The sequence below is a fragment of the Panulirus ornatus genome, chromosome 48 (genome assembly GCF_036320965.1).
Source record: "Panulirus ornatus isolate Po-2019 chromosome 48, ASM3632096v1, whole genome shotgun sequence".
NCBI classification, from domain to species: domain Eukaryota; kingdom Metazoa; phylum Arthropoda; class Malacostraca; order Decapoda; family Palinuridae; genus Panulirus; species Panulirus ornatus.
This window is the reverse complement of record NC_092271.1, coordinates 16,102,916-16,175,004: the sequence shown is the minus strand read 5'-3', so window position 1 is coordinate 16,175,004 and position 72,089 is coordinate 16,102,916. Positions and strand designations below refer to the sequence as shown.

The window sequence follows — 72,089 nt, the reverse complement described above, 5'->3', positions numbered from 1 at the left end:
CGTTTAAAGTAGCGGACGAAGCTGATAGCCAGGGTAAGTAACTGCAGTCGTCTCCTATGACATTGCCAATAACAATGTCAGCTCGTGTGTGGAAAGAACATTTATATTTCCGATGGTAAGGCATAAGCACACGGTAAAAAAAAAGAAAAAAAAAATGTACGAAAGAGGGTGGTTGTGTTGCAAATGAAATGTTTGAGGATGATTTTTGGTGTGAGGATGGTTGATCGAACAAGAAATGACAGGGTAAGAGAGAGAGAGAGAGAGAGAGAGAGAGAGAGAGAGAGAGAGAGAGAGAGAGAGAGAGAGAGAGAGAGAGAGAGGTTAGCAGAAAAATTGTGTAAGATGAAGAGGGCGTGCTGAAATAGTATGAACATAATGACATATTAAGGAGATGAGTGAGAAGATGACTAAGAAGGTATGCATGTAGCAAGTGAAGGGAACAAAGAGGATGAAATCTAGACGGAAGAAGAGAGTGAAAGATGCTTTAAGTGATTGGGATCTGAACATGCAAGAGGGTGTGAGGCATGCATGAGACAGAGTGAGTTGGAGAGATGTAGTATACAGGGGGTGACGTACTGTCGGTGGGCTTAGCAGAGACTTGCGAAGCGGTCTAGGGAAACCACAGCTGGGCCTGACTGTGGATAAGGGGGTTTGATTTCAGTGCATTTCATATGAGAGCTGGAGAGCAAATGTGAAAAAAAAAATTAAATCGTTCTTCGTCTGTTTCTGTTGCGACGCAGAAAACGGCGAACGAAGATGGAAAAATTGCTATCATGAAATAACAGTAAAAATAAAGACGTATGCAATCTGATTTGATCATTTGATCTGTTGTCACGTTTCGTAGTGTTTTCTACTCGTTTGAAAATCTCAAATTGGTCATCCATCATAAATGTAAACAGTCGTTACTATAGTTTCAGGACATACACTATAGTTTCTCAGCTCTTCCTCCGATCTAACAACTTTAGTGAAGTTTGTCAAGGGCTTTTGGGAATGTGTTAAAAAGAATATGGTGAATAATGATCATAATCAGGAAACAAATACAATGAGAATGAGCCATCCTAACTTGACCCACTTTACCAAAACAACTATGATGATAAATGATAATAATGATAATGATAATAATAATGATAATAATGATAACAAAATGATAATAATAATGATAATGATGATAATAGAAATCATAATGATAATAATAATAATAATAATGATAATAATAATAATAATGATAATAATAATAATAATAATAATAATAATAATAATGATAATAACAATAATGATAATAATGATAATGATGATAATAAAGATTATAATACTGATAATGATAATGATAATGATAATAATAATAGTCTATGAAATTATATGAAATATTCAATACTCACTTGCTGCTGCCTCAGTTGGTTGTGTTGTCGTCACCACGTCACTGGCCACACTGTCCCGTGGCCCAGCTCTTCCCTACTCACATATCGAAAGACAGCGCACGCGCGTATGTGTGTATCTTTGTGTGTGAATTCATACATAGGAGGAAAGACATGGTACATGTATACAAGGTGAAGAAAACGGGGCAACGCAACTATAAAACTCTCCTACCGTAAAACACAAATAGTTTTCAGTAATCACACACACACACACACACACACACACACACACACACACACACACACACATCAAAACACATACAATTGGAGAAGTCAAAACAGTGGGATGCCCATGTGATATCTGAAAGTTTAGGTTCGACGTAAATATAAAGCCCGACTTCCCGAAATCCAGTACTATTACCTCTACCGATTTTGATGAGATACGCGACACATGAGAGAGTCTCACCCTTGCTGATTCATACCCAGAGGAATTATGGGCCAGTTCTAAGCGTCAGGTTATGCCTCCATCGAGCTATATTCATTCCCATATACGACAGAAACAATAAAACCACCAATAAACCTGAATGGTACACCCAAGATATTGCAAGAGTTACACGTCGCAGAAATAAAAGAATTCGGACAATGACCCAGACAATGGAAAGCAATATAGCAATCAGAAGACAAGTGAAAACTCTTATCAGAAATGCCAAGAGAGTATACGAAGTGTGTATTGCAAGAGACAGTGATAGAGATCCTGAAAGATTTTATAGATATATCAAAAATAAGCATAAAAAACAGCACTTTGTTTTTTTATATGTGGCGGGGTGACGCCGAGAGTGGATGAAGGCAGCATGTCTGAATATGCACATATGTATATACGTTTATGTCTGTGCATATATATGTATGTATACGATTTTAAATGTATAGGTATGTATATGTGCGTGTATAGAAAGTCCATCACTAAATACACTAAGTAGGACCAAGTGAGACCGTTATTGTCCGGATGTGGAGCTGAGGTTAGGTTGGGTTCGTCTGATTCTCTCTAACCTTCACAACCCAGGACTGCATTCCTATCGTCCAGAAATGGCTGACTCAGTAGCTTCTGACAATTTGATGACGTGTCTTATCCGTCTACGTCCTATTGGCGGGCCATCAAAGAGCTGTATAGTGGTGGTCATGTTTGTCTGGAAGTTGATGACAGATGCTTTCTCCCGTTTTATATTGTTCTGTATTTTTCCTCAACCGTAAGTATTTCTTTCTTTTTCCATGTGTTGTATTTAGACTGCTACTCATGCTACTATTCGTGATATTGTTATTATGTTTCGCTTTCAGTATTTTCCCTTACTATGTGCCTTTTTTTTTTGTGTGTGTGCATGTTTATATTTTGCATCCGTTTGACATATCATATCCAAATTTTGTGACGCAGGTTTTTCTCTTTTTGTATATACAAATCCATTCGGTTTTCTTAGTATTTCTCACATACATTCTGCAAAGCAAACACCTGATCCACATATCCTCCACCACTTCTGAAACCACAACTGCTCTTCCTCAGTCTGATGCTCTGTACATGCCTTCGCCCTCTCAATCAGTACCCTCCCATATAATTTCCCAGGAATACTCAACAAACTTATGCCTTTGTAGTTTGAACACTCACCTTTATCTCCTCTCCCTTTGTACAATGGTACTATGCATGCATTCCTCCATTCCTCAGGCACTTTACTATGAACCATACATACAGTGAATATCTTTACCAACCTATCAACAACACAGTCACCTCCTTTTTTTGATAAAGTCCACTGCAATACCATCCAAACCCGCCGCCTTGCAGGATTACCTCTTCCGCAAAACTTTCACTACCTCGTCTCTCTTAATCAAACCATTCTCTCTGACCCTCTCACTTCGCACACCATCCGACCAAGACACTCTACATCTGCCACTCTATCATCAAACACATTCAACAAACCTTCAAAACACTCACTCTATCTCCCTCTCACCTCATCACTACCTATGATTACTTCCCCACTTGCCCCCTTCACCGATGCTCCCATTCATTCTTTTGTCCTACGCACGTTATTTGTCTCCTTTCAAAACATCTTTTTATTGTCCCTAAAGTTTAATGATACTCTCTCACCCCAACTCTCATTTGCCCTCTTTTCCAACCCTTGCACCTTTCTTTTAGCCTCGCACCTCTTCCTTATAGACATCTCCCAGTCATTTGCACTCCTTCCTTGCAAGTATCGTCCAAACGCCTTTCTTTTGTCTTTAATAACTTTACTTCATCCCACCACTCACTACCCTTTCTAATCTGCCCACCTCCCACCTCTCTCATGCCACATGCATCTTTTGCACAAGCCATCACTGTTTTTCTAAATACTTCCAATTCCTCACCCACTCCCCTCACGTCATTTGCTTTCACCTTTTACCATTCTACACTCAATCTCTCCTGGTACTTCCTCACACAAGTCTCCTTTCCAAGCTCACTATTAATGATAAGTAGTATGCCATCACTTTGCTTTATTTTTTTGCATTTGTTGATGTATAAATTAAAAAATCTATCGAAAAAAATCTCAAATAACTTATGTGTAAATTTACGTAGATCTTTAGGTTTATTCCATATTAGATCCTTTTGCAGCTTATAAATTTCAAAGGAACATACACTAATTACTGGAGTTAGTTTAACATTTTCTTTAGTACAGTTTAGTTTCTTTTAGAAAATGAAATTCGCCACTTACATAGGGCTCTCCAACTACCCAACTTCAACTGTAAGCCATACCAAGTATTGGATGATTCAAGTGAGCTACACAGTCCAGGTAAATGTGCAAATCAATGCAAGTTTTTTTACGTTTATAAAGCCTTTTGCTTCAGCTGACTACTCTGAAGTACCTTTGTGTATTCATCCTCCATATATTCCAGAGAAATCTGAGAACTTCATGAAACACACTCTCAACCGTACTTCCCATACATCGCCTGTGAGAAGAACAGCGAGGACCCTGACGGCCCCGTATCGCCACGGGACGCCCTAGACATCCGCATGATGGACACCATCGCTGCTCAGCTCAACCTCACGTATGTGAAGTTGATTCGACTGTCTCATTTCATTTCTTCATAGGTTCTCTCTTTTTTTTTTTGACTTCCTTTAATGAAACATTTACATATTCACTTTTACATCTCTTTCTTACCTTTTAATGATGTGGGTCAGAGGAGGGCGCTCGAATGGTGTGAAAGGTACCTACTTGAAGGTAATATGGGAACACATGTCAAAGATTTTGCCTTTGTGTGTGCGACAGTGACGAGTGGGGTCCTTCGGGATTCATTCCTGGGAACATTACTCTTTCTAATCTTGATGAATTATTTGCAAAGCGAGTTGGAATCATACCTGAATTCGTTTGCTGATGATGCCAAAATTCTGAAAGAATTAAGATGCAATAGGGACGGTGACATATTGCAGAGAGATTTAGACAAGACGGAACAGTGACGATACTAATGGCTAATGAAAGTTACCTCTGGGAAATGAAACTCCGTGACGATAAGAAGAGATTGAAACAGATCTGACGGAGGTCATCACATCTGGAGAAATATATTACAAGAGTTGACATCATGCCATACTTGTCACCATAACATTACTCGAGAGGGAGCGTTTCAGAGATGCATTATATTTTGATCATTGTCAACAATGACTTCAGGTATGTGGATGCTTAGATAAGAGAAAATATATAAGACGTACATTTGCCTAAAATACCTCAACAATTTGGTCTTCTCAATTGAAGGGGTCCAAAGGAGTGCACATAGAATGGTACCAGGCCTGAAAGGAATGGGTTAGGTTAGAGAATAGAAAGCCATTGTTGTTCACATACTGGAAGAAAGAATAAAAAGATACGTGATAACTGCATATAAGCTCCTGAGGCCACTATCAATAATGATGGTATGATAATCAGTTACTATGAATTGTAACGATATTTAGTTTAAATAATGATACTGAAAACTCCTTCTGCTGCACATATACATACCAAAGGAAAAAAAAGTCTCAGTCATGTATTAGAATATTCTATCTTAACGAGCGGAGGATACGTAACAAATTTTTGGGAATTAGAGACAAGTGTATTGGAAGAGAATTATGATATAATTGGTAGGTCAGAATCTTGGATAGATATTAGAGAGATATCCTCACCGAATACGTCAGCTCTGGGTACACTATGTTCAATAGTGATAAGGGAAATAAAGTGGGCGATGGTGTCTTGCTCTTGTTAAGTCTTATCTAAGTCCTGTGCTGAAAAATGTTATTGCTGTTGATGATATCGGCTTCATTTCCGTAGAAATCAAAGATACTTTTCGAAAGAAAATAACAGTAGGTTGAGCCCACAGGCCCTCAGCACAGATACGAGATGTAGACGAAAGACTATTTGAATCAGATGGCAGAAATTAGCAATGAAAGCGTATCGATCATTGTAGATGTCAACATACCATCATGGAAGTGGAGAGAATTCTTTTCCAGTAAGTAGCTTCGGGCGTGGGCTTTACCTATATCTGCTTGATAATGCCTTAATACAATTAGTTGATAAACCTAAGCGCGACAAGAATATATTAGATTTAATTCAGACTACAAATGATGATCATGTTAACAGTGTTGAAGTCGGAGAGAGGTTTGGTACATGTGATCACCGGCGTATTACTTTAGTGTTAACTTCTGACATTGCCTGTAATGCTGGTCAACATGAGAGTCGGGGGAAAAAAAATACCAAATGCTACACTTACAAATCTTAAAGATCTTGGCATTGCTCTTGACAGGCAAAATTGGGATGACATCATAAACGAAAGCGATATGGACGTAGCTTGGGGAGACCTTCAGTAAAACGTTCAATGCAGTGGTGGGATCATTAGTGCCAACTCGTAGCAAACGATTTTTTCCAATGCGAGGCCGATATGGTGGAACGATGACAGTACTACATTGGATACGTTCAAGAAGAGACTTGACAGCTAGAGACTGAGTGTGAACGAATGGGGCCTTTGTTGTCTTCCTATCCACAGCCCACGCCTCGCAACCATACAACATTTTTGGAACCACTATTCCTTCAAACATACCCATTTTTGCTTTCCGAGATAATGTTCTCGACTTCCACACATTCTTCAAGGTTCCCAGAATTTTCGCCCCCTCCCCCACCCTATGATTCACTTCCGCTTCCATGGTTCCATCCGCTGCCAAATCCACTCCCAGATATCTAAAACACTTCACTTCCTCCAGTTTTTCTCCATTCAAACTTACCTCCCAATTTTCTTGACCCTCAACCCTACTGTACCTAATAACCTTACTCTTATCACATTTACTCTCAACTTTCTTCTTTCACACACTTTACCAAACTCAGTCACCAGCTTCTGCAGTTTCTCACATGAATCGGCCACCAGCGCTGTATCATCAGCGAACAACAACTGACTCACTTCCCAAGCTCTCTCATCCACAACAGACTGTAATATACATGTAATATCTGCGAATTTCTACTCTTACCACACCGATCTATTACAGTCATGTCCCTTCCACCATCGCAAACAATCTCGAAGGGGCCTTGTAAGATGTTGCTGTGTGAATTCCTTTCTTATTCCTTTGTATTTCTTACCACCACCGTTGTACCGAGCTGACGCTACCCCTTCACCACACGCGCCATCCCACGGCCTCGCTCCTCCTCATACATATACGGCCCCGCCTAGGTCTGGCGCAGTTCCAGTGCTGCCCCGTCCCTGAGTGGCCCATTCCCTCATCCCTGGTCGACAACACTGACTTTCCCCTCACAGATGAAGGTAAGTACACTTCTTGTCTGATCTGCGACGTATGTAACGGGCTTTCGGTAGGTGGTAGGGATAACAGCGAAGCTTTGGAGAAACTAGATATTAGGATAAATGGGTGGGAAGACGAAGCTGAGTTCTTAGCGGCGAAAGTGGTTGCGATACAGGAAACAGATACAGGTACATTCTATTGGGTAGATAGTTTAGACCGTAGGATAGCAACCGCAGAGACGAAGCTGGAAGATACTTCCACCGTTCAACCTGCGAGAAAAACTTGTCGCCGCGTTACAGAACAACCGGACGAACTCTCCACACACGCTAGGTTTAGCGCCCTAGATGATGAAGTACAGGATGAACGCAGCACCATCCTGGTCGGGGACTCTATCATCAGACATCAGGACCAGGAGTTCTGTGCGAAGAGTAGAAATAGGAAGAACTTGTGTTATGCAGCAGCTAAGATAGAACACGTCCTAGATAATTTTGACGACATAGTTTCAAACAATCCCGTGGATGTGATTTCTGACGTTCAGATGGGGACGAACAATACAGTTAATGGACAAATGGAATAAAACTCAAAGGTAAAAGATGTAGTACGGAGGTGGGAAGATCTTTTCCTATAGGTGTGTTGAGCACTAGAATAAGTTATCGTCACATGTAGGGAATGCTAAAACTATAAATACCTTCAAAAGTCTTTTAGACAAATATATCATAAATTCAGGTATACTCTGAGAAAAACTCCAAAAAAAAATACGTATGAATAACAGCGGTAACGGAGACACTAAAAGAATAATGTGCAGCAGCGGGAGTCGGTGATAACAAAAATAGATTACGAGAGGAATTACTTTTTTCAAGTTATGTCTTTTTTTCATTTTTCAGACAACCTAGTCGTGGGGCCGGCCAATCAGGCCTCCTGTAGTCTGTCTTTCTCATGTCAACACATGTAAAGGAACCGCAGCCTTCTGTAGGCTTCTGGGTTCCTGAAGTAACTCACTCTCTCTCTCCAATCTGCCGATTGGTGAATGTCGTGAATATAAGAGATTATCCTGAATGATATATTTCCCCTAACGCGTGGGCTGTGGGTGGGATGTGGTCATTCATCGGTGCTGGAAGCGATACTTTCGTATAAATAGGTGTCAGTTGCTTCAGACAGAGCATAAAGACATGTTTCCAAGGACTCACTCGTCCACTTTATCATGTCACTTTTTTAGATTTTTTACTTTTAGATGTAAAGTCTAAGTATTCTAGATATACCTCCTGGAACTAGGTGTGCCTTAGAGATGGATGCACAAGTCCTGTTTTTTTTTTCTCTCTCTCAATTGATTAAAGTCGTCATTCTTTGACTAATGTATGATAGCTGAGTCACGCGGAGATCATATACTGTTGTTCTAAAAGATTTTCATGGTAATGCAATACCAGGAAACAGTTTATACTACATAAATGTGGAGGTAAATGATAGGTAATCTCTTTGTTATTGGTATGTGTATTCTGGCCACACAAACCACGACATAACGTACATGAGAGATGAACTCTCCTAAACCTTAGCTAATACAAGATATACAAGCAATGCTCGTAGCTTGGTTAAAATCTATTTCCTGAAAATATATTGTATCCAGATATTTGGAAACATGATTTCAAAGATATATACTGCATGCTGATAACTAACATTAACATAAAGATATCACATAATTCAATAGTTCTGAAGACATCAATACCATCATAACATACCAACGTCACATGAGTGTCTCACTTCATATTGAATGTCGGCAACAGTAGTCCAAGTCATCCTTATGTTACTGTGACACGAGACTAAGGCGGAATTCTCTTGTAACAGGATTGTGGGGGTAGCATGGTCTGGGTGGCGAGTGAAAGAAGCTGGCTTCCAGCAGGCGCAACTACTGACGGTGGAGGAGAGCAGGGCAGGAGCGAGCCAGGTTTTCCCCCAGCAAGCTGAAGAAGGCAATGATGTAGCCCAGCAGCAGCAGGTAAAATGCTCCCTGTAGATGATCCAGTCCCAGTACCACTTGACGGCCTTCATCCTGCCCACGATATATATATATATATATATATATATATATATATATATATATATATATATATATATATATATATATATATATATATATATATATGATCACACGTGTCCGTGATGATAGTATGAAGGTGAAATAGCACTTCAGTAGGACTTTATACAATTTTATTTAACATTTAATTCTATTTATATTTGTGGCACGACATATTTCGTGGAGACAATCCACCTCATCAGGTGCAAGTACTTAGCGAAGGTATTTAAGTCCCATCACACTTGATTCCCGTTGTCCAACACCAATCTTTACACATTTATATACATAAATGCCCATACATGCTCATATACACACATATCAACATATACACATGTGCATACATATACATACACAGACATGTACATGCATACACATGCACATATTCATACTTGCTTGCCTTCATCCATTCTTGGCGCCACCCGTATCACAGGAAGAAGCATTGCTACCTCCTGCTTCAACGAGGTAGCGCCAGGAAGACAGACAAAAAGGCCACATTCGTTCACACTCAGTCTCTAGCTGCCGTGTGTAATGCACCGAAAACACAGCTCCCTATCCACATCCAGGCCCCCAGACCTTTCCATGGTTTACCCCAGACGCTTAACACACCCTGGTTCAGTCCAGTGACAGCACGTCAACCTCGGTATATCACATAATTCCAATTCATTCTATTCCTTGCACGCCTTTCACCCTCTTGTATATTCAGGCCCCGAGTGCTCAAAATCTTTTTCACTTCATCCCTCTACCTCCAATTTGGTCTCCCGCTTCTCCTTGTTCCCTCCACCACTGACACATATATCCTCTTTGTCAGTGTTTACTCACTCATTCTCTCAATATGTCCAAACTATTTCAACACACCTGCTTTCTCAACCAGACTCTTTTTATTTCCACACATTACTCTCACACTTTCATTAATTACTCGATCAAACCACTTCAACCCACGTCTTGTCCTCAAACATTTCATTTCCAACACTTCCATTTTCCTCCGTACAACCGTATCTATAGCCCATGCCTCGCAACCATATAACATTGTTAAAACTATTAATCCTTCAAACATACCCAATTTCGCTCTCCGAGATAACGTTCTCTCCTTCCACACATTCTTTATCGCTCCTAGAATATTCGCCCCCTCCCCCACCCTGTGACTCACTTCCGCTTCCATGGTTCCATTCGCTGCTAAGTCCACTCCCAGATATCTAAAACACTTCACTTCCTCCAATTTTTCTCCATTCAAACTTACCTTCCAGTTAACTTGTCCCTCAGCTCTACTGAGCCTAATACTCTAGCTCTTATTCACATTTACTCTCAACTTTCTCCTTCCACATACATTTCCAAATTGTCACCAACTTATGCAATTTCACGCTCGAATCAGCCACCAGAGCTGAATCATGAGCAAATAACAAATGACTCACTTCCCAAGCCTTCTCATCCCCAACGAACTGCATACTCGCCCCTTTCTCCTAAACTTGCATTTACCCACCTTAACCACCCCATGGAAATAACCATGGAAACATCACACACCTCTGCCGTATACTGACATTCACTGGGAACCAATCACTCTCCTCTCGTCCTGCTCACACACATGCCTTACATCCTTGGTAAAAATTTTTAACTCCTTCTAGCAACTTACCTCCTACACCATATACGCTTAAGACCTTCCCCAAACCATCTCTATCAAAGCTATCATATACCTTCTCCAGATCCATAAATGCTACATTTAAATCCATCTGTTTTCCTAAGTATTTCTCACACACATTCTTTAAAGCAAACACCTGATCCACACATCCTCTACTATTTCTGAAACCACACTGCTCTTCCCCAATCTGATGCTCTGTACATGCCTTCACCCTCTCATTCAATACCCTCCCATATAATATCCTAGGAATACTCAACAAACTTATGCCTCTGTAGTTTGAACTCTCACCTTTATCCCCTTTACCTTTGTACAATGGCATTATGTATGCATTCCGCCAATCCTCAGGCACTTCACCAAGATCCATACATACATTGAATATCCTTACCAACCAATCAACAACAGTCAGCCCCTTTCTTAATAAATCTTACCGCAATACCCTCCCAAGCCGCCGCCTTGCCGGCTTTCATCTTCCGAAAGGTTTTCTCTACCACTTCTTTCTTAACCAAACCATTTTTCCTAACCCTTTCACTTCCCACACCACCAGGGCCAAAACACCATATATTTGCCACTCTATCATCAAACACATCCAACAAACCTTCAAAATACTAACTCCATCTCCTCACTTCATCACTACCTGTTATTATTTCCCCACTTGCCCCTTTCACCGATGTTCCCATTTGTTCTCTTGTCTTATGCACGTTATTTACCTCCTTCCAAAATATTTCTTTATCCTCCCTAAAGTTTAATGATGCTCTCTCGACCCCAACTGTCATTTGCCCTCTTTTTCAAACCTTGCACCTTTCTCTTGACCTCCTGCCCCTTTCTCTTATACATCTCCCAATCATTTGCACTTCTTCCTTGCAAGTATCGTCCAAAAGCCTCTCTTTTCTCTTTCACCAACAACTTTACTTCTTTATCCCACTACTCACTACCTTTTCTAATCTGCCCACCTCCCACCTTTCTCATGCCACATACATCTTTTGCACAAGCCCTCACTGCTTCCCCAAATGCATCCCATTCCTCACTCAGTACCCTCACGCTATTTGCTCCCACCTTTTGCCATTCTACACTCAATCTCTCCTGGTACTTCCTCACACAAGTCTCCTTTCCAAGCTCACTTACTCTCACCATTCTCTTCTGCCCAATATTCTCTCTTCTTTTTTGAAAACCTCTACAAGTCTTCACCTTCGCCTCCACGAGATATTGATCAGACATCCCTCCAGCTGCCCCTTTCAGCCCATTAACTTCCAAAAGTGTCTCTTTTACACGCCTATCAATTGACACGTAATCCAGTAATGTCTCTTTGACCATCTCTCCTACTCACATACGCATATTCATGTATATCTCTCGTTTCAAACCAGGTATTCCCAATCACCAATCTTTTTTTAGCGCACAAATCTACAAGCTCTTCACCATTTTGATTCGCAACACTGAATACCCCATGTACACCAATTATACCCTCAACTCCCGCATTACTCACTTTCGCATTTAAATCACTCATCGCTAAAACCAGGTCTCGTGCATCAAAGCTGCTGACACACTCACTCAGCTGCTCCCAAAACACTTGCCTCTCATGATCTTTCTTCTCATGATCAGGTGCATCAGCACCCATCTCTCTCCATCCTTTTACAGTTTTACCCAAAGCAATCTAGAATTTACTTTCTTACACTCTATCACATATTCCCACAACTCCTGTTTCAGGTGTAGTGCTACTCCTTCCTTAGCTCTTCTCATTTCACCAACTCCTGACCTTACTCCCAAGACTTTTCCAAGTCACTCTTCCCCTTTACCTTTGAGCTTCGTTTCACTCAGAGCCAGAACATCCGAGTTTCTTTCTTCAAACATACCACCTATCTCTCTTTTCTTCTCATCTTCGTTACATCCAAATACATTCAGACACCCCAATCTGATCCTTCGAGGAGGATAAGCGCCCCCCCCCCCCCCCCCATTCTTCTGTTTCCCTTTTTAGAAATTGAAATACAAAGAGGGGAAGGTTTCCAACCACCCCGCTCCCACCTCCTTTAGTCGCCTTCTACGACACACGGGGAATACGTGGGAAGTATTCTTTCTACCCTATCACTGATGAATTATACACCATGACTTAGGAATAAGACACAGAACAGATAGGTTGAAAATGCGGTCACCTTACGCTACACAGCTGCAAAGAAAATACATCTTCTTTAGAAAATACGAAAACTCACTGCATCTTGATGCAATCATGATCCTGATGATGGCTGACAAAATCTTAAGAAATATATCCGTTGCAAGTCGAAGAGCAGCTAACATTATTTCTCACTCTGCACAAGAGTTGAATCTCTCACCTCAGAGGAGACTGTCTTGCTCGCTCTACCTCCCTTGGTACTGACAACTCTCTCCCTCAGGACGTCATCCTGCCAGTACGTAATCAGTCCCGCCTCCATCATTCGCTGCTTCATCCCTCTGATCTGGTCAATGAATGGCGCGCCTCGTCTGGAAGATATTTCATAGTGAGAAGCTATATATATACTTAGAAAAACATATGGATTTGTTTGTAGCAATCATGGATCTGTAGAAGGCATATGATAGAGTTGATAGAGATGCTCTGTGGAAGGGATTAAGGGTATATGGTGTGAGAGGTAAGTTGCTAAAAACAGTGAAAAGTTTTTATCAAGGATGTACGGCATGTGTACGTGTAGGAAGAGAGGAAAATGATTGGTTATCAGTGAATGTAGGTTCGCGGCAGGGGTGCGTGATGTCTCCATGGTTGTTAAATTTGTTTATGGATGGGGTTGTTAGGGAGGTAAATGCAAGAGTTTTGGAGGGAGGGGCAAGGATGCAGTCTGTTGTCGATGGGAGGGCTTGGGAAGTGAGTCAGTTGTTGTTCGCTGATGATATAGCTCTAGTGGCTGATTCGGGTGAGAAACTGCAGGAGCTGGTGACTAAGTTTGATAAGGTGTGTGAAAGAAGAAAGCTGAGAGTAAATAAGAGCAAGGTTATTAGGCTCAGTAGGGCTGAGGGACAAGTCAATTGGGAGGTGAGTTTGAAGGAAGAAAAACTGGAGGAAGTGAAGTGTTTTAGATATCTGGGAGTGGATTTAGCAGAGGATGGAACCACGGAAGCGGAAGTGAGTCACAGGGTGGGGGAGGGGGCGAAGGTTTTGGGAGCGTTGAAGAATGTGTGGAAGGCCAGAACGTTATCTCGGGGAGCAAGAATGGGTATGTTTGAAGGAATAGTGGTTCCAACAATGTTATATGGTTGCGAGGCGTGGGTTATAGATAGGGTTGTGCGGAGGAAGGTGGATGTGTTGGAAATGAGATGTTTGAGGATAATATGTGGTGTGAGGTGGTTTGATAGAGTAAGTAGTGAAAGGGTAAGAGAGATGTGTGGTAATAAAAAGAGTGTGGTTGAAACAGCAGAAGAGGGTGTATTGGAATGGTTTGGTCGCATGAAGAGAATGAGTGAGGAGAGATTGACCACGAGGATATATGTGTCAGAGGTGGAGGGAACGAGGAGAAGTGGTAGACCAAATTGGAGGTGGAAGGAAGGAGTGAAAAGATTTTGAGCGATCGGGGCCTAAACATACAGGAGGGTGAAAGACATGCAAGGAATAGAGTGAATTGGAACGATGTGATATACTGGGGTCGAGGTGCTGTCAATGGATTGAACCAGGGCATGTGAAGCGTCTGGGGTAAACCATGGGAAGTTTTATGGGGCCTGGATGTGGAAAGGGAGCTGTGGTTTCGGTGCATCACACATGACAGCTAGAGACTGTGTGAACGAATGTGGCCTTTGTTGTCATTACCTAGCGCTGCCTCGCGTGCGCTTGGGGGGAGGGGTGCCATTTCATGTGTGGTGGGGTAGCGACGAGAATGGATGAAGGCGGGAGCGCTACCGCTAGGCTATGAGCGCTCCTTCCTGTTGCATAGGGGTCCCAGTTTCGATCCTGGCTGTTGGAGGTTTGTATGTTCTATGAAGGTGCGAGTTCATATGCACTTTGTTCGTTTTCATATACCTCCGCGTTGTACAGTTAGGTTCGGTAAAATGTTATCTGCTGGCTGTGTGAGCCTGATGGGAAATGACCGGTGCAGACCCCATTGCTCACCAACGTGAGGCGAAGGGTCTTCAAGTACAACATTTTTTCTTCGAACAAAGCAATTGCGGCGACCTACTGTGCAAGGGATAGAGGGCAGGGGTACCTGTGGAGCCTGTGGGGTGGCCAGTGAAGAAAACAATGTTGGGCAGAAAGAGTCTGCCAAGTGGAAACTGGAGATAAGATTTAGGAAGAAGAGTCCAGCGAAGGAAGGTATTATGCATGAGGAGTTAAGGCCTAAGGGCAGCGTTTCAATATGGTTTCCAGTTCTAATTCTTGTGTGAGATCACCTCTTTCCCGATGAGTGATTATTTCTATAGTGCTGCAGTGCTACTGGGGAAATTAGAAAGCTAGCAAGTAATTTGGAACTGCATACTGAAAGTGAGATTCTTTATTAGGACACAAAGGAAAGAATATATTTAGAACAGGTGACTGAACAACTCTGGAAAGGGAAAAGACTGTAGTAGTAAAGTGGGGTTTCAGTTCTGATATATATGCACAGATGTTTACCCCCAGATCTATAGTTCTACAGTGCTACAGGAAATTCGGAGAAGCGACAAGCACCGCAAACTCAGATAAGACTGCAGACGATTATTATGATCAGAATACTGAATATATCACAGTGAGTAGAAACTGACCATCGGATGTAGCTTGGATGTGAGTGGTCACTGACCATATTAACCCTACTACGTACTTTCTGCAGAACTAATATTATACGAGAACTGTTGACCTCCTTCATGAATGCAAACCACTCAAGAACCATCATTTGCTTCCTACCTCGTAAGTCTGCAAACATCACCAGTGAGTGATCATCACGTCCACTGAACAAAACTGTATCAACCACACACAGTAGAATGATAGCTACCTTTCCATTCTACCAACATTCAGCTGGGATTCATACATAGTCATATATTACTGATGAAGGTGCTCACATAGCTCCTTCCACTATCACAATTTGAACATCAAATTCTTTATGGCTTGACATAGAATAATGAATGTTGTCTTCACCGTCAGATAAACTCTGGGTCTATTCACTAATGATTAACAATCGGTCTCATGTCACTGACGATTCTGTCATAAAAGTATTGACTGGAATCATATAACTGTAATTCCACGATTGGAAATTTTATGGCGAATGGTTTGGCTAGCAGTGATAACTTTTCTAAGTGCTCGAAATCTTACACTGTCAGTTTTCAGCTGAAGACAAACATACGCTTACCTAACACCCCATGCATTGCCTGCAAAAACGGGATATTCGGTGGAGCTCATATGAAAAGGAGAGTTGCTGTATCTGTAGTTGTGTTCAAATGTGGCCAGAAATACATTCCTGTGGAGGATGCATGAGAAGCCTCCAGCAAGCACGCGCTCCATCAGCAGTTCTCTGTCTATCACCTGAAACCAGAACCTCAAATCAAAACGTAAGACTGACACAAAATGAGATTTTCTATACCAAGGAATCTTACTCAAAAGAAAATGTTTTGGTGGCTTATCTTTCTTGCTGTGTAAGTATCTATGTGACCAAAAACTATAACTGCAGAATGGGATTACAGATTTTCTTCAGACTTGATAAAAACATTAAGTATGACTGAAGAACACAATATGAACACTTTTCAGGTGCAGCACTTCCCAGGTTAGAAATACTTTTTAGTTTATGAATAATGGACTATCCGGTACAGGTCAGTACGGCTAACCGTGATGATCTGTGTCGGATATGAAGACTAGGCAGGCCACAAAGGCCTGAGCGACCGGACAGGCCACTACAGGATTTGGGGCTCTGAAGAGGGAGGGGCAATGTAAATTGCTGTTCCTTAGAGCGAACACCCGAACTGAGAAAGATGAGAGACCATCTTTGTCATCTTATTCAACTGGACATTTTTGGAGACACGCCTTTTAGGCCTTACAAAATAATGGTATACCTTAAGATGTGCTCCTTTAAACCACAATATTTTTATAGATGACATTGGATGCATCTTATTACCATCAGGGACATAAATCAGTTAACCGCTGGCAGTTCCCACCGTTAGAATCATCGTGTATCCCAGGTTGCTGAACAAAATACTAAGAGGCGTTGCCTCTGATCATGAATGTAATCTGAACTGCAGAGTTGGAATAGACGGACTACCAAACCTCCTCACTGCAAGAGCTTTACAGAAAGTATGATACAAAATTATCTGATAATCTGTATATTTTATCTACCTGCATGTTTTTATATATTTCTTGAACAACAAGGTCAGAGCTCTCGTTAAAGAAGAGAAAATTCGATCCTGTGAACTTTCTACTACCCCAAGACCAGCCAACTTGACTTAGAAGATCTTCGAAGGAGTTGATGGGTAGAAAGTTGTTCTGGACTGCGAGGTGTGCAATGAGGGACGAGCGATAGGCTGTTCCGATGACCATACATGACAGGAACCACAACCCCACCAGTATCTGCAGAGTACAGGAAAATCTTCTGAAAGAAACACAGGTCTTGGTAGCCTAGTATAGTGCAAGTTATTTTCGAAGGTACCTGTAAGTGAATAGTTACTGAAAAAAGACTTGTCAATATTTTGAAAAGAAAAAAAAAACTTTAGATGCTCATTTTATTTGTAAGAGATGGTTTCTTTAAACGCAAACACACACACACACACACACACACACACCGACTATGGGTCACTGTGAGCCCGCCCAGGGTCTGGTCCGCATGAGTTCGAATGCTCGACCCAACAATTAGCCCTTACCCAATCCAGGTGTTCATTCTACCCCTGGGGCTGCTCAAGGAATTGGTACACAACTTAAGCTGAGTTTTATCCAGGTCTTCCTAAGGTTTTACCCAGGTCCTCACACAAATCTTCCGCAGTTTGTCCTTGTGTTTTACCCAGGTCTTCCTCAAGTTCTCGCCCGTTAGGCCTTTGGTTGAGTTGAAATTCTAATGTGACATTAATAAGTGCAGCTGATAGCATGAAAAATATCATCTCGCAAAATGAGTAAGGAGTATATGATTTTATCCAATCCCAAACTTTGTTAGACAAAAGAAAAATATCGATGGTGTCTGAACATTAAATTCTTCATTGCTTTTAAAGCACAGTACTTGATAACAGTTTATCGTTAGTCATATTTCATTTCAAGATACTTTAAATTCCACATGAGTTGTTCGTTCTGATCGTTTTATTCATCAGCAATAGAGGATAATAGTAAGGCACACTACACAGCAACATATAAAGACTGACAATATTCCTACCCGGCCAGAGACATTAGCAGGAGGATCAGTGGGCGGGTCCTCCAGCAACACACCCCAGCTGTAGAAGATGGTGGAGGCCAGCCTTGGGTTACGCTCACCCGACAACGATGACCACACCCTCTGTAGCAACCACAACACGACGCCAAAGACTAGTGTACATGCAGCAATCAACACCCAGAGTTCTCCTGGAAAGAAATGATCAGTGAGTGTCGTGCTAATGTAAGTCGTCTTACACTTATATATCATTCAATTCTTGCAGTACAAAAAGGGATATAGCGTTTGTACTTAGTGTACATGATTACAAATATAAAATGAAAACAAGCGTACTCTCTGTTACAGGTTAGATGTTCGTATATCATGTTAAAAATTGAAATAACTCCAGATGTATTTCTAGCGTTGCAAATCAATCGATTATTACAGAAGAAGGAAGTTTTACTTTTGGTTTAGTCTTTGTATCTTTACATGATACATAATAATGTTACAACGTCATCAACACTGCGTCTCTAATGTTAACTACGACCAATATTGTAAATCATTACGGTGCAAATGTAGACTAACCTGTAAATGGTCTTATAAGCGCCAGATGTCGTGGCAGACGACCAGGCTTTAGTGACACGATAACTAGCGGATCATGAGAGTATACCCTGGTGAAGGATATGACCTCCGTCCGTGATGCTGTCTGCGTCAGGTCTAGGCTAAGGTCCGCCTGCTGGTGCTGGAGGGTTCCGACGATGCCCGTCCAGCTGCCGTTGGTCAATGGTACACCCCACTTGCCATCTGATGGTTCCCGGATCTCGTACCTGATATCCAAGAGTATCAGTAGCATCCTATACTAGCCAATATAACAAAGCAGCAAAACACGAAGACAGAGCATTTGGAACAGGTCACCATCTGACGACCACATACATTCAACACCTGCACGATGAAACAAAGCTACTTCCATTTCACTATCACCTCAGCATCGTCGGGTCTCATGTTTTTTGCAGCATCACTAGATCCCTTCTTGTCCAAACTACTTCATTACCACCCACCAATTACAAACCCCCAGGTAGAAATGAGAAGACGACCCCTGCCTCACACTCCGAAAAAAAAAGAAATATAGATTTCCTTCTCCCCACTAAACATGACAATGATAAAGCAACATGCACGCTGAAATGGCCCAAAGATCAATAAAGTACAGCACCCTCCGAACACAATCATTAACACCATCCCGACAGACATACATCCATCAGAAACTAAAACCACCAGACATGCATGAGCTATTCTTTATTATCTACGCTCTTGACACCACTCATCCCTCCAACTTGACAAAAATGTCTCATCATAGCACAATCTTCCTCGTGCATATGACACACCTATGGCAAGAAAAACACTGAACACTTGCTCTTCAGTTTCCTTACACTCACTCAAGATAGACACATTCTAAATCATCACACCTTATGACATGTGGCCGACTTTTTGAGCGCCGCGGAAAACTCCACAAATGGGGCTTCTTAAGCAAGAAGGCGGACAGAGAGAGTATAAGAATAAAGTTAATGTATAGATTCATACTGAAAAGAGAAAGGAAATTAGAGATGAAACAAGGAAGTCGAAATAACTTCACATACGTGAGGTTAAGCTGAGCTGCGAAGACGTCCATCATGCGGAAATTTAGGGCGTCCCGTGGCGATACGGGGCCGTCAGGGTCCTCGCTGTTCTTCTCATAGGCGATGTATGGGAAGTACGGTAGCGCTACTATCTTGAAAGTGTGTCCCATGAAGTTCTCAAGTCTCTCTGGTGTGAACGGAGAATACATGCAAGAAAGGACTGTTTACCTAAAGAAAAGAAAAATATTGTGCGAGTATTTACTTAAATAATAATAGTATAGCAGATATGAAACAGTCTTACATCGAGTTTTTTCAAGACTTTGTGAAATGGAGCATCGCTGGCTCATAGCTAGAGATTCTACCACTTTCGAAGGTCTACGTGATCTTATCTTGGTGATACAACAGAAGCAGTCCGTCCCAGGTCGGTCTGTAGCCTCTTGGAGAAGGACCTCGATATCTTGACCAAAGCTGCGTCCCTAAACGACAACTTCACACAACTCGCCAATGTTGGTCGTTCAGCCCCACTGATAAAGGACATTGTGTTCCAGACAAAACTCCCCATGTTCACTCCCGTTCGTCCGTAAGTACTTTTCAGTCGTAGCCAAATAATCCTGCTGGCCATGTTGTGCCTCAATGTTCCACATTACTCAGGTGAATATTGTGAAACCCATAATCTCATGTAACATGTTAAGGTGGAAGATGATACTTTAGTTAAGTGACATAAATGTTGTTCATGACAAGTATGTTCGATTTCAATGAGGCGTTTAGCCAGTCCAGTAAGAACAATTATGTGTTGGGATTTTTCGTAACACTGGCGCGTGTCATTATCATATTGATGAAGGTGTGTTGGTGAACGAGATTGGTGGAATTTGTACCGTACCTTTGTGTCGACTGTAGCTGAGGACCAGTGTGGTATCCAGCTATAAAAATGATTATTGTGTAGGTGAAAGTCTGCTTGACAATACCTGGTGTTCATTTTCTCTTAGAATATGGTCTACCAGGGAGGGGCTTACCTGTTGTGTCTGAGACAGTTACTTACTTACGTCGTGAGTGTCGCTTTGGATGTGACACGCAGAGTGTCAGCCGAGTCACCCAGTGCTGTAGATAACCTATGTGTGACGAGATTTGCTGAAGGGGACAACTGAGCTAAATATCCTTTATGAAGACTTTGAGTGTATCCATTGTAATACCAAGGGGCCCGTGTCTAGTGAGGAAGAATTGCGTACCGATAATGCGAAAGAAAAGCATCTTTATCTTAGAGTTGATGTACCTTATTCTGGTGATGTAGATGATGCTATCAAGGTACCTGTGATTTGTATCTGGGAGGCCCAGGAAAGTAAACCTGTCTGTATGGAATTGGGGAGACCAAGTTGAAGGGGCGTGAAGCCTTAGTCCCCCTTAAATGACTCAGTTGGTAACTCTAGTGTGGCTGTGAGGTGTTCCACGCATGAGTCTTAACCCGTCGTTGTTAGCTATCTCATATCTAGACCCGGCACTCTCACCTGCTGTTATGGTAAGAGTGTCTGGTTAACCCACGAAGCTTTGTGAGGACGTGCACCTGCTTCCACTTCCCCTCTGCCTATGACAGAGCATTTGTCAGTATGTCAGAGTGGCAGTCGCTACTCTCCCAGAACGTCGGGGTGAGAACAAGAACGTTTGCAATGTGCCGTGTACACCTTAGACACTTCCATTTCAGTGTCTCACATCATGTGCAAGTGTGTCGTATTTGTGCTTTCAGCTGTCACTCTGAGCAGCGGGCCGTTCGGTTCTAAGTCAAGGCTTATTTATCTGAGACATGAGACTCCCTAGTGAAACCTATTCCACCGAGTATCATGCCACAATGGTCATGTGAGGAAACTATGGCATTGAATCGTTCTCTTTAAGTATATGTATGACCCGTAGCATCACACCTGCATTTTTTGTTCTTCATTAGTGATTGTTGACGATAGACTAGACTGTGTACCACTCATCACTCAATGTAAATCAGGACTGAAGTCACGTTTTTAGTTCGAGTGAATTGCTTTTGACACATATTTGCAAAAGAAATGGTAGTTAAGGTGATTATAGAGTGAATATCGTAAATCAAAATATGGTTAGTTTAAGAAGTGCCATGGAAGCATAATGTAAGGCGAGATACATATATATCTCTAGACCAAAGTATATTCCATTAATAAGATCAATCATTCTTTGCAGATGACGTACCAGGGAAGAGGTTGTGTTCCAATGGGACGCGAGAGGACAGGTTCCACTGTTGGACACTGTGGACGCCCATCTCTCCTCTGTTGCAGTACAGACACCGACGGTAGATCTCCACACGAGCACTTCCTTCTAAAGTAGTTATGTGAATCTCATAACGACAAAATATAGTAAATAAGAATCATCCCAAATGCCATCTAATTGACAAATATAGTGCAAATCAGTTATTAAACATGTATGCATAGCAGACTATGTATTGACTAAAAATGCTCTTATATTCTTGTCGTTTTATAGTTAAGGTTTCACCAATAAGTACATCCTAACATGTCTCTGAGAATCCCTTCACTAGTTAAGACAACATCTGAGAAAAAAAAAAATTCATGTATGTTACTTTGAATGGGATATAGAAAACGGTTTAACACATCGTATTCCACATGTAAAGATAAAGAAATAACGAGGAGTCTGTTGACTTTTACACTCTCGCATTGGTTTCCTCCTGTGGCAACATGGTGGGTGGAGGTACCTCATGCGCCAGTCCATCTGTGGCAACATAGTGGGTGGATATACGTGGACCAGCTACTGGGCATCGATCCCAGACAGGTAGGGAGGGTGAGGTTCACACATTAAGCCTCACAGCATCGGGACACAGGGGATGTCAGCAGGTATCTATCTGTAGCCACCTCTTACTGATGACTGTCATTACCTTGCTGTAAGGGTCCCTTCCTTAGCCATGTGTTGACTGGTAACTTCTGACGGGGAAGTATTTCTAGGGCCAGGTACAGCAAGTGGACGGTATTGCGAAGACTTGAATGAAGGAGGACGCTCTCCATCCCTGTCCTTGTACCCACCACCACTACGGACGTCTCCGGCCACAGCCACAATTCAGACCACTCCAGGAACCTGTTAAAGAATATACTGTATGACAATTTATTCTAGATTTGGGAACTAGTGTTCTTGTTTAGCATTTACTGTCGGCAGAAGTTGTAGTTAGATTTGCTTGGTGTCTGCCTGGTAGGAGCCCTTGTCTTAGGGTGACTAACCCAGGTCACAAATGAACTATAAGAGATTTAAAGAAAGGAATTAAGAAATCATCATATCGTCAGATTTATGAATGTGAAATTATGTTTTGTATACTGACGAGGAAATATTTCTAAAGCTGACAGCATATTTTTTGGGTAAAGTGATAGATGGACGAACTTAAGCATGGTATGAGTAAAAATAAAACATTTCAAGACAATAATTCATGTACTGCTTAAGAATGTATTTGTAAAACTTTCACAAAAAACTAAACATATATTAACCTGAACAGGAGAGTGTTGTTGGTGGTGTCTATATAGAGGATGAGGGCGCGGCAGGAGAACCTCACATCGCCCCAGAGCCCCTGGAGGAGGTGATGCTGTGCTGGTTGTCCCTGGGAGAACAGCAATCCCACGTCTACCACCGTGCTCGCCTCCCCTCCACCCGCCAGTCGTCTGAGGCAACAACTTGGCTTTCATCTAGAACTATTCTGCATATATGTAAACTCCTACCTAAAGTTTTCTGTATCTTGATATGCACTCATGAAGACTGAAAATATATGTGACCAGAATTGGATCATTGCCGTGGGCCACCTGTATGGCTTGGTGGGTGTAAATGTTCATTCTCTACAGCGCCTACACGATGCAACTGAGCGTCACTTGGATACGTTACACAAACTTTGGCCTTTTCGTTGCAGAAGTAACAGATGCTTCACTAGCACAATGTTCAGATATGTTGTACCGATAATCCAACGAGCACTTTGTTAAACTAGAGCAACCATACGCAATAGTTACATTAAGCGAGTATCAATGCAGACGAAACGTGAGAAGAGAGGGGGAGCGAAAAAGACCAGCTTACCCCGCCATCTAACGGCGAAGGGAGAAAGTAAATGTTTGCTAGCTAACTTACAATGATTTTTTTTTCATTAATTCAAGAAATGGAAGATGAATTGAAGAGCATGTAAAGTTACGAACTGCCAACCAAATGGAATGTTTGTGCCATGATTTCTCCAAGACGGGAATAAAAATTAATCAAATCTGTAGCATAAAAAGAATCCTTTGCCTGTAAATAGCTTTGGTCCAGGGCACAGCTTAATGTTATCTTTCCAGTAGCTGTACTTAAGCAAATATTGTCTTTACCTTTTATTCCCAGCTTCCGAGCAGGTCAGAGCTCCTGAACCCTTGGCCAACACCTACAGCTTGAGAATCAACCCCACAATCTCCTGTCAAGCTTTTTTTTCAGGTTAAGTTACCATATTCCACGTTAGTAATTGTGGTATGGGGTAAAACTCGGAAAATCTTGACTGCAATTGTATTTTGGTACAGAGCCAACACCATGTTTCGCTACTGTAATAAGGGAATAAAATAGTCTCACAAGATCTTGTCATGGATGATATATGCCTTGGATGAGATATGCCTTTATGCAGATGATTTTCAACATAACCTTTTTCGTACAAATATGTAGACAACCTGCTGTCATTTACTAACCTGAGAATATAAGAGAACTCTGAGGTGTTGTCTGTTGTGGTGGCCAGCACCAGCTGACAACTGGTCAAGTGTTGCTCCACCACCTGGCTCACCACAACGGCCACCTGGTCCATGAAGTTGTCAACCAGGCCGGCTACCAGATTCCCGGGGCTGTCTACCAGGCCTGCCACTTGCTGTACAAGGCCGTCTACCAAGCTTCCCTCTGGCTCTGCAGGGTCGTCTACAAGGCCTGCCACTTGCTGTGCGGGGTCGTCTACCAGGCCTGCCACTTGCTTCTCAGGGCCGTCTGCCAAACCTGCCACCAGCTCCACGGGGCCGTTTGATACGTTTACCACTTGATCCTCCATGCCACACACATCCTCTATACCCACCGTGGACACCAGGAGCCACAGGACATGTAAGCATGTTGACACAGGCATCACTATGTCTGGAAAAATGATTATCAGTATAGGGATCTTTGAGGGCAACATGTACAAGCTTAAAACGTTGTATGATAGCAATGCTCAAACAATGGGGCTCCACAATTGTACAGATGCCTTCTTGTTCGTGCCTCGCAACCATATGATATTGTTGGAACTACTATTCCTTCAACATACCCATTTTTGCTCTCCGAGGTAACGTCTCTCCTTCCACACATTTTTCATCGCTCCCAAAACCGTCGCCCCCTTCCCTATCTTGTGACTTACTTCCGCTTCCATGGTTATATTCCCAGCTGAGTCCACTCCCAGATATTGAAAATACCTCCCTTACACCAATTTTTTTTTTTCTCCATTCAAACTTGCATCCCAATTAACTTGTCTCTCAAACCAGCTGAACCTAATAACCATGCTCTTAATCACATATACTCTCAACTTTCTCCTTTCACACACTTTTCCAAACTCAGTTACCAACTTCTGCAGTTTTTCACTCGAATCAGCCACAAGTGCTGTGTCATCGGCGAAGAACAACTGACACTTCCAAGGCCTTCTCATTCCCAACAGACTGCATACTCGCCCCTCTCTCCAAAACTCTTGCATTTATCTCCCTAACCAACCCATCCATAAACAAATTGAACCACCATGGGGACATCACACACCCTTGATACAGATCAACCTTCACTGGGAGCCAATCACTCTCCTCTCTTCCTAACCGTACACAGGCCTTACACCATTTCACCAATTCCACCATTTACTCTCAAGACCTTCCAAAAGGCATCTCTATCAACCCTATCGTATGCCTTCTCCAGATCCATAAATGCTACATATAAATCCATCCGTTTTCCAAGTATTTCTCACATCTTCTACCACTTCCGAAACCACACTGCTCCTCCCCAATCTGATGCTCAGTACATGCCTTCACCCTCTCAATCAATACCCTCTCATAAAATTTCCCATGTATACTCGACAAACTTATCCCTCTGTAGTTTGAGCACTCACCTTTATCCCATTTGCCTTTGTACAATGGCGCTATGCATGCATTCCGCCAATCCTAAGGCATTTCACCATGATCCATACATACAATGAATATCCTTACCAACTAGTCAACAACTCAGTCACCCTCTTTCTTAATAGGTTTTATTGCATTATCATTCAAACCCACTCCTTGCAGGATTTCACCTTCCGCAAAGTTTTCACTACCTCTTCTCTCTTAACCAAACCATTCTCCCTGACCCTCTCACTTCGCACACCAACCCGACCAAAACATCCTATATCTTCCACTCTATCATCAAACACATTCAACAAACCTTCAAAATACTCACTCCATCTCCGAACTTCATCACTGCCTGTTATTACTTCCCCTCTTGCCCCTTTCACTGATGTTCCCATTTGTTCTTTAGTCGTACGCGCGTTAGTTACCACCTTCCAAAACATCTTTTTATTCTCCCTATAGTATAATGATACTCTCTCACCCCCAACTCTCATTTGCCCTCCTTTTCAACCCTTGCGCCTTTCTCTTGACGTCTTGCCGCTTCCTTTTATACATTTCCCAGTCTTTTGCACTCCTTCCTTGCAAGTACCGTCCAAACACCTCTTTTTTCTCTTTCACTAACAACTTTACTTCTTCATCCCACCACTCACTACCCTTTCTAATCTGCCCACCTCCCACCTTTCTCATGAAACATGCATCTTTTGCACATGCCTTCACTGCTTCCCTAAATACATCACATTCCTCACCCACTCCCCTCACGTCATTTGCTCTCACCTTTTGCCATTTTACGCTCAATCTCTCTTGGTACTTCCTCACACAAGTCTCCTTTCCAAGCTCACTTACTCTAACCACTCTTTTCTCTCCTACATTTTCTCTTCTTTTTTGAAAACCTCATAAAATCTTCACCTTCGCCTCTACTAGCTGCCCCTCTCAGCACATTCACATCCAGAAGTCTCTCTTTTAGACACCTATCAATTAAAACGTAATCTAAATAATGCTCTTTGACCATCTCTCTTACTCCCATACATATAATTATGCATATCTCTCTTTTTAAACCAGCCTTTCCCTAGTACACGAATCCACAAGCTCTCCACCATTTCCATTCACAACTCTGAATACCCCATGTACACCAATGATACCCACAACTGCCACATTGCTCACCTTTGCAATTAAATCACCCATCACTAATACACTCGGTCCCGTGCACCAAAGCTGCTGACACACTCACTCAGCTCCTCCCAAAATACTTGCCTCTCATGATCTTTCTTTTCATGACCAGTTGTATAAGCAACAATAATCACCCATCTCTCTCCCTCCGCTTTTAGTTTTACCCATATCAATCTAGAATGTACTTTCTTACACTCTAGCACATACTCCCACAACTCCTGCTTCAGGAGTAGAGCTACTCCTTCCTTAGCTCTTGTTCTCTCACCAACCCCTGACTTTGTTCCCAAGACTTTTCCAAACCATTTTCCCCTTTACCCTTGAGCTTCGTTTCACTCAGAGCCATAGCAATCAGGTTTTTTCCTCAAACATAATACCTATCTCTCCTTTCTTCTCATCTTGGTTACATCCACACACATTCAGGCACCCCAATCTGAGCCATCGAGGAGGGTGAACCCTCCCTGATTGACTCCTTCTCCTGTTTTCACTTTTGGAAATTGAAATACAAGAAGGAGAGGGTTCCCCCCCCCCCCCATTTCCGCCCCCTTTAGTCGCCTTCTACGACACGCGGGGAACACGTGGGAAGTATTCTTTCTCCACTATCCCCAGGGATACAACATGCATAAAGTTAGTTTTCATGGTGAAGACTTGCATGAATATGTACATGTGGTGACTTACCCATACCCACACGTCGTGAAAATGAATGATAACATCCGTCCCCACAGACGTAAGACAGAGTGATTGGCTGGCACTTCACACGATGACACTTCCTCCTGTGAAAATCAGATTCGAAGTAAATCACAAATGATCACCGAAGATAAGCGGGTACATTGTGCAATGGGCAGAAATATGGTGCGAATGGCTGAACAATACCAATATTGGCGCGAAATTTAATCTACACTTAAAAGATGACACAGAAGGGAAGGTTTATTGGATTTTGTTTGTTTATATTTCGTATCTCACTCTTTCCTTCCATGTAACTTCTCGAAATCCCCTGATGTTGGGAGCTCAACTCCCCTTATGCTGGGTTAAGAGGATGTAGTCTTGTTTAAACCAAAAACTATTATATCAACTTTATGCCCTTACCTTTTATATCTCACAATATTTGGACATACTGAAAAATATACAAGTCACTCATGAAGTAAGCCTTGCGTCCAGTGCCGTACTTAATAGTTTTTGTCCTGCATATTCTGCTCCTGTTTATTACACAGCCATTTATCGTGAAACACCGACATTCTATCACTGCAAAGTACACTCATTCAGTCACTGCAAATAATTACGTCAGCCAGACGTTCAAGCCACAGTTTTTTGACAGTGTTCAGATATTACTGCAAAGCTACCTGCTGACAGATATTAAACCAGAACATTTGGCATATAAACTCTGCTCAAGTAACAGCGTTTTTCTTTTTTTTCATTACTTGGTTTGGTAAGTTGATAATTCCCACTGAACCTAACATATCATACATGACACCCCCACACCCAACATATCATACGTGACACCCCCACTGCACCCAACATATCATACGTGACACCCCCACTGAACCCAACATATCATACATGACACCCCCACTGAACCCAACATATCATACATGATACCCCCCACTGAACCTAACATACTCATACATGGTAATCACCCCCTCCCCCCCACCACAGAATACAACATACTCACTCATGTTACCTCTACGTGAACCCACCCTACTCATTTATAAATACCCCCACTGAATCAAAACTAACTTAGTCATGATACCCCACCAATGAACCAAACATGCTGATACATGATACCCTGCCTGAACTAAACATAGTCATACATCTATTAGATTCGTGGCACTTGGTGGTAAAAAGAACATGAAGAGTGAATCTCACCTACACCTTCTGACGTGTCAGATCCTCCAGAGCCCTGATTAGCAAATAGCCTTTGTATCTGTGTCTGTGTAGTTTGCAGTTTGCAGAGGTGCCTGTGCCCGAAGCTCCTCAAAGAAATCATTTTACCTAATGTTATCGCTTTGATGAGCAAGACCCTGATATTCCACCATTTAAGGCTATGTGAACTGAGTGTCCATCCCGGAATACCCACCCACTGAAAGGTACCAGACGGAATTATGTCTACTGGTTTACGAAGTCATCCAGTTTATCAGCGCCTCAATCAAGCAGTGCCATTAAGAGAGTTTAATATAAGAAGCGTGCCTTTGTACACGCATATGTGAGTGTCGGGGGAGGAATGTATAACACACGATGATTTTGTTTTTAGATCGTCTGTATATTTTATGCATCACGGCAGCGCAACAACGCACGTGCTCATAACCACGGTGAGGGATGGAGGATTTATGTACCAGAATATACTCAACTTTAAATTCATAATCTAAAGACCAGAAGAAAAATGTAGTACAATTATTATGTTATAGGTTCTCCATACAATCCATTAACTCCACAGTAAAATGGCAGAAACGGTTGCAGAATACATGATAGGGAAAATGTAGATGGCACTCTCTTTGGGCGTTTAAAGTAGCGGCCGAGGCTGATAGCCAGGTTAGAAATTGCTGTCGTCTACTATGACATTATCAATAACAATGTCAGCTCTCGTGAATAGATCGTGAGGAGCCATGTTATAAGATATTCATCATTATACTTCTTAGTATTATACATCATTTCTCGTGGTCAGACAGAATCTTCTTCGTGGAATTTCGCATAAATCCTCATCTTGCAACTCGCTCATGATGGAAAAGAAAAGTTCTAAAGAAACAGGAGCAGCTACCTGCCGCATGAACAAGTAAAATATGAGGAAGGAAAAACAGAATATCAGCTCACAAGTTGAATTAACGAATGTAGACAGAGGAGAGCAAAAGGAAATGAAAAACAGATAGAAGGTAATTGAAATCACCTGATGAAATGACAAGCTGAAAAAGATCTCCATGGGACAAACTGGAGATGGCAACGTACGCAACGATACTGTTGCTGACGAAGAGAATTCTTAGTTTCTCCAGTGCTTCACCACAAGTGCTTACATAGGAAGACGAAGTGCATAGAGGTGCTTCACCTCTAGTGGTAATGAGCTTTCTAATACTGGGGCTCGTTATCTCAGGCCCTAAGTTTGAAAAACTCAAATTGGCAACCAAAACATGTAACCGGTTACATTCGCTTCAGTTCTTCCGATTTGTCAACTTTGGTGAAGTCTGTCAAGAGCTTTTGGGAATGGGACTAAATAAGATGGTGATCTTTAATATGTTGAAGGCTCCAGTCATGGACAAAAGTCGACATCAAGGCCGGACCTTAATTGAAACATAGAGAGAATTATGAAACGGAAGCAGAAAAAACAATGGAAAGTATTTACGAATTTTTGAGAAAGTGAAAAACCAGTTATTTGAATGTGCCATCTCATAGTAACTAGGAAAGAGATGAGAGGGTAGAGAGTTCGAAAGCTCTGACGTGTAGGGAAAGAAACAGTTATCAAAACGACCCACCTTTGAGTTGCCGATGGCCACGCAATAATCATGTGGTGCAGCAGCTTACCGAGTATTGCGTGGTCTAGCTAGTGGTGTATGCACACAAGCAGCTAGCTTTCGGAAGCAAAAAGAAAAGTGATACCTATAGAAGAGGGAAAGTGAGCCATTATCGCGCGGGTTCAAATTTGGAAGTTAGCCTAGGATAGTTTATAAGACGGGCAGCTTTCGACTCAACTCTGTCAAGTAAAGATGCAGATATTAAGATCACCCCAAATGTGAGAGCAGTACTCCATACAAGGACAAATTGATCCCTTGTACAAATGGAGCAACTGTTCAGAAGAAAAGAGGATTCGACATCTAAACAAGACACCCAGCTTCCTAGAGGCAGACTCCGCTCTTCCTGTAATGTGGGGTATCCAAGAAAGAGTGGATGTTACAGTAATATCAAGTATATTTATTGAGTCAAGAGGTGGAATAATAAAACTGTCAAAGGAGAGACGAGAGCTGTGAGGAGATTTCCTTCCAGTCATGGGTAGAACTGGGTCTTAGAGGCATTAAACTCAACAAGATTTTATGTACCCCACTGAGATATCCTGTCCAAGTCTGAGTTTATTGATAAAGTTTTGTCAAGACGAAATGCAGATCGAGTGAGAAAAGAAAGAGCAGAATTGAAGGATGTGGATTAATACAATGTTAAGTCGTAAATGTATAAGTGCATTGGATTATTTTTGGAGAAGAAATCTTTGAAACAAAGGAGAAAAAGTGTAGGTGAAAGGACAGACCCTTGAGAGACACCGCTGTTCAATGAGAAAAGGAGGAGGCTGATCCATCAACAACCACAGAGATAGATCGGCCAGAGAGGAAGCTAGATATGAAGGAGCAAAGTGAGGGAGGTAATTCAAAAAGAGGGAAGCTTAGAAGTAAGACCCCGATGCCAAACCCTGTCAAAAGCCTTAGATATGTCAAGGGCAACAACACATGCCTCCCCAAGATTTTTCAGGGATGATGACTAAAAATTAGTACGTTAGGAAAGAATATCACCAGGGATCAGAGAGAAGACTGAATTTCGAGGTATTTATTGATATGGCAGTTGATGAGGGATTCAAAGACTTTTGAAATGGTAGATGCCAAAGTAATATGACGACAGTTAGAAGGGTCGAAACGGTCACCCTTCTTCGGGATGGGATGTGTCAATGCATGCTTCCCGGGAGTAGGAAAAGTTTTGTTTTCTAAACAGACGAACAAGCACAGGTAGGTGCAAGTTCAGAGGCACACTCTTTTAGTACACGGAGATGGATGCTAGTAGGGACCATACAACTTGCTTGTGTCCAGAGAAAGAAGCGCTTTTCGGACAGACCGAAAAGAGATTACGGGAAGGGGCATGGGATTAGTGAGAGGAGCATCAGGTGGTGAAGGAATGTTAGAGTCATCCAAGGTGGAGTTAGAGGAGAAACAGGAACCAAAAAAGAGTTACTCTGTCTACGGGAGAGACAGATATAACACCATCAGAACGGAAAGTGAAGGAAAGGTAAAGCGACAGAAGTTGTTAGAGATGCCTTTAGCTAAAGACCAGAAAGACCTATCATTGGATGACGAGGAGAAGTTGTCGCTCTTCCTTTGAATAAAGGAACGCTTCGCCTCACGAACAATGTGCTTGCAGCGATTACGGGCAGTGATGGAATCTGAATGGAAACCAAAGGAAGGAGAGCTATCCTAACTTGACCTACTTTACCAAAACAACTATAATGATAATGATGATGATAATGATAATAATAATAATAATGATAATGATAATAATAATAATAATGATAATAATAATAATAATAATAATAATAATAATAATAATAATAATAATAATATAATAATAATAACGATGATATTGATGATGATAATAATAATAATGATAATAAAGTTAATGATAATGATAATAATATTAAGAAGAAGAAGAAGAAGATGATGATGATGATGATGATGAACAATGATAATGATAATAATAACAATAACAGTAATAATGATGATAATGATGATAATGATGATGATAGTAATAACAATAATGATAATAGTAATAATGATAATAATAATAATAATGATAATAATAATACTACTACTACTAATAATAATAATAATAATAATAATAATAATAATAATAATGATAAAGATTATAATATGATAATGATAATAATAATGATAATAATGATAGTCTATGAAATCATATAAAATATTCAATGCTCACTTGCTGCTGCCTCAGTTGGTTGTGTTGTCGTCACCACGTCACTGGCCACACTGTCCCGTGGCCCAGCTCCTCCCTACTCACATATCGAGCTTGAGCTGGCGCGCGTGTGTGTGTGTGTGTGTGTGTGTGTGTGTGTGTTCCTGTACGTGTGCATTCATACATAGGAGGAAAGACGTGGTACATATATACAAGGTGAAGAAGACGGGGCAACGCAAGCGTAAAACTCTCACCGTAAAATGCAAATAGTTTTCAGTAATCACACACACACACACACACACACACACACACACACACATACACACACACACACACACACACACACACACACACACACACACACACACACTCACACACACACACACACACACTTACAAATGCATATATCAAAATCGCACACAAATGAACAAGTTAAAACAGTGGGATGCCTACTGAAAGTGTGTAAGTACCCTTAGGCATAGATTGGAAGACCTCAAGTGTGCATGTATCTGTGTGTACAATATATCTTTATTTGTGTTACTCTCGAGAAGTTATCTAATCTTTTGTGGGGCCTGGATGTGGAAAGGGAGCTGTGGTTTCGGTGCATTAACATGACAGCTAGAGACTGAGTGTGAACGAATGTGGCCTTCGTTCAGTCCAAATCTGAGTTAATTGATGAAGTTGCATCAAGGCGAGATGCAAATTGAGTGAGAGAAGAAAGAGCAAAATTGAAGGAAGTGGATGAATGCAGTATTGAGTTGTCAGCGTATGAGTGCACCTGATTATTTTTGAAATTATCTTTGAAAAAAAGGAGAAAAAGTGTGGGAGACATGACAGAACCTTGAGAGACACCGATGCTGTTGGAAACAAGGGGGAGACTGATCCATCAACAACCAGAGAGATAGATCGGCCGGAGAGGAGCCTAGATATGAAGGAGCAAAGTGACGAAGGGAAGTCAAAAGAAGGGAGCTTAAAGATGAGGCCCCGATGCCACACCCTGTCAAAAGCCTTAGATATGTCAATGGCAAATCACATGTCTCCCGAAAATCTTTCAGGAATGGTGACCACACATTAGTAAGATAGGAAAGAATATCACCATTGGATCTCGCCTTGCGGAAGCCATACTGATGATCAGAAAAAAGACTAATTTTCGAGGTGTATGGTTTCTTTAATTTGAAACGTCAGCACTTGCTATCTGCGTTCCTTCTTATATAATGATAAATGGCGTGCCATTACTTATATTTTTTGATGTGTAAGATAAAAATTCATTACAAAAAATCTCAGACTACAAAAATGTGAAAAAAATTGAAGATTTTTTTGGTTTGCCTATATGAAGTCCTTCTTCTGCATAGAAACTTTAAGGTTACGAGAGTTACTGGGGCTTGTTTAACATTTTCTTTACTGCAACTTAGTTTCTTACCGAGAATGGAATTATCCCTTTACATACTGCTCTCCCACTAGCCAACTCCAATTGTAAGCCACACGAAAATATAACAGCTAATACGAGTTACTACTGATTGCTAACTGGACATGACACATATGCGTTACACGTTCCAGGTAAAGGTGCCAATCAATGCCAATAATTTTTACGGTAATAGAACCTGCTTCAGCTGACTTCTGAGTTACTTTTGTATATTCATCCTACATATATTCCAGAGAGACCTGAGAACTTCATGGGACACACCATGAGGAGAATAGCGAGGACTCTGAAGGCCCCGTATCGCTACGGGAACGCCCTAGACAGCCCGCATGATGAACGCCATCGCTGCTCAGCTCAACCTCACGTACGTGAAAATGATGATGATCTCATCGTCCGTCGGCCATTAATTTAGCATTAGTGGTTGGAATCATATGATAATGTAAGTTTTCAAACGTGTTCATCGTATCACTTATCATGTGGATCATGGCTGACGAAGCGGAGGGAAGTGGAGATGATATATGCAGTCACTAGTGAGTGCATGACGAACCTGTTGCTCCAACATGGATGCTGTCTGTCATGTCTCTGTTCTTGGTCCAGGGCCACACTGAAGACTTTATAAGCAACTCTCCAAAATTGGCATTTTCCAAACACCTTTTCCCTTTCCTACTTAGCCATAAACTTCAACAGTTAGTAGAATGGAGAGAGTTGCTTCAGGAACCGAGAAGCCACCAAAAGCCTGGCGTCCCTATACATCTAGCTAGACAAAGCTGTGCCGAATGATGAGTCCTGGGAAGCTAACAAAGAAATACGACTATTTAAACAGTGTCATTCAGTACTGGTGGGAGGAAGGCTGTCATGAAATCCAGTGTATTCCGATTATAGTAAGACGACCCGTCACCTCCTGAGTGATTTCCACATACACCTTTCCTTGTTAACACTCCAGGGACAACTCTGAAGCGGGACGTTCCTGAATGACCAACTGACGAAGGTACGACCTCACCAAATGGCTGATGTAGATTCACTGACATTTCTAAACAGCATGTATTAACACAATACAATGACATGGAGTGTGTATGATGCTCTTAAAATCCGTAAACCATTGATCTACCAACAGTACTTAGAATTATGTATGATATCCATATCATCTTTGAAATGAGCCTCAACAAATCTCTGTACTCCACTTGCTACACTAAGTAAACGGTAGCAAGAATAATTCTCGAAGTTTGGTTACTATTTGACTGGGTCTTGCATAATTACCAGGTTTATTAAGCAAAGGATCTAATCAGACTTCATGAATATAAAAGATTATCCTGAATGAAATATTTCCCCGAACAAATGTTTCTGTGGTCATTCATCGGTGCTGGAATTTTGCTTATAAATGTCAATTCCTTCAGAAAGCAAATATAGACATGTTTTCGGGTACTCATTGGGCCACTATATTTTGTAACTCCTGGTCTTCGAAAGTATTCTTTCAAACCTAATGTCTCAATATTTCAGATATACATTTAAGATATTTCTTCATAACTGATTAAAGTTGTCAGTTCTTTACTGATATATCATAACTGAGTCACAGAGAGATTATATATTGTCTTCTTAATGAAAGCAAATTAGATTTTCTTTATAATCCAATGCCAGAGAATAGTTTATGATACATAGATGAGGAGGTAAATGATAGATAATTTCTTTGTTACTGGTAGGTGTATTCTGGCTAGACTAACCATGACATAACATACATGAGAGATGAACTCTCCTAAACTTTACCTAATAGAAACTATACAAATCATGCTTGTACATGATTGAAATTTATTTTTCTAACATATATTGTATACAGATATTTGAAAGCATAATCTCCAAAATACATACTGCATTTTGATAACTAATATTAACATAAAGAAATCACATAATCAATGGTTTTGAAGACATCAACGTCATCATCAAATTGTATTGTCACATGAGTGTCACCATAGCACCCCATGAGTCCAATTACATACCAGAAATGACAGCATTGATCCAGGGTAGTAAGGCATGTGACGTGTGGCACGAGACTAGGGCGAGATTCTCCTGCAGCAGGGTTGTGGGGGTGGTAAAGTCTGGCTTGTTACTATGAGAAGCTGTCTTGCAGCAATTGCGACTGCTGACGATGAAGAACAGGGCAGGAGCGAGCTAGGTTCTCCTTAAGCAAGCTGAAGAAGGCAATGATGTAGCCCAGAAGCAGCAGGTAAAATGCTCCCTGTAGATGATCCAGTCCCAGTACTACTTGATGCCCATCATCCTGTAGACGATATATAAATATATATATATATATATATATATATATATATATATATTAAATATATATATATATATATATATAATATATATATATATAATATATATATATATATATATAAATATATATATTATATACATATATACACATGTACATAATTCATACTTGCTGTCTTCATTCATTCCCGTCGCCACCCCGCCACACATGAAATGACAACCCCCTCCCCCCGCATGAGCGCGAGGTAGCGCTAGGAAAAGACAACAAAGGCCACATTCGTTATATACTATTACGCAGAAATAAGACACAACAAATACGTTGGAAATACAATCACCTTATGTTACATAGCAGCAAGCATAAAATTTCTTTAGAAAAAAAGCAAGTTATTGCATATGAATGCAATCATGATCCTGACTATTGACTGACAAAATCTGAAGAGTTGAATCTCTCACCTCAGAGGAGACTGTCTTGCTCGCTCCCTTGGTACTGATGAATCTCTCTCTCAGGACGTCATCCTCCCAGTACGTGATCAGTCCCGCCTCCATCATTCGCTGCTTCATCGCACTGATCTGGCCAGTGAATGGCGCGCCTCGTCTGGAATAGATTTTCTGGAAAGAAGCTCAGTATATTCTATATTAATCATTTATTGTACTTGATCACTTTTCCCCCGTTAGCGGGGTAGCGCCAGGAAACAGACGAAGAAAGATCCATCTACTCATATTCACTCATTGCAAGAGGTCCCAAGGGTGTCCGTGATCCAGTATATGCATTAAACCATTAAGAAAATGATACTCGACAAGTTCCCAAGTCCTCATTCGTGTAATGGTCACATCGCCAGGAAGAGATACAAGAGTGAGATAGAAGATGCAGAACATTTGGTTGATATATGAAAATGAGACGTAGCTAAGGCACCATTGGTAAAGAAGCGTTACCGGGTGGTGTTGTTCGGGTCATAAAGATTTCATTATGTGGTGTACAAGACTGGCAACTGTTTACAAATTTTGCCTACGACAGTGCTATCCAGTTAGAATAGACCTTCACTAGTATTAATGTTACAATTATTCATGTATTTGATCATAAGATATTCAATGATATTTCTCGTGGTGAAGGAGTTATAGTTTATATTTGAATAGGCGTTGCTCAAGTCAATACAACAGTCATATTTTTCAACATGACCATATTAACCCTACTACGTGATTTCTTCAGGACTAGCCTTTCACGAAAACTGTTGACCTCTTTCATGAATGCGAACCTCTCAAGAACCATCATTTGCTTCCTACCTCAATAAGTCTGCAAACATCACCAGAGTGATTGGTCATCACGTCCACTGAACAAAACGGTACCAACTACACACAGTAAAATGGTAGCCACATGGTAGCTACCGTTCCATTCTATCAACATTTAGCTGGAATTCATACACACAATCACAAATTTTCATCCGAAATGACGGATCTCTGATGAAAGTACTTGTTTGGCGCTTTCCTCCACCACAATTTGGCCATCATGCGCTTTATGGCTAACAAAACAAAAGTCTTCAACATTAAACAAATTCTGGGTCTACTCGCTAATGATTAACAATCAGTCTCATGTCACTGACGGTTCTGTCATGAAAGTATTGACTGGAATCATATAAGTGCAATTCCACGATTGGAAATTTTATGCTAAGTGGTTAAGTTAGCAAAGGTAGCTACTTTAGAGAGGAATGAAAACGTCAACAAAATCTTATGTCGTCAGTTTTAAGGTGACGCAATGATATGCTTACCTAACACCCCATGCATTGCCTCCAAAAATGGGATATTCGGTGGAGCCCAGATGGAGAGGAGTGTTGCTGTATTTGTCGTTGTGTTCAAGATCAAACTGAAATATTTTCTTGTGGAGGATGTACGAGAAGCCTCCAGCAAGCACCCGCTCCATCCCTTGTTCTTTGTCAATCACCTAAAACCAGAATCTTACATCATTACGTAAGATCGACACAAAATGAGATTATGTATACGGTTCTATCTACATTTCTGTCTATCTGTCCGTCTATCTATCTATCTATGTGACCAAAACGGCATTACAGATTTACTTCAGAATTGGTAGAAATATTCCTATGACTAAAGAGTAGAATATGAATACTATTCAGTACAGTACTTCCCAGAAAAAAAAAAAATGTATCTCAGTCACAGGCCTCAGCGACGGGCCACCACCAAGTGGGGGTCTAGAGAGATAGGAAGGCAGTGAAAACTGTTGTCCCTCAGAGAGAAATCCCGAGCTGAGACAAAGGAGTGAGCCTCTTTGTCATCTCATTAAGCTGACATTTGTGAAGACACACTGTCACGACTTTACAAAATGATATCATACCTTAAGCTCTACTTCTTTAAACATCAATATACCTATATTACAGATGACTTAGGATGCACATCATTACTGTCAAGGACATAAGTCAGGCTACCCACTTGAAATTTCCACCGTAAGACTCATCATATATCCCACATTAACGAACAATTTGCTTAAATGAGTAGCTCTTGAACATAAATGTAATCCAAAGCACAGAGTTGGAATACACGGCCTATCTTACCTACTTTCTGCAAGAGCTTAGAGGAAAGTTTGACTCAAAATTATCTGTATATTATATACTTTATCTACCTGCATCATCCTTTTGTTTATTTCTTGGACAATGGGATCAGAGCTCTGGTTGAAATATGTAAAAGTTGTTCCCAGTAACTCATAAGAACCCCAAGACCAGCCATCTCGACCAAGAAGATCTTCGAAGGAGTTGATGGGTAGAAAGTGTTTCTGGACTGCGAGGTGTGCAATGAGGGACGAGCGATAGGCTGTTCCGATGACCATACATGACAGGAACCAAAACCCAACCAACATCTGCAGAATACAAACAAAGTTTCGTAAAGAAACATAAATCTTGGTAGCCTATTACAGTGCACGTTATCTTTTAGAATACGTGTCACTGAATACAAACTAAATAAAGACTGATGAACATTTAAAGGAAAAAAATCTTTAGAAGTTCGTTTTGTATGAAATACTTGGTTTCTTTGCACACGCGCGCGCACACACACACACATACACACACACGCTGACCATGAGTCAGTGCGAGCCCACCCTGGGTCTGGTCCGCTTGGGTTATAAGGCTAGGCTGCTGAATAGATTAGTACCCAGCTTAAGCTGGGTTCTGTCCAGGTTTTCCCAAGGTTCTGCCCGGGTCCTCACCAGATTCTAACACATATCCTCCTCAGGTTCTCCCCCTTTGAACCTTTGGTAAGCGAGGTTAAATTCTAATGTGACATTTGCAAGTGTAGCTGATAGCATGAAAAATATTATCCTGCAAAATGATTGAAACGTACATGATTTTCTCCAAAAGAAAACCTCTTTAGTCAAAAGAAAAAAGAAACGATGCAGTAAGCAAGATGTCTGAACACTGAATTGTTCATTGCTTGTAAACCATAAAGTAGTTTATCGTAACCATATTTGATATCAAAATGCTTTAAATTCCACATGAGATATTCTTGATTTGATCATTCAACAGCAACAGAGGGTAATAGTAATGGACATTACACTGCAATAGACAAAGGTTGACAATGTACCTACCCGGCCTGAGACATTAGCAGGAGGATCAGTGGGCGGGTCATCCAGCAACACTCCCCAGCTGTAGAAGATGGTGGAGGTCAGCCTCGGGTTACGCTCACCCGACAACGATGACCACACCATCTGTAGCAACCACAACACGACACCAAAGGCAAGTGTACATGCAGCAATCAACACCCAGAGTTCTCCTGGAAAGAAATTATCAGTGAGTGTCGTGTGAAATGTAAGCCTCCTGACATTTATAATTCACCTAATTCTTGCAGTACATAAGGGGATATAGCGGTAATATCTAGTGTACGTGATCAAATGCAAAAAAAAAAATGTATGTCCTGTTTGAAGAGATAACTCCATGTGTATATCTGGCGTTGAAAGTCAATCTATTATTCCAAAAGTAGGAAGTTTTACTTTCGGTTCAGTCTTTGTACCACCACATGATACATTATAATGTTACAACGACATCAACACTAAAATTTCATCCATCCCATACGTTCCAAATGTCTCTTAAGAAAAACACAACTCGAGTATTTCTAAAGCATAGAACATGGAAAAATAACAATCCTTAATATTTTTCCCAAAATTAAGGCAACTTTTATCATATAGACTTATTTCTAACCACTAACTTCCCTCTGTTTGTGGACTGTCCTAACTTTTTGAGACTATTTTTGCCAAGTATAATGATAATATAACATAGTTAACATCTTTATTTTTTCTTCAAACAGCAACATACAATATCTGAGGATTTTTAATTCTTTTCTCAGATAACAACACTGCGTCTCTAATGTTAACTACGACCAAAATTGTAAACCATTACATCAGAAATGTAGACTAACCTGTAAATGGTCTTATAAGAGCCAGATGTCGTGGCAGACGACCAGGCTTTAGTGACACTATAACCATTGGATCATGAGTGTATACCCTGGTGAAGGATATGACCTCCAGACGTGATGCTGTCTCCGTCAGGTCTAGGCTAAGGTCCGCCTGCTGGTGCTGGAGGGTTCCGACGATGCCTGTCCAGCTACCGTTGGCCAACTGTACACCCCAATTGCCATCCAGTGGCTCCCGGATCTCGTACCTGAGACTCAGTAGTATCAGTAGCATACTATACTAGCCAATATAACAGAGTTGAATCACGAGAACAAAGTATTTGAACAATCAACTGCTGACAACCATACACATCCAACATAAGCACTATGAAACAAAACGACTTCCACTTCAGTATCTCTTCAGTATCCTCAGCACTCAGTATTTTCCAACATCTCTCCACCCTTTTGTCCGAACCACTCCAAAGTAGAAATAAAACAAGATGTGTCCTGACTCACACTCCTGAAACAATTAATCAAAAATTCCACCTTTCTCACCAAACATAACAATTGCAAAGCTTATCAACGCCGAAATAGCAAAACATTCAATAAAGAACAGCACCGTCCCAACCAAATCATAAACACCATCCCGATAGACTTACACCCACCAGAAACTATAACCCCCAGACATGCACGGGCTATTCTTTACCATCTGTACGCCATCGACACCATCGGCATCATTCACCCCTCCAACATGACAAACATGGATCATCATTACACAATCATCCTCATGCATAAGATGCAACTAACACAATGAAAACACTTGCTCTACAATTTTCCCTACACCCACCTAAGACAAACGCATTATAAATCATCGCACGTTATGACCTATGGCCAGCTTCCTGGTCACTGCGAAAGGTAGGGAGTTATTTGTATAACATATATATATATATATATATATATATATATATATATATATATATATATATATATATATATATATATATATATATATATTAGGGTTGAGGGTCAAGTCAATTGGGAGGTAAGTTTGAATGGAGAAAAACTGCAGGAAGTAAAGTGTTTTATATATCTGGGAGTGGATCATGGGGGGGGGGGGGGGGGAATCCTGGGAGCCTTGAAGAATGTGTGGAAGTCGAGAACATTATCTCGGAAAGCAAAAATGGGTATGTTTGAAGGAATAGTAGTTCCAACAATGTTGTATGGTTCCGAGGCGTGGGCTATGGATAGAGTTGTGCGCAGGAGGATGGATGTGCTGGAAATGAGATGTTTGAGGACAATGTGTGGTGTGAGGTGGTTTGATCGAGTGAGTAACGTAAGGGTAAGAGAGATGTGTGGAAATAAAAAGAGCGTGGTTGAGAGAGCAGAAGAGGGTGTTTTGAAGTGGTTTGGGCACATGGAGAGGATGAGTGAGGAAAAATTGACCAAGAGGATATATGTGTCGGAGGTGGAGGGAACGAGGAGAAGTAGGTGACCAAATTGGAGGTGGAAAGATGGAGTGAAAAAGATTTTGAGTCATCGGGGCCTGAACATGCAGGAGGTTGAAAGGCGGGCAAGGAATAGAGTAAATTGGATCGATGTGGTATACCGGGGTCGACGTGCTGTCAGTGGATTGAATCAGGGCATGTGAAGCGTCTGGGGTAAACCATGGAAAGTTGTGTGGGGCCTGGATGTGGAAAGGGAGCTGTGGTTTCGGGCATTATTGCATGACAGCTAGAGACTGAGTGTGAACGAATGGAGCCTTTGTTGTCTTTTCCTAGCGCTACCTCGCACACATGAGGGGGGAGGGGGATGGTATTCCATGTGTGGCGAGGTGGCGATGGGAATGAATAAAGGCAGACAGTGTGAATTGTGTGCATGGGTATATATGTATGTGTCTGTGTGTATATATATGTGTACATTGAGATGTATAGGTATGTATATTTGCGTGTGTGGACGTGTATGTATATACATATGTATGGGGGTGGGTTGGGCCATTTCTTTCGTCTGTTTCCTTGCGCTACCTCGCAAACGCGGGAGACAGCGACAAAGCAAAATAAAATATATATGACAGAGTGGCAGATATAGGGTGTTTTGGTCGAGGTGGTGTGCAAAGTGAGAGGGTTAGGGAAAATGATTTGATAAACAGAGAAGAGGTAGTAAAAGCTTTGCGGAAGATGAAAGCCGGCAAGGCAGCAGGTTTGGATGGTATTGCAGTGGAATTTATTAAGAAAGGGGGTGACTGTATTGTTGACTGGTTGGTAAGGTTATTTAATGTATGTATGACTCATGGTGAGGTGCCTGAGGATTGGCGGAATGCGTGCATAGTGCCATTGTACAAAGGCAAAGGGGATAAGAGTGAGTGCTCAAATTACAGAGGTATAAGTTTGTTGAGTATTCCTGGTAAATTATATGGGAGGGTATTGATTGAGAGGGTGAAGGCATGTACAGAGCATCAGATTGGGGAAGAGCAGTGCGGTTTCAGAAGTGGTAGAGGATGTGTGGATCAGGTGTTTGCTTTGAAGAATGTATGTGAGAAATACTTAGAAAAGCAAATGGATTTGTATGTAGCATTTATGGATCTGGAGAAGGCATATGATAGAGTTGATAGAGATGCTCTGTGGAAGGTATTAAGAATATATGGTGTGGGAGGCAAGTTGTTAGAAGCAGTGAAAAGTTTTTATCGAGGATGTAAGGCATGTGTACGTGTAGGAAGAGAGGAAAGTGATTGGTTCTCAGTGAATGTAGGTTTGCGGCAGGGGTGTGTGATGTCTCCATGGTTGTTTAATTTGTTTATGGATGGGGTTGTAAAGGAGGTAAATGCAAGAGTCCTGGAAAGAGGGGCAAGTATGAAGTCTGTTGGGGATGAGAGAGCTTGGGAAGTGAGTCAATTGTTGTTCGCTGATGATACAGCGCTGGTGGCTGATTCATGTGAGAAACTGCAGAAGCTGGTGACTGAGTTTGGTAAAGTGTGTGGAAGAAGAAAGTTGAGAGTAAATGTGAATAAGAGCAAGGTTATTAGGTACAGTAGGGGTGAGGGTCAAGTCAATTGGGAGGTGAGTTTGAATGGAGAAAAACTGGAGGAAGTGAAGTGTTTTAGATATCTGGGAGTGGATCTGTCAGCGGATGGAACCATGGAAGCGGAAGTGGATCATAGGGTGGGGGAGGGGGCGAAAATTTTGGGAGCCTTGAAAAATGTGTGGAAGTCGAGAACATTATCTCGGAAAGCAAAAATGGGTATGTTTGAGGGAATAGTGGTTCCAACAATGCTGTATGGTTGCGAGGCGTGGGCTATGGATAGAGATGTGCGCAGGAGGATGGATGTGCTGGAAATGAGATGTTTGAGGACAATGTGTGGTGTGAGGTGGTTTGATCGAGTAAGTAACGTAAGGGTAAGAGAGATGTGTGGAAATAAAAAGAGCGTGGTCGAGAGAGCAGAAGAGGGTGTTTTGAAATGGTTTGGGCACATGGAGAGAATGAGTGAGGAGAGATTGACCAAGAGGATATATGTGTCGGAGGTGGAGGGAACGAGGAGAAGAGGGAGACCAAATTGGAGGTGGAAAGATGGAGTGAAAAAGATTTTGTGTGATCGGGGCCTGAACATGCAGGAGGGTGAAAGGAGGGCAAGAAATAGAGTGAATTGGAGTCATGTGGTATACAGGGGTTGACGTGCTGTCAGTGGATTGAAGCAAGGCATGTGAAGCGTCTGGGGTAAACCATGGAAAGCTGTGTAGGTATGTATATTTGCGTGTCTGGACGTGTGTATGTACATGTGTATGGGGGGGGGGGGGCATTTCTTTCGTCTGTTTCCTTGCGCTACCTCGCAAACGCGGGAGACAGCGACAAAGTGAAACAAGGTGAAACAAGATAGTCGAAACAACTTCACATACGTGAGGTTAAGCTGAGCAGCGATGACATCCATCATGCGGGTGTTTAGGGCGTCCCGTGGCGATACGGGACCGTCAGGGTCCTCGCTGTTCTTCTCATAGGCGATGTATGGGAAGTACGGTAGCGCTACTATCTTGAGAGTGTGTCCCATGAAGTTCTCAGGTCTATCTGGAGTATTTATCAGAAAACATGCAAGAAAGGACTGTTTACTGCGATAACCCTTATGTGATCATTTTTAAGGAAAAAAAAAATGGTATAGCAGATGTGAAACATGTGGTGCTTGGCTGAAATTTCCTGTCATCATTCGATCAACAGCATAAGCAAGTTACGTGCTCTCATTGTAATGCACGATGGCCCATCTAACAGTGGGAAAGTGGCTAACAGGAAGAACGGATGTAGACTGGTACCCAGCTCCTCTTGCCTCTCCTTACTTTCTACGACAGGTCGCTCCCACTAAATCCAGAAAGAATCTTGACCAGGTTTGGCATGCATGCGCTTATGATAAAAGAAAAATAAAACACTCGCAGAATACACCAGTGGCTATGTCCCTCAATATGTCAACATGTAGATATTATCTTATTGCGTGTAAGAAAACTCAGCAGGGTACCGTTTAGGGCACTATTGATAACTGTTAAGTCTTGTCAGCCAGTTAAACGGCCGCATCCAAATGGGTTATGCCTGCTGTGTGTGTAAGTAGTGACATCCGGCAGTTTCATGTGGATGCAGAGGTTGATCCCCACATACGTTAGGGAGTTCAGCAACACCAAAAAGCAATACAATGCGAAGTAGTTATTGCTGATATAATGATTAGATGTGAAGCATTGATTTCATATTCAACCTCTGGAATATATGACCTGTTCATACGTCAAGATTACCATCTTATGTTCATACAAATTAATTCTTGCGCATTAATGTAGTATATTTAGAAAGGTAAGGGGAGGCTGACACACAGTCTTGCATCGAGTTTTTCCAAGACCTGAGTAAAAATGTGACATTGTTGGTTTAAAGCCAGCAATACTACTGCTCTGGAAGATCTACACGATCTAATCTTGGTGCTATAGCAGAAGCAGTCCGTCCCAGGTCGGTCTACACCTCTTGGAGAAGGACCTCGATATCTTGACCAAAGCTGCGTCCCTAAACGACAACTTCACATAACTCGCCAATGTTGGTCGTTCAGCCCCACTGATAAAGGACATTGTGTTCCAGACAAAACTCCCAATGTTCACTCCCGTTCGTCCGTAAGTACTTTTCAGTCGTAGCCCGATAATCCTACTGGCTGAGATGAAGGGTCTGTAACCTGCTTCTGTTGTACAAAGTAGGCCATGTTGTTTCACAGTGTTCCAAATCAATCAAGGAGGAGAATAAAGCGACGCAGATACTCTTATGTATTTTGTTAAGTTGTAAGATAATATTGTTCTTCATTATGACAAGTATATTTAGTTTGACCTTAAATGATACTGTGGCTTCTAGCTAGTCCAGTAAGAACAAGTTGTGTGTTGGGAATTTTCGTAACACTAACGCGTGTCACAGTGTTGTTGTGGGAGTGTCAGACCCAGGTATGGGAGATTATCGTACTGATAAACGTGTGTTCCTGAAAGAGGTTAGTGGGACTTGTGCTGTACCTTTGTGTCGACTGTAGCTGAGGACCAGTGTGGTATCCACGTGGCCTAACTGTCGTGTTTGAGACAGTTACTTACTCACGTCGTGAGCGTTGCTTTGGATGTGGACACGTAGAGAGTTAGCCGAGTCGTTCAGTGTTGTAGATAACCTATATGTAAGTGTTGCTGAAGGGGACAACTGAGCTGAATATCCTATATGAAGACTTTGAGTATATCCACTGTAATACCAAGGGGCCCGTGTCTAGTAAAGATTTGGGTATCGATGAGACGAAAGAAACCTTCCTTCTTTTAGAGTTGATGCGCCTTTCTCTGATGATGTAGAGGATATTATCAAGGTACATGTAATTTCTATCCGGGAGGCCAAGGAAAGTGAACCTCTCTGTATGAAATTGGAGAGACGAGGTTAGAGGGGCCTCAAACCCTAGTCTCCCCTAAATATCTGTGTGATAACTCCATTGTGGTTGTGACGTGTTCCACACATGAGCTTATACCCGTCGTTGATAGCTATCTCATGTCTAGATCCGTCACTTTTACATGTTGGTATGGGAAGTGTGTCTGGTTAACCCACGGAGCTTTGTGAGGACGTGCACTTGCAACCACGTCCTCTCTGCTAGAACGTCAGGATGGCTACGAGGGCGTTTGTAATGTACCATGCACACCTCAGACACTTCCATTTCAGTGTCTCACATCATGTGCAAGTGAACCAAATTCGCAATTCAAGCTGTCAGTCCGAGGAGCGGGCCGTCCGGGTCTAAATAAAGGCTTATTTATGCGAGACTTCAGACTCCCTAGTGAGACCTACTCCACCTAGTATTATGACAAAATGGTCACGTGAGGAAAGTATGGACTGAATGGCACTCTTTCACTAAGTGTATGACCAATGACATCACACCTTCTGCATTTTCTATTCTTCATTAGTAAACCTTGAAAATACACTGTATCAAGTGCCACTCACCATTCAATTTAGATAAGTACTGAAATCACAATTTTAGTTCGAGTGAACAGCTTTTGACAAGAATTTGCAAAGGATGTGGACATTAAACTGTAAATCAAAATATAGTTAAAGAAGTGCCATGGATATATAATGTAAGGCGAGATACACATATACTTCTAGACCAAAGTATATTCCATTAATAAGATCAATCATTCTTTGCAGATGACGTACCAGGGAAGAGGTTGTGTTCCAAATGGAGGCGAGAGGACAGGTTCAATTGCTGGACACTGTGGACGCCCATCTCTCCTCTGTTGCAGTACAGACATCGACGGTAGATCTCCACACGAGCACTTCCTTCTAAAGTAGGTATGTAAATCTCATATCGACAAGATAAAGTAAATAACAGTCATCTCAAATGCAGGCTAATTGACAAACGTAGTGCAATTCTGTTATTAAACATGTCTAGATAGCAGGGTATATATAGGGAAACAGTACTCTTGTCTTTTTTGTTGCTTTGAATGCCACAAATAAGTACATCCTGACATGAGAATCCCTTTTCTCATGTATGTTACTCTGAATAGGATACAGAAAAAGATCTAATGCATTACTTTTTACATGCCTTAAAATCATCTATCATAAAAAGGAATCTGTTGACTTTAGCACCCTCGTACGGGTGTCCTTCTGTGGCAACATGGTGGGTGGAGGTACCTGACCCTCTTGGGCTAGTCATCTGTGCCATCATAGTGGGTGGAAGTACATGGACCAGCTACTGGACATCGATCCCAGCCAAGCAGAGGGTGAGGTTCACACTTTAAGCCTCACAACACCGTAATACAGCGGATGTCAGCAGGTGTCTATCTGTAGCCACCTCTTACTGTTGACTATCATTACCTTGCTGTAAGGTTCCTTCCGTAGCCATGTGTTGACTGGTAACTTCTGACGGGGGAGAATTTCTAGGGCCAGGTACAGCAAGTGGACGGTATTGCGAAGACTTGAATGAAGGAGGACGCTCTCCATCCCTGTCCTTGTACCCACCACCACAACGGACGTCTCCGGCCACAGCCACAATTCAGACCACTCCAGGAACCTATTAATGAATATACTGTAAGACAATTATTCTAGATTTGGGAATCAGTGTTCTTGTTTAGGTTCACTACATGAGTAATTCTGTAAAGATAACGTTGTAGTCAGACGGTATGATTCATGCAGCATTTGCTATCAGCAGAAGTTATAGTTAGATTTGCTTGGTGTTTGCCTGGTAGAAGCCCTTGTCTAAGGGTGACTAGCCCAGGCCACAAATGAAGTATAGGAGATTGAAAGAAAGGAGATAAAAAAATCATAACGTCAAATTTAAGAATGTAACATTAAGTCATGTATACTGACAAAGAAATATTTCTAAAGTTGTCAGCATAGTCATTAATAAAATGATGGGCGAACTTGAACATGGCTTAAGTAAAACTGATAAATTTCAAAACAATGATCCAGGTATTTCTTAAGAGCGTATCTGCAAAACTTTTCCCAAGAAAACCTTAACAATGTAGTAACCTGAACAGGAGAGTGTTGTAGTTGGTGCCTATATAGAGGATGAGGGCGCGGCAGGAGAACTTCACATCGCCCCAGAGCCCCTGGAGGAGGTGATGCTGTGCTGGTTGTCCCTGGGAGAACAGCAATCCCACGTCTACCACCGTGCTCGCCTCCCCTCCACCCGCCAGTCGTCTGAGGCAACAACTTGGCTTTCATCTCGAACTATAAACGTACTAAAGGGATCATACACTCCGTGAACTTCACATATCATTGTTTAAAAATGTCCACTACGTGTGTTAATCCCACCTAAAGTTCTCTGTATTTCGATGCGTCCTGATGATGTATGAAAATCTTTTTAATCAGGTTTGAATCATTGTCATGTTTTACCAGTATTAACTCTTTGCTTTAATAATTAATTCTATACAGTGCCTCCAAGATACACCTGAGCTTTAATGACATGTGTGACTTGAATACTTTATACAAACTTTTTTTTTACAGAAATATGTTACAGATGTTTCACTAGCACAATGTTCAGACGTGATGCACTGATGATCCAGGGAACACTTTGTTACAATAGAGTACCCACACACAACAGTTCCCCTGGCAAAAACGTATACACAGACGAAACTTTTGGGGAGAGGGAGGGGGAAGTGTGTGAGCATTCAGCGGACACTGTCATCTATTGGCGAAGGGAGAAAATGAATGTTCGTTCGCTAACCTATTATGATTTTCCATCAATTTAAGAATAGGAAGATGAACTGAAGGCATGTAAAATTACGGTTTGTTAATCAACTGGGGTATTCGTGCCATGGTTTCCCCAAAGTGGGAGAGAAAAAAGGATCAGATTCGTAGAATTGATAGAATCCTTTGCCAGTAATTTTGCCTTGGAACATGCTACTCCAGTCAATAGCTCTGGTCCAGGACACAGCTTTATAATCTTGCCAGAAGCTGTACTTAAGTTAGAAAAAATATCGTCATTACCTCCTACTTCCAGCTGCCAACCTCCAGAACCTTTGGCCAACACCAACAGTTTGAGAATCAACCCCGCAATCTCCTGTCAAGCTAGATTTCAGGTAAAGTTGCCACATTCTACATTAGTATTGTAGTATGGAGTATAACCTGCTAAATCTTGACTGCAGCTGTATATTGGTGCACAGCCAACATCACGTATCGCTGCTGTAATTAGGGAACAGTCTCACAAAATATTGTCCTTATAGAGTTGATTTTTTACATAGCCTTTTCCGTAGAGACATTTGAGTAGTTACAACCTGCTGTCATTTACTAACCTGAGAATATAAGAGAATTCTGAAGTGTTGTCTGTTGTGGTGGCCAGCACCAGCTGACAACTGGTCAAGTGTTGCTCCACCACCTGGCTCACCACAACGGCCACCTGGTCCATGAAGCTGTCAACCAGGCCAGCTACCAGATCCCCGTGGCCGTCTACCAGGCTTGCCACCTGCTGTACAAGGCCGTCTACCAAGCTTCCCTCTTGTTCTGCAGGGTCGTCTACCAGGCCTGCCACTTGCTCTGCAGGGTCGTCTACCACGCCTGCCACCTGCTTCTCAGGGCCGTCTGCCAAACCTGCCACCAGCTCCACGGGGCCGTTTGATACGTCTACCACTTGATCCTCCACGCCACACACATCCTTTATACCCACCGTGGACACCAGGAGCCACAGGACATGTAAGCATGTTGACACAGGCATCACTATGTCTGGAAAGATGATTATCAGTGTAGGGATCTGTGAGGGCAACATGGACAGGCTTAGAACGTTGTATGATAGCAATGCTCAAGCAATGGGGCGACACGATTGTAGAGATCCCTCCTCGTGCTATAACGTTACCTCACACGCACACACACACACACACACACACACACACACACACACACACACACATATATATATATATATATATATATATATATATATATATATATATATATATATATATATATATATATATATATATATATATATATATATATAGGACTGAGCCTTAGAGGGAATACCCTCACTTGGTCCCCTTCTCTTTTTGAAAAAGTAAAAGAGGAGAGGAGGATTTCCAGCACCTCGCTTCCTCCCCTTTTAGTCGCCTTCTACGACACGCAGGGAAATACGTGGGAAGTATTCTTTCTCTCCTATCCCTAGGGATAATGTGGCGACTTATCCATACCCACACGTCGTAGAAATTGATGATAATATCCGTCTACACAGACGTAAGGCAGTGTGGAAAGCACTTCACCCAGTGGCACTTTCTTCTGTGAAAATCAAATTTGAAAATCACAAATGATCACCGAAAATAAGCGAGTACAGAGTGCAAAGGTACAGAGGCGTTTATCATAGATCCTCAAGTCTCTGATGTTCAGTTCGTACTTTCAGCTGCACATCTACACAAGTACAGCTATCATGGCACCCCGGAAGTCCTTCAGGGCGTACGGGATTTCACCGGCAAAGGCACCGTGCATGTGCGCATCTGATGGGCGTGACTCAGTTGTTCATCAGAAGCTACAAGAGTAGGTACCAGTTCCTGAGGGCGGGGTTGTCGTAGCGGGAAGTGGGGACCTTGGCAGGGTTCGTCTGCTACTCCCCTTCGATAAGACCACACTTGGAAGGTGATCGGTGCTGGAGGTGGGTCTACTGTGTAAGTCAGTGAGTCTTATATCTAACCATTGTCTGACTGCCACCTCTCCACTCATTTCGACCTTTGCTATCATCATTCTGATCTACCATCTTCCTCTTAGTATAGCCATACATTCTTTCCTTCAATTGATAACTTCTTTAACTATCAACACGTAGTTTTTGGTCACTTATTGACACACCCACAAAAAGATCATTGCACCTTCCATCACTAACTGGGAATCTATAAAGAAATTAACAAAACTGGCACGACATTTAATCTAAACTTAAAAGATGACACAGAAGAAAAGGTTTATTGGATTTTGTTGTTTTTCTTTCGTAACTCACTCTTTTCGTCCTAGCTACGTCTGGAAATCCCATGTTGTTGGGAGTTCAACTCCCCTTTTGTCGGGTAAAAAGGATGCAGTCTTGCCTAGATCAGAAAATATTGTAACAACTTTATGTCCTTCTCTTTTATATCTCACAGTACTTGGACGTACTGAAACATATATAAGTCACTGAAGAATTAAACCTTGCGTGTGGCGCCGTACTTAATAATCTATGTCCTGCATATTCTGCTCCCGTTTGTTACACAGCCATTTACCGTGAAACACCGACATTCTATCACTGCAAAGTACACCCAGTCAGTCACTGTAAATAATCACACGTCGAAGACAGACGTTCAAGCCACAGTTTGTTTTGATTCATAACTAACATTGTGACATATCGTTCGGATTTTACTACAAAGCCAATTGCTGATGACCATTAAACCACAGCAACCGGTATATAAGATCTTCTCAAGAAACAACCATTTTTTTTCTTACTTGTATCTGACGTATGATACGTATGGTGGCTTGGTAAGTCGATACTTCCCACTGAATCCAACATATACATGAACCCAACATATACATGATACCTCTCCTGAACCCAACATACTCGTACATTTATGAGGTTCGTGACTATCGAAGGTAAAAATGATCATGAAGAATGAATCTGGCCGACACCTTCTGATGGGTTAGATCCTCCAGAATCCTCAGTTGTAAATAGTCTCTTTGTCTGAGTCTGTGTATTTCGCAGTTTGCAGAGGTTCCTGTGTCCTGAGTTATGTCACGTATAGACACACATACATATAGAGCCCAAAAACCCGCAAAAAATTTCTTTACCTAGAATTATCCATTTGACGAGTAGGACCCAGAATTTCCACCATTTAAGGCAACCCGCCCACGAAAAGGAGTCGGAATTAGTCGGAATTATGTCTTCTTGTTTACCAAGTAGTGGAATTTTTCAGCGTCTCAATAAAAGCATTTTCCATCAAGAAAAACGCAGAGAGTTTCATGTAAAGAGCGTGCGTTTGTTCACGCATATGTGAGCGTCGAGGAAGGAATATATAACACACAGTGATTTTGTTTTTAGATCGTCTGTTTTCTTTTATGCATCACGGCAGCGCAACAATACAAGTGCTCATAACCACAATGAGGGATGGAGGATTTATGTACCAGAATATATTCAACTTTAGATTCATAAACTAAAGACCAGACGAAACTTGTAGCGAAAACATTATGTTTCAGGTTCTCCATACAATCCATTGCCTCAACAGTGAAACAGCAGAAACAGTTGTAGAATACATGAAAGGGAAAATGTTGTTACTCTCCTTGGGCGTTGATAGCAGCGGCTGAATCTGATTGTCTGGGGAAGTGACTCCAGTCATCCTTCCATGACATCATCAATAACAATGTCAGCTCTCATGAATATATCGTGAAAAGCCATATCATAAGATTTTACTATCACACTTATCAATATTTTCCATCAACTCTCGTGGTCAGACAGAGGTTTATTCATGAATTTCGCATAACTTCTTAACTTGTAGATGCTTCATAATGGAAAAGAACAATTCTAAACAAACAGAAATAGCTGCCAGTCGCATGAACAACAAAATATGAGGAAGAAAAAGGATTTCAACTTACAAGTTGAATTAACCAATGTAGACCTAGGAAAGAAAAGGAAAGAAAACAGATTAAAAGGTAATCGACATCACCGGATGAAGAATGGCAAGGTGAAAAAAAAGAAGTTCCTTGGGACAAATTGGAGATGACGAGAACCATCAGTTTCTCTTGTTCTTCATCACAAGTGCTTCCATAGGAAGACGAAGTGCATGGAGGCGTGCTTCACCTCTTGTGGGAATTATCTTTCTAATATGAGGTTCAATATCTAATCCCTAAGGGGGCAGAGGGACACCTGCGTCTGCTGGGTAAACTTGCTGAACTACACAAATTTAATGTGGAGAGAGAAAGGCTCGTTAGAATGAGAGTGTGAACCAAGAGGTAGTGGAGTGTTTCAGATATGTAGAAGTGGATATGACAGCAGATAGAACCATAGATACTGAAGCAGGCCGTAGGGTGGGTGAAGGGGCTTTGTGGCGCGTTGTGGAGTGTGTGGCAAGAGCAGCTGTAGCCTGTGTGGACAAAGATGGATATGTTATGATACGTTAGTCCCAGTGGTGTTGCATGGATGTATATGCAAAGCATAGGCACGATGTAAAAAAAAGAAATATACGAAAGAGGGTGGATGTGCTGCAAATGAAATGTTTGAGGATAATATGTGGTGTGAGGAGGGTTAATCGATACGAAATGACAAGGTAGAGAGAGAGAGAGAGAGAGAGAGAGAGAGAGAGAGAGAGAGAGAGAGAGAGAGAGAGAGAGAGAGAGAGAGAGAGAGAGAGAGAGAGAGAGATTAGTAAAAGACTAAGTTGAAGATGGCGAGCTCAAATAGTATGGAAATATTGACATACTGAGAGGATGCGAGAAGAGAAGACGACAAAGAGGTATTCATGGCGGAAGTGGAGGAAGCAATAGTTAAGAAACCTAGGAGGAGACAGAAGGATAGAGTGAAAGATGCTCTGAGTGTGAATTGGAGAGATGAAGTATACAGGTGACATGGTGTCGGTGGTCTCAGCCATATGTAGCGGTCGGGGGAAACCACTGAGAGATATGTTGGGCTTGGCTGTGGATAAGATGCATTATACACAACAACTTGGAGAGCAAATGTGAGCAAATGAGATTCATCTTCGTCTGTTTCTGTTGCGATGCAGGAAACGGCGAACAAGTATGGAAAAAATAAAACCGCTATGCCGCTAAAAAGACGTACGCGATCTGATTTGATCATTTGATCAGATGCCAAGTTTCGTTGATTTTTTTAACACTTTCGAAAAACTCAAATTGGCAAAAAAAAACCTGTGACCAGTCACTATAGTTTCAGGAGATACACTATAGTTTCTCAGCTCTTCCTCCTATCTGCCAACTTAGATGAAGTTTGCCAAGGGCTTTTGGAAATATCTATAAATGAAAAATGGTGAATAATGATCATGAGCAAAATGAAAATACAATGGGGATGAGCCTTACTAACTTGACCCACTTTACCAAGAATTTATAATGATAATGATAATGATAATATTCGATAAGATTTTTATGAGATATTCAGTACTCACTTTCTACTACCGCAGTTTGTGGTGTTGTCGCCACTATTTCAATGCCCACACTGTCCCGCTCCTTTCTACTCAGATATCGAACGCGCGGGCGCGCGCGCGTGCGTGTGTGTGTGTGTGTGTGTGTTCATACATAGGAATAACAATATGGTACATATATACAGAGTAAAGACGACGAAGCAACGCAAGCGTAAACTCTTTCCCAAAAAAACATGTACATATTCATACTTGTTGCCTTTATCACTTCCCGTCGCCACCCTGCCACAAATGAAAAACAGCTCTTATCCACATTTACTCTCAGATTTCTTCTTTCACACACTTTACCAAACTCAGTCACCAGCTTCTGCAGTTTCTCACCCGAATCATCCATCAGCGAAAAACAACTGACACACTTCCCAAGCCCTTTCATCCACAACAGACTGCATACTTGCCCCTCTCTCCAAAACTCTTGCATTTACCTCCCTAACCACCCCATCCATAAACAAATTAAACAACCATGGAGACATCACGCACCCCTGCCGCAAACCGTCATTCGCTGAGAACCATATCAACATACATATTGATATGTAGATCACTCTAGTCCGTGATGGTAGTTATGAAGGTGAAATCGCATTTCAATAGTTCATATAATTTTGTCTGATAAATAATTCTTTTTTATCATCAGGCGCAAACAATCCTAGAGTTATAGAACAGTAAATTCATTTATTAATCTTCTATCTTATGTTCTCTAATTCTCTCAATGTTATTTTACCATAAGGTGGGTGTTCAAACACAAGTTGTCCAAAGTTAACCATTCATTTCAATCAAGCTCTCGCCTTCACATGGGCATCATCAGGAATCTACAAAAAGATAACATACTGCGTCACAAAACTTGGATATATGTAAATAGCACATAAAAGTAAGGGATAATACTAAAAGCGAAACAAATGAACATCATGAAGTTTAGTAGGAATTACACTCTAGATACAACATATGGAAACAAAGTTGCAGTTGAGGAAACACAGTAGAACAATATAAACGAGGTAGGAATTTAGAAACTCTATCACTAAATACATTAAGTAGGACCGCGTTCCTCCTGACCAGAAATGGCGGACTTGGTAGCTTAAGGCAGGTCAATAACTTGTCCCATCCGTACTAAAAAGGCATTATGTCTACGTCCTAGTGGCAGGCCATCAAAGAGCATACTGTATGGCGGTGGTCATGTTTGTTTGGATATTGATGACAGGTGCTTTCTCTCTCAAGTGAATGGTTTCTAATATCTGCAGCTTCCTCCGATCACAGCAACTAGTAATGATTTTGGTGTTATTCACCATAATCTCCCTCGTTAGTATCGTTCCACGCTTTTGTTCATGATCTTGTCTGATTCCACCTTCTTGTAACTGAAGCGATGCTCATATGCCACATCGATAGAATTCAAACGTCCATAAGCGACCCACCATATTGTTGTTCATGACGAGCGAACATGTTTCCGGATTGTTGCAGTATATTATTATACTGATATCCTTGTCTTCATCAATTGCTTTGCAGTTTCTAGCCACATTATCTCACACGACAATCTCGTCCTTTCGATATGTTGTCGTAAATGTGTTACTGTAGTAAACATCAATGCTGTCATGTTGAGGTTGTCTATTTACCGCGAGATGTTGCTCTAGCATGTTGTTCACAATGGTATCAAATTCAGTATTTAGATATCCACTGTTAATTAACATTTGCAGGACACGTCGAAGTTCTTGGTGTACGAGTGGCTAGGCTCAGCACAACTTAATACCTCTCCTCCTGTACCATGGTTGTGGGCATGGTAAGATCTTTGTGGTTAGTGAAAGAACCTGGCTTCCAGCAGGTGCGACTACTGACTGTGGAGGAGAAAATGGCAGGAGCGAGCCAGGATCTCCCCCAGCAAGCTGAAGAAGGCAATGATGTAGCCCAGCAGCAGCAGGTAAAATGCTCCCTGTAGATGATCCAGTCCCAGTACCACTTGACGCTCTTCATCCTGTACACGATATATATATATATATATATATATATATATATATATATATATATATATATATATATATATATATATATATATATATATATATATATATATTACCACTGATAAGTTATACATTATGACTCAGGATTAAGACAAAGCAAGTACGTCGAAAATGCGATAGTCTTATGTTACATAGCTGCAAGAAAATAGATTCTCTTTAAAAGACAAAGAAAAGCCACTGCATCTTCATGCAAAATATGATCCTGTTAATGATGTATATCCAATGCCTGAATAAATCTGAAGATATATGTCCGTTGTAAGTCGAAGAGCAGTTATCATTATTCTCACTCTGCACAAGAGCTGAATATCTCACCTCAGAGGAGACTGTCTTGCTCGGTCCCTTGGTACTGACAACTCTCTCTCTCAGAACGTCATCCAGCCAGTACGTGATCAGTCCCGCCTCTATCATTCGCTGCTTCATACCTCTGATCTGGTCAATGAATGGCGCGCCTCGTCTGGAAAATATTTTGTGGAAAGGAACTCGAACCCGAGACCCCTGCGTAGCAGGCGGGAGGCGATAACAAGTAGTGGTGATCTGAGAAGGAGATGGAGTGAGTATTTTGAAGGTTTGTTAATGTGTTTGATGATAGAGTGGCAGATATAGGGTGCTTCGCTCGAGGTGGTGTGCAAAGTGAGAGGGTTAGGGAGAATGATTTGGTAAACAGAGAAGAGGTAGTAAAAGCTTTGCGGAAGATGAAAGCCGGCAAAGGCCACACAGAACTTTCCATGGTTTACCCCAGACGCTTAACATGCCCTGATTCAATCCACTGACAGCACGTCGACCCCGGTATACCACATCGATCCAATTCACTCTATTCCTTGCCCACCTTTCACCCTCCTGCATGTTCAGGCCCCGATCACTCAAAATCTTTTTCACTCCATCTTTCCACCTCCAATTTGGTCTCCCACTTCTCGTTCCCTCCACCCCCGACACATATATCCTCTTGGTCAATCTTTCCTCACTCATTCTCTCCATGTGACCAAACCATTTCAAAACACACTCTTCTGCTCTCTCAACCACGATCTTTTTGTTTCCACACATCTCTCTTACCCTTACATTACTTACTCGATCAAACCACCTCACACCACATATTGTCCTCAAACATCTCATTTCCAGCACATCCACCCTCCTGCGCACAACTCTATCCATAGCCCACGCCTCGCAACCATACAACATTGTTGGAACCACTATTCCTTCAAACATACCCATTGCCTATCGTTAGAAAATGTCGACATACTGATTTAAACACACTCACGCTGTTCCTTGATTTTTTATCACCCTTCAAGTTACTGAAAACAACGTGTTTTTCTTTTTTTTCGAAAGAAGCAAAAGCAGCGACCTATTCTTCAGGCAATAAAAGGCAGAGGTACCTGTGGAGCATATGGGGCAGCCAGCAAAGAACATAATGCTAGGCAGAAAGAGTTTCTCTAGTGAAAACTTGGAGATAAGATTTAGGAAGCCCAGGCCAGCTAAGAAAGGTATTATGCAAGAGGAGTTAAAACCTAAGGGCAGCGTTTCCATATTGTTTTCAGTTTGATTCTTGTGTGAGATCACCTCTTTCCCGATGAGTGAGTATTGCTATTGTGCTATATTGCTATAGGAAAATTAGAAAGCTAGCAAGTAATGTAAACTTGCATACTTAAAGCAGGATTTGTCATCAGAACACGTAGAATGAATATATTTGGAACAGGTGATTGAATATCCCTGCAAGGGGAAAGACTGTAGTTCTAAAGTGATGTTTCAGTTCTGATATATATGCACAGATGTTTACCCCAGATCTATAGTTCTACAGTGCTACAGGAAATCAGGAGAAGCGACAAGCACGGCAAACTCAGGATAAGACTACAGACGACTGCATCCGACATTACTGTGGCGCAGATGTGAGTGGACACTGTCCATATTAACCCTACTACGTAATTTCTTCAGAAGTAACATTATACGAGAACTATTGACCTCCCTCATGAATACAAACCACTCAAGAACCATCATTTGCTTTCATCCTCGTAAGTCTGCAAACATCATCAGAGTGATTGGTCATCACGTCCACTGAACAAAACGGTACCAACTACACACAGTAAAATGGTAGCCACATGGTAGCTACCATTCCATTCTACCAACATCTAGCTGGAATTCATACACATAATCACAAATTTTCATCTAAATGACGGATCACTGATGAAAGTACTTGTTTGGCGCTTTCCTCCACCATAATTTGGCCATCATGCGCTTTATGGCTAACAAAACAAAAGTCTTCAACATTAAACAAATTCTGGATCTACTCGCTAATGATTAACAATCAGTCTCATGTCACTGACGGTTCTGTCATGAAAGTATTGACTGGAATCATATAAGTGCTATTCCACGATTGGAAATTTTATGCTAAGTGGTTAAGTTAGCAAAGGTAGCTACTTTAGAGAGAAAAGAAAACGTCAACAAAATCATACATCATCAAGTTTAAGATGACGCAATGATATGCTTACCTAACACCCCATGCATTGCCTCCAAAAATGGGATATTCGGTGGAGCCCAGATGGAGAGGAGTGTTGCTGTATCTGTCGTCGTGTTCAACTTTAATCTGGAACTTTTTCTTCTGGAGGATGTATGAGAAGCCTCCAGCAAGCACCCGTTCCATCCCGTGTTCTATGCCAAGCACCTGAAACCAGAATCTTACATCATTACGTCAGATCGACACAAAATGATACTCTGCATACAAAGGAATCTTACTATAATGTCACAATGTTGTGACGATCTATTTATCTATATAACTATAAATGCGATCGAAATCTATAACTGCAAAGCAGTGTTCAAGATTTACTTCAGACTTGGTAAAAATGTTATATATAAATAAAGAACACAATATGAACACATTTCAGGTACACCACTTTCCAGAAAATATAAAAAAGATCCTATATAACGGACTGTCCGGCACAGACCAGTACGGCTTAAAGTGGTGGTCTGTGTCGGATATGAAGACTAAATAGGCCACCACTGAGAGCGGGTCTGTCAGTGAGGAGAGAGCAGTACAAAATGTTGTTACTCAGAGCAAACTTTCAAGGTGAGGGAGATGAGAGACCCTTTTCGTCATCTTATTAAGCTGACAGTAGTGGAGACACGCAGCCTGGACTTCATAAAATGATAACATACCTTAACTCGAGCTTCTTTAAAACACAATATATCTTTACCTTACAGATGACTTGTTGATGCACTTCATTACCATCATGTTCATAAATCAGGTTAAGCACTGGAAATTCCCACCGTAGGAATCAATCGTGTATCCCAAGTTACTGAACAAATTGTTTAGAGGCGTATCTCTTGAACAGGAATGTAATCCAAACCACAAAGTTGACAAAGGACTATCTTACCTACTTTCTGCAAAAGCTTTATAGAAAGTTTGATACAAAAATATCTGAAAATCTATATACTTTATTTACCTGCATCTTTCTGTTTATTTCTTGAACAACAGGATCAGTGCTCTGGTTAAAGTAGAGAAAATCCGTTCCCGTCAACTTTCTAGTACCCCAAGACCAGCCATCTCGACCAAGAAGATCTTCGAAGGAGCTGATGGGTAGAAAGTTGTACTGGACTGCAAGGTGTGCAATGAGGGACGAGCGATAGGCTGTTCCGATGACCATACATGACAGGAACCAAAACCCCACCAACATCTGCAGAATACAGGAAAATTTTCTTCAACAAACATAGATCTTGGTAGCCTATCATAGTGCGCATCATTTTCGAAGGTACTTGTAACTATATAGTAAGTAAAGTGGGTAAAGACTGATCAACATTTTCAAAAAACAAAAACCTTTCTGTATTCTTTTTGTATGAAATAGTTGATTTCTTTACACACACACACACACACACACACACACACACACACACACACACACACACGCATTGACCATACGTTAGTGCTAGTGAGTCCTAGGTCTGGGCTGCATGAGTACGAATGCTGGGCGCGAAAATCGGCCCACACCCGACACGGGTGTTCATCTTCCCCTTAGGGCTGCTCAATAGATCAATTCCTAGAATAAGCTAGGTTTTATCCGGGTCTTCCTAAGGGTTTATCCAGGTCTTCCCCACATCCTCACACATATCTTCTGCGTTTTCTCCTTATGATTTAGCCAGGTCATCCTCAGCTTCTCCCCCCGTTAGGCCTTTGGTAAGGGAGCTTAAACTCTAATGGGACATTCACAAGGGAAGCTGACAGCATGAAAAATATCATCCTGCAAAATGAGTGAAACGTAGGTAATTTTATCCCAACCTTGACCTCTAAACTCAAAAGTAAAAAATGCATGGTGTCTGAACATTAAATTCCTCTTTGGTTGTAAAGCACAATATTTCATAATAGTTTATCGTTAGACATGATATCATTATGCTTTAATTCCGCCTCAGATATTCTATCTAATGATATCATTCAACAGTGAGGGAGGGTAACAGAATGGAATTTACACAGCAACAGATAAAGGATGACAATATTCCTACCCGGCCAGAGACATTAGCAGGAGGGTGTGTGGGCGGGTCCTCTAGCAACACTCCCCAGCTGTAGAAGATGGTGGAGGCCAGCCTTGGGTTACGCTCACCCGACAACGATGACCACACCCTCTGTAGCAACCACAACACGACACCAAAGACAAATGTACATGCAGCAATCAACACCCAGAGTTCTCCTGGAAAGAAATTTTTGCAGTACATAAGGGGATATAGCGGTAATATCTAGTGTACGTGATCAAATGCAAAAAAAAAATAAAGATAACTCACTTCTGTTATCGGTTAGATGTTTGTATATCCTGTTTGAAAAGATAACTTCATGTGTATTTCTAGCGTTGCAAATGAATCGATTATTCCAAAAGTAGGAAGTTTTACTTTCGGTTCAGTCTTTGTACCACTACATGATACATTATAATGTTACAACGACATGAACATTAACCGTCTCTCTCGCTGACCACAACATTGAGACTTCATCTATCTCCATACATTCCATTTTACGAAAAACACAACCTGAGTATTTGCAAAGCATAGAACATGGAAAGATGACAGTCCTTAGTATTTTTCCCAAAAGTACAAGCTTTATCATATAAACCTTTTTCTGAAAAAGTAGCTTCACTTTCTTTTCAAGGTCTGTCCAACTTTTTCAAGATACTAATTTTGTTTAGTGTAGATGATAAAGATACACTTAATATCCCCGCTATCATATTCCAAACTAGCATCAACAAAATGTGGACATTTTGAATTCTCTTCTCAGATAACAACACTGCGTCTCTAATGTTAACTATGATCAAAATTGTAAACCATTACAACACAAATGTAGACTAACCTGTAAATGGTCTTATAAGAGCCAGATGTCGTGGCAGACGACCAGGCTTTAGTGACACTATAATCATTGGATCATGAGTGTATACCCTGGTGAAGGATATGACCTCCGTCCGTGATGCTGTCTCCGTCAGGTCTAGGCTAAGGTCCGCCTGCTGGTGCTGGAGGGTTCCGACGATGCCCGTCCAGCTGCCGTTGGTCAATGGTACACCCCACTTGCCATCTGATGGTTCCCGGATCTCGTACCTGAGATCCAATAGTATCAGCAGCATCCTATACTAGCCAATATAACAAAGATGCGAACCACGAAAACAAAACATTTGGGACAATAACCATCTGAATAACACATATATTCAACACCTGCACGATGAAACAAAACTACTTCAATTTCAGTACCACTCCAACAAGACAAAACTGTATAATCACAATCCTCCTCGTGCATAAGATGCGACTAGCACAATGAAGACATCGAAGACTTGCTCTTCAATTTCCCAACACTCACCCAAGATAGTCACATTATAAATCATCACACATGACGTGTGGCCAACTTCCTAAGTGCTGCAGAAACTCCATAGAAAATAGGCAGGTATTCACATAATACATATATATATATATATATATATATATATATATATATATATATATATATATATATATATATATATATATATATATATATATATATATATATATATATATATATATATATATATATATATATATATATATATATATATATATATATATATATATATATATATTTTTTTTTTTTTTTTTTTTTTTTTCATACTATTCGCTATTTCCCGCGATAGCGAGGTAGCGTTAAGAACAGAGGACTGGGCCTTTGAGGGAATATCCTCACCTGGACCTCTCCTCTGTTCCTTCTTTTGGAAAAAAAAAAAAAAAAATATAGCGGGTTAGCGTTAACAACAGAGGACTGGGCCTTTGAGGGAATATCCTCACCTGGCCCCCTTCTCTGTTTCTTCTTTTGGAAAATTGAAAAAAAAAAAGAAACGAGAGAGGGGAGGATTTTCAGCCCCCCACTCCCTCCCCTTTAAGTCGCCTTCTACTACACGCAGGGAATACGTAGGAAGTATTCTTTCTCCCCTATCCCCAGGGATATGTCACCCATATCATATGCCTTCTCCAGATCCATAAATGCTACATACAAATCCATTTGTTTTTCGAAGTATTTCTCACATACATTCTTCAAAGCAAACACCTGATCCACACATCCTCTACCACTTCTGAATCCACACTCCTCCTACCTAGTCTGATGCTCTGTAAATGCCTTCACCCTCTCAATCAATTCCCTCCCATACAATTTTCCAGGAATACTCAACAAACCTATGCCTGTGTACTTTGAACACTCATCTTTATCCTCTTTGCCCCTGTACAGTGGCACTATACATGCATTCTCACTGCTTCTAGCACCTTACCTATCACACGATATTCTCTTAAATCTTACAATAAACGTTTATATCAACCATATCATATGCCTTCTCCAAACCCATAAATGCTACATACAAATCCATCTACTTTTTTGAAGTATTTCTTACACACATTCTTCAAAGCAAACACCTGAACCACAAATCCTCTACCAATTCTGAATCCACACTCCTCCTCCTCCCCAGTCTGATGCTCTGTGAATGCCTTCACCCTCTCAATCAATACCCTCCCATACAATTTTCAAGGAATACTCAACGAACTTCTGCCTGTGTTGTTTGAACACTCACCTTTAACCTATTTGCCTTTGTACAGTGGCACTATACATGCATTCCACCAATCCTCAGGCACCTCACCATGATCCATACATGCACTGAATATCCTTACCAACCAATCAACAACGAACTCACCCACTTTCTTGATAAATTCAATTGCAATACCATCCAAACCTGCCGCGTTGCCGGATTTCGTTGTCCGAAAGGCCTTCTCCGCCTCCTCTCTTCACCAAACCACTCTCCAAGACTCTCTCAAATCGCACATAACCCCGACCAAAACACACTGCATCTGCCACTCTGTCATCAAACATATTCAACAAACCTTCAAAATACTCACTCCATCTCCTCCTCACTTCATCACTGCCTGTTATCACTTCCCTTTTACCCCCTTTACCGATGTTCCCATGTGTTGTCGTGTCTTTCGCACGTTATTCACCTCATTCCAAAACATCTTTTTATTCTCCTTAGATTTTGATGATATTCTCTCAACCCCAGCTTTCATTTGCCCTATTTTTCAAACCTTGCACCTTCCTCTTGACCTCCTGTTACTTTCTCTTATACATCTCCCAGTCATTGCTCTCTTTCCTGGCAAGTATTGTCCAAACGACTCTCTTTTCTCTTTCAGTAACAACTTCATTTCTTCATCCTACTAATTACTGTTTTTTCTAATCTGCCCACCTCCCACCTTTATCATGCTACATGCACCTCTTGCGCATGCCATCACTGCTTCCCTAAGTACATCCTGTTCCTCACCCACTCCCCTTTGATTAAGTCCAGTAAGGACAAGTGATCTGTTGGGATTTTACGTAACACTGGCGAGTGTCACAGTGTAGTAGGAGGGTCACTATATATATATATATATATATATATATATATATATATATATATATATATATATATATATATATATATATATATATATATATATATATAAGAGAGAGAGAGAGAGAGAGAGAGAGAGAGAGAGAGAGAGAGAGAGAGAGAGAGAGAGAGAGAGAGAGAGAGAGAGAGAGAGAGAGAGAGAATGAAAGAAATTTTAATGTATGGACAGATACTGAAAAGGACACGGAAAAAAGAGGTGAAACAAGATAGTCAAAACAACTTCACATACGTGAGGTTAAGCTGAGCAGCGATGGTGTCCATCATGCGGATGTCTAGGGCGTCTCGTGGCGATACGGGGCCGTCAGGGTCCTCGCTGTTCTTCTCATAGGCGATGTATGGGAAGTACGGTAGCGCTACTATCTTGAGAGTGTGTCCCATGAAGTTCTCAGGTCTATCTGGAGTATTTATCAGAAAACATGCAAGAAATGACTGTTTACTGCGATTATTATGTGATAATTTTCTTAAACAATAATGGTAGAGCAGATATGAAACATGAAGTGTTTCTTCGCAATTCTCTGAAAGAAAGCGCTTGTTATCACTCGATCAATGACAGTAGCAAGTTATATGATTACATTCTCACACAAGATGGCCCAGCTAACAGCAGGAAAAAATGTGGACTGGTACCCAGCTCCCTTGTAGCTCTCCCTAAACTGTTAGTGATGCCCTCCAGAAGTCAACTTACAGATATGTTCTGTCCTTGCAAGAAAACTCAGCAGGGTGCCTACCAGGGCACTGGTGACAATGGATGAGACAAGTCAGCCAGTTAAATACCTCATTAAATTGGATGATGTTTGCTGTACAAATAGTGACAGTCGTCAGTCTAATGTGAATGTCGCCACTGATCCCCACATACGTACGTAAGGGAGTTCAGCAACACAAATAAGCAATATAAGGCCAAGTAGCTAATGGCGATATAGAGATTTGATATAAAGCTCTGTAATATATGAGCAGCTCTCGCATCAAGATTACCATCTTAAGTGTATACAAGATAATTCTTGAGCAGAGCAAGAACACAATCTTACATCGAGTTTTTCCAAAATTTTAGTAAGATTTATCATCGGTGGCAGCATGATCTTATCTTGATGCTACAACAGAAGCAGTCCGTCCCAGGTCGGTCTATAATACCTCTTGGAAAAGGACGTCGATATCTGCATCCCTAAACGACAACTTCACACAACTCGCTAAAGCAGATCGTTCAGCCCCACTGATAAAGGACATTATGTTCCAGACAAAACTCCCAATGTTCACTCCCGTTCGTCCGTAAGTACTTTTCAGTCGTAACCCGATAATCCTACTGGCTGAGATGGAGGGTCTGTAACCTTTATTTGTTGTAAAAAGTAAGGCCATGTATGTATCAATATTCCATATTACTTAGGCGAATATTGTGACGCCCATAATATCCTGTAACATGTTCAGATGGAAGACAATATCGTAGATAAGAGACAGTAGTGTCGATAATGACAGGTATGTTCGGATTTGCCGTAAATGTTACTGTAGTAATATCTTTCATTAAGTCCAGTAAGGACAAGTAGTCTGTTGGGATTTTACGTAACTCTGGCGAGTGTCACAGTGTAGTGGGAGGGTCACTACCTGGTATGGAAGACTGTTATTCTGAGGAAAGTGTGTTGGTGAATGAAATTGGTGGGACTTGTGCTGCACCTTTGTTTAGATTGTGTTTGAGGACCAGTGTGGTATCCGGCTGTGTTACTGTGTAGGTGAAAGTCTACATGCAAATACCTGATGTCCATTTTTTCTCATACAACATGGCCTACGTAACACCACAACGTTCAGCAATCCCGTTGTGCTACAGACTCTTCCAGGGAAGAGCCCAACTATCGTGTCTAACTAAGTTACCCACCAACATCGTAAGCGTCTTTGCTTTGGATGTGACACGCAGAGTGTTAGATGAGTAGCCCTGTGCCGTAGATAACCTATGTGTGAGAAGTGTCGCTGAATGGGACGACTGATCTATATATGGCATATGAAGACCTTGAATATATCCAGTGTAATACCAAGGAGCAAGCGTCTCGTGAGGAGATTTGCACAAGGGGAAAGAAACGCTTCCTTATTTTAGAGTTGATGCTCCTTACTGTGCTGATACAGAAGGTGCTTATTAAGGCACGTGTAATTTGTATCTGGGAGACCCAGGAAAGTAAACCTGTCTAAATGGAATTGGGGAGACCAGGCTGATGGGGCCTGAAGCCCTAGTCTCCCCTATATATCTGTGTGATAACTCCATTGTGGCTGTGAGGTGTTCCACACATGAGCCTGTACCCGTCGTTGATAGCAATCTCATGTCTAAACCCGACACTCTTAACTGTTGTTATGGTAAGAGTGTCTGGTTAATCCACGAAGCTTTGTGAGAACGTGCACCTGCTTCCACTTCCCCTCTGCCTATGACAGAGCATTTGTCAGTATGTCAGAGTGGCAGTCGCTACTCTCCCAGAACGTCGGGGTGAGAACAAGAACGTTTGCAATGTACCGTGTACACCTCAGACACTTCCATTTCAGCGTCTCACATCATGTGCAAGTGTGAAGGAATTTGTGCTTTCAGCTGTCACTCTGAGCAGCGGGCCGTCTGGTTCTAAATCAAGGCTTATTTATCCCAGACATTAGGCTCGCTGGTGATACAGTTCTTTACAAGAATTTACCAAGGATGTAGCAATTTAGATGATTATGAAATGAATATCGTAAATCAAAATGTGATTAGTTTAAGAAGTTCCATGGAAGAATAATGTATGGAGAGATACATACATATCTCTAGACCAAAGTATATTCCAGTAATAAGATCAATCATTCTTTGCAGATGACGTACCAGGGAAGAGGTTGTGTTCCAAGTGGAGGCGAGAGGACAGGTTCAACTGCTGGACACTGTGGACGCCCATCTCTCCTCTGTTGCAGTACAAACATCGGCGATAGACCTCCACACGAGCTCTTCCTTCTAAAGTAGATATGTGAATCTCATAGCGACAAAATATAGTAAATAAGAATCATCTCAAACGCCATACAATACGAAATCTCTTATCAAATATGTGTGCATAGCTGAGTACATATGGGCTATCAGTACTCTTGTCTTGTCTCATTTTTGCTTTAAGTTTAACCAATAAGCACATCCTAAGATTACAATGAGAACCCTTCACTTGTTAAGGCAACATCCTAAAAATCAGTCTCATGTATGTTACACTGAATGGAATACAGAAAATGGTTTAACACATTGCATTCGACATGTCTTAAAATCAGATATTATACAGAGGAATTTGTTGACTTTAGCACTCTCGTATGGGTGCCTTCTTGTGGCATCAGGGTGGGTGGAGGTACCTGACCCTCTTGGACCAGTACATCTGTAGGATCATAGTGGGTGGAAGTACATAGATCACCTACTGGGCATCGATCCCAGACAGGTAGAGAGGGTGAGACTCGCACATTAAGCCTCACAGCATCGGGACACAGTGGATGTCAGCAGGTATCTATTTGTAACCACCTCTTACTGTTGACTAACATTACCTTGCTGTAAGGTTCCCTTCCTTAGCCATATGTTGACTGGTAACTGCTGACGGGGGAGTATTTCTAGGGCTAGGTACAGCAAGTGGACGGTATTGCGAAGACTTGAATGAAGGAGGACGCTCTCCATCCCTGTCCTTGTACCCACCACCACTACGGACGTCTCCGGCCACAGCCACAATTTAGACCACTCTAGGAACCTATTAAAGAATATACTGTAAGACAATTTATTCTAGATTTGGGAATTAGTGTTATTGTTTAGGTTTGCTATATGAGCAATTATGTAAAGACAACATTGTAATCAGACGGTACAATTCATGCAGCATTTACTGTCGGCAGAAGTTGTAGTTAGATTTGCTTGGTGTCTGCCCTGTAGGAGCCCTTGTCTTAGGTTGACAAGCTCAGGTCACAAATGAACAATAAGAGATTTAAAAAGAGGACGTAAAAATCATCATAATGTAAAATTTTAGAATGTAACGTTAAATTTTGTATAGTGACAATGAAAATTTTCTAAACTTGACAGCATATTCTTCAGTAAATTAAAACAATTCAAGACAAAATTTCATGTACTGCTTAAGAATGTATTTGTAAAATTTCACAAAAAATAAACACATCAACCTGAACAGGAGAGTGTTATTGGTGGTGTCTATATAGAGGATGAGGGCGCGGCAGGAGAACCTCACATCGCCCCAGAGCCCCTGGAGGAGGTGATGCTGTGCTGGTTGTCCCTGGGAGAACAGCAATCCCACGTCTACCACCGTGCTCGCCTCCCCTCCACCCGCCAGTCGTCTGAGGCAACAACTTGGTTTTCACCTAGAACGTACTGAAAGGGTCATGTGAACGCCACACATCATTGCACAAAAATGTTCTGTATTTGGGTAAATTCCTACCTAAAGTTCTCTATATGTTAATGAAGACTGAAAATATATGTAATCAGTATTGGATCATTGCCGTGGGCCACATGTATGGCTTGGTGGGTGTAATAGTTCATTCTCTACAGCGCCTGCACGATGCAACTGAGCGTCACTGACGTGTGTCACTTGGATACGTTGCACAAACTTTGGCCTTTTCGTTGCAGAAGTAACAGATGCTTCGCTAGCACAATGTTCAGATATGTTGTACCGATAATCCAACGAGCACTTTGTTAAACTCGAGGAAATGAATGTTCGCTCGCTAACCTATGATGATTTTCATCGATTAAAGAAAAGGAGGATGAACTGAAGAGCACGTAAACTTATGCCCCGCCAGCCAACTGGGGTATTTGTGCCAAGATTTCTCCAAGGCGGTATTAAAGATGAATCACACCTGAAGCATCAAAAGAATCTTTTTCTTATAATTCCATCCTGAAACATCCTACTTGTGTCAATAGCATTGGTCCAGAACACAGCTTTATGATCTCTTGCCAGTAGCTGTACTTAAGTTAACATTGTCATTACCTCATACTTCCAGCCACTGACCAAGTCATACCCCAGGAGCCTTTGACCAATACCTACAGTTTGAAAATTAACCCGGCAATCTCCTGTCAAGCTATATTTCAGGTAAAGTTGCCACATTTCCTCACTAGTAACTGTAGTATAGGATAAAACTTGAAAAATCTTGAATGCAATTGTATTTTGGTACAGAGCCAACATCATGTATCGCTACTGTAATTAGGGCATACTCTCACAAGATCTTTTCTCGCGTGATATATGCCTTAGATAAGATATTCCTTTATAAAGCTGATTTTTAACATAAACTTTTTCGTACAAATATGTAAACAGTTACAACCTGCTGTCATTTACTAACCTGAGAATATAAGAGAACTCTGAAGTGTTGTCTGTTGTGGTGGCCAGCACCAGCTGACAACTGGTCAAGTGTTGCTTCACCACCTGGCTCACCACAACGGCCACCTGGTTCATGAAGCTGTCAACCAGGCCAGCTACCAGATCCCCGGGGCCGTCTACCAGGCCTGCCACCTGCTGTACAAGGTCGTCTACCAAGCTTCCCTCTTGCTCGGGGTCGTCTACCAGGCCTGCCACTTGCTCTGCGGGGTCGTCTACCACGCCTGCCACCTGCTTCTCAGGGCCGTTTAATACGCCTACCACTTGATCCTCCATGCCACACACATCCTCTATACCCACCGTGGACACCAGGAGCCACAGGACATGTAAGCATGTTGACACAGGCATCACTATGTCTGGAAAGATGAGTATCATTGTAGGTATGCAACAATCACCACTGAAAAGAGAATATATAGATTTGAATACGACAACATAAAAACAGTTGTTAATTCTTTCTTATGTTATAAATAGATATGAATACGACAACATAAAAACAGTTCTTAATTCTTTCTTATGTTATAAATAGATTTGAATACGACAACATAAAAACAGTTGTTACTTCTTTCTTATGTTCTCTGATTTTCTTAGCATTGTTCTACCATTAGGTGGATGCTCAAACACCATTTGTCCAAAGTTATCCACATATATATTCAATCTTTCTCCTTCACAGAAGCATCATCAGGAATCTACAAAAAAGAAAAACTGCGTCACAAAACTTGTATAAGTAAATCGTTTTACTATCTTATTCAGGTTTTGTGACTCGGGTTTTCTTTTTATGGATTCCTGATGATGCGTGTGTGAAAGCAAAAGCTTAAATCTATATATGGAGAACTTCGGAAAATTGGTGTTTGAGCATCCAACTAATGGTAAAATGATACTGAGAAAATTAGAGAACATGAGAAAGAAGATTAACAACTGTAAATATGCTGTCGTATTCAATTCTATGTGTATTAGAGAAGACCTGCTCCCAGCATACACTAATATATATATATATATATATATATATATATATATATATATATATATATATATATATATATATATATATATATATATATATATATATATACTTAGTTTTCATACTAGATAATTTCGTGTATATATACATGTGGCGACTTATCCATGCCCAGACGTCGTAGAAACGAATAACATTCGTACACACAGATGTAAGGCAGAGCTGATGGCATTTTAATCCTGTGAAAATCAAATTCGAAGTAAATCACATATGATCACCGGAGACAAGCGGGTACAATGTGCAATTGACAGAAATATGCTATGCATGGCTAGGCATTACCGACACTGGCGCGACATTTAATCTACACTTAAAAGATGACACAGAAGAGAAGGTTTATTGGATTTTGTTGTTTTGTTCATATCTCACTCTTTTCAATCCTTATTATGTTTGGAAATCCCCTAGTTTTCGGATCTCAACTCACCCTTTGTTGGGTTTCATGGATGTAGTCTTGTTTAGATCAAAAACTATTGTAACAACTTTATGTCCTTCTCTTTTATATCTCACAATATTTGGACATACTGAAACATATATAAGTCACAAGAAGTAAACCTTGCGTGCAGTGCCGTACTTAATAATTTTTCTCCTGCATATTCTGCTCCTGTTTATTACACAGCCATTTATCGTGAAACACGGACATTCAGTCACTGTAAAGTACACTCAGTCAGTCACTGGAAAGAATCACACGTCGGAAGCCAGACGTTCAAGCCACAGTTTTTTTTAACATAGCGTTCAGATATTACTGCAAAGCTACCTGCTGGCAGATATTAAACCAGAACATCTGGCATATAACCTCTGCTCCAGTAACAGCATTTTCCTTTTGTTTTTGTTTTTTTCTATTTGGTATATCTGACGTATGATACGTATGATACCTTGATAAGTTGATACCTTCCACTGAACCCAAAATATTATTCATGATACCCACCAGTAAACCCAACATACTCATGAATGATACCCCACCAACTGAACCAATCATACTCATACATTCATGAGGTTCGTGACAAATGGCGGTAAAAGAGATGGAAGAATAGATCTCACCTGTACCTCCTGACGTGGCACAT

General features: G+C 41.3%; 3 protein-coding genes across 3 annotated transcripts; all 3 read right to left on the bottom strand.

Annotated features, from left to right (window-relative positions):
• Window positions 1-15,926: 15,926 nt before the first annotated feature.
• On the bottom strand, window positions 15,927-24,814 carry LOC139763984 (glutamate receptor ionotropic, kainate 4-like). The gene is made up of 10 exons (XM_071690458.1): window positions 24,396-24,814; window positions 23,193-23,363; window positions 22,595-22,791; window positions 21,898-22,023; window positions 19,717-19,882; window positions 18,668-18,909; window positions 18,110-18,294; window positions 17,089-17,319; window positions 16,112-16,284; window positions 15,927-15,963 (listed from the first exon to the last, which is right to left on the bottom strand). The coding sequence occupies exons 1-10, from the start codon at window positions 24,812-24,814 to the stop codon at window positions 15,927-15,929; spliced, it is 1,947 nt and encodes a 648-aa protein (XP_071546559.1).
• Window positions 24,815-36,136: 11,322 nt separating this feature from the next.
• Window positions 36,137-50,353, bottom strand: LOC139763983 (glutamate receptor ionotropic, kainate 4-like). The gene is made up of 10 exons (XM_071690457.1): window positions 49,935-50,353; window positions 48,016-48,211; window positions 47,356-47,512; window positions 44,574-44,739; window positions 40,714-40,955; window positions 39,887-40,071; window positions 38,930-39,163; window positions 38,064-38,236; window positions 36,754-36,895; window positions 36,137-36,265 (listed from the first exon to the last, which is right to left on the bottom strand). The coding sequence occupies exons 1-10, from the start codon at window positions 50,351-50,353 to the stop codon at window positions 36,137-36,139; spliced, it is 2,043 nt and encodes a 680-aa protein (XP_071546558.1).
• Window positions 50,354-58,902: 8,549 nt separating this feature from the next.
• On the bottom strand, window positions 58,903-70,391 carry LOC139763982 (glutamate receptor ionotropic, kainate 4-like). The gene is made up of 9 exons (XM_071690456.1): window positions 69,982-70,391; window positions 68,200-68,396; window positions 67,511-67,636; window positions 64,925-65,090; window positions 62,097-62,338; window positions 61,265-61,449; window positions 60,214-60,444; window positions 59,263-59,435; window positions 58,903-58,906 (listed from the first exon to the last, which is right to left on the bottom strand). Exons 1-9 carry the CDS (start codon window positions 70,389-70,391, stop codon window positions 58,903-58,905), a joined length of 1,734 nt encoding a protein of 577 aa, XP_071546557.1.
• Window positions 70,392-72,089: the final 1,698 nt, after the last annotated feature.

What these genes read in the sequence shown, in the direction of transcription:
- LOC139763984 (XM_071690458.1), bottom strand. Translation starts at nt 24,814, where the DNA reads ATGCCTGTGTCAACATGCTTACATGTCCTGTGGCTCCTGGTGTCCACG. An exon ending in GGAACACAACCTCTTCCCTG is followed by an intron (nt 19,883 to 21,897) that starts GTACGTCATCTG and finishes CGTTCACACCAG; the next exon opens with AGAGACTTGAGAACTTCATG. An exon ending in GGCAATGCATGGGGTGTTAG is followed by an intron (nt 15,964 to 16,111) that starts GTAAGCGTATGT and finishes CTTTTATGACAG; the next exon opens with AATCGTCAGTGACATGAGAC.
- LOC139763983 (XM_071690457.1), bottom strand. Translation starts at nt 50,353, where the DNA reads ATGCCTGTGTCAACATGCTTACATGTCCTGTGGCTCCTGGTGTCCACG. An exon ending in TAAACAAAAGGATGATGCAG is followed by an intron (nt 38,237 to 38,929) that starts GTAGATAAAGTA and finishes TTCTGGTTTTAG; the next exon opens with GTGATTGACAAAGAACAAGG. An exon ending in GCAAGACAGTCTCCTCTGAG is followed by an intron (nt 36,266 to 36,753) that starts GTGAGAGATTCA and finishes GATCATCTACAG; the next exon opens with GGAGCATTTTACCTGCTGCT.
- LOC139763982 (XM_071690456.1), bottom strand. Translation starts at nt 70,391, where the DNA reads ATGATACTCATCTTTCCAGACATAGTGATGCCTGTGTCAACATGCTTA. An exon ending in GCTGCTCAGCTTAACCTCAC is followed by an intron (nt 62,339 to 64,924) that starts GTATGTGAAGTT and finishes ATTGGATCTCAG; the next exon opens with GTACGAGATCCGGGAACCAT. An exon ending in TCTTATAAGACCATTTACAG is followed by an intron (nt 61,450 to 62,096) that starts GTTAGTCTACAT and finishes ATTTCTTTCCAG; the next exon opens with GAGAACTCTGGGTGTTGATT.